At 38.4% G+C, this 72,089-nt stretch overlaps 1 pseudogene; it reads left to right on the forward strand.

Moving 5' to 3' along the window:
• The first annotated feature begins 20,196 nt into the window (after positions 1-20,196).
• LOC129379875 (cytochrome P450 26B1-like) lies at positions 20,197-49,585 on the forward strand (annotated as a pseudogene).
• The last annotated feature ends 22,504 nt before the right edge of the window (positions 49,586-72,089 follow it).

A 72,089-nucleotide genomic window follows, 5' to 3' on the forward strand; every position in this document is an offset into this window, starting at 1 on the left:
CAATACAGATCTCTTAAAACGAGGCGCCAGATTGAAGTTTAATTTTACTGAAGAAACCTACAGAGAAACATGTGGAAGATACCAATATCAGTTTTTAGCTCCTAGATCTGCTTAAAAGCCGTTAAAACAGCTTTTAGCTGATTCACTACCTGAAGGAAATGGCAGTTGCGATGAAACAAAGTGAATTTCTTACAGGAATTTATCTGAATCGAAAATAACGAAATACTCCAAGACATTTCCAATGAATTGGCTTCTTTGCTCTGACCCATTGTTGAACCACTTTTGTTTGCAGTTTTCTTAAAATATTCATGTGCTAAAGATTTCTAGAAAGGATGAGTCGGCCCGTTGTCAGATTATAATCACTCTGAAAACCTGCTGACTTCAGATTTTAGTTCCTCCTTCAAGTTCCTTTTCCAAATGTTTGTTGGGGTAAACAGTCAGTTGTTCAGTTTCGACATTTTAATTTGCATCCATGTACTCTTCTCTACGATGTTCACCCTGCTGTTGTTAACATGTCTGGCATTTCCTGTTTCTACCGGACGATGATGTGCTCTAAAACAACAACAAGAAAATCAGGAGGCACCAAAAGGTCAAACTTTTAGGCGCTCCTGACTTTTCAGGGACTGGAACCTTTGTATTTGCATGTTTCTGGTACACCCATAAATCTGACGCGCAAGTGACATTCGGAAACATTGACAAACAACAAAGCCTCTTGTCTTGGCTCTTGTGTCAATTTATACTTCAAAAAATGACCTGATTGGATGCTGGAGAAGACTTAAGTACTTAAGTTGTGCTAAAAGGAGTTAGCATATTTGCTAAGTTAAACTAGCATTTCGATGCTAAACATGTTGCAGCAGTATAAATGTCCCCAAAGCTACTGTTAGCATCAACAGTTCCCAGTTTTAAACAACTTGTTCTACAGGCAGATTATTTCATTTATGAAAATATGAGTGAAAAAAAATCAATATTCAATAATTCCTGATTGAAAACGGGCTAATATTTGAGAAAATGCTTGTAAGTTAGTTTTGTTTTATTCCAAGTGCACCAAGATATTTACACTAAAAACTAGACCAAAATTAAATTGGTAGAGATTGACAAAAAAAAATAATTATATGTTATGTTCACATTGCAGGTCGGTCACTATGGAAGCATATCGCTGCCAAAATTCAAAATAAATTCAGGAACAGTATCTTGTCAAAGTGAGTAACTTTCATGTTCGAACTAGATCTAAAAATACACTATCTTGACAGATTCCTTCTTCTCACTGCGTTTTTTTCCAAAACCACATTTAAAAATCCTAGTTTTAGCATTATGACATTTATTATTTGAAAGATTTTGATTTTAAGGAAATATAGATTTTATTTAAACAAAGTTTTCTTGTTTTAACATTTTTATGTCATTAAAATAGGACAAATTTCTTGTTTTGCAAGGTTTTTTTAATCTCGATGAAACGAGAGTGTACTTGTTTTTACAAGATTTGGCAGTTAAGTGCTTCCGTAAGTTTCACTTGCTCAGGAAGAACGATGTGTAGAGAAATAACAGCAGGCAAATCCAACGTGTCCCACTCCAATCCTACAGCGTTTTCCTGCTCTCCTCCTCTGATGTGAATCTTCCCTCTGCATATTTTCCAAGGTGTTCAACAGAACGACGGCGCCACAACATGTGTGTGAGTTATCTCGTTATTCATGCGCTGACAACCCGGGGGTCTCAGTAATGTGGTCTGAAGCAGATCCATCAAATCTCAAAGCCATCTTCATGTTTCATCTGCTGCTCAGTTAGAGTCTTCAGAACCGAGACGAGGCTGAGAAGAATCGGTAGCTTTTAAAGGGATAGTTTCACTTCAACTTATATAATGAACCTATATATGTATATAGCTAGATATAATAAATTGTACTGTTTTAAAAATGTTTGAAAACACATTTTAATGAGTCTTACTAAAACAAAAGTTGAAGAAGTCAAGGTTCCGTTGTTAAACACTGCCGTTTAATTGCTGAAATTCACAAATACTTGAGTCTCGCTTTAAAACACTTAATGGATAAAACACCAAATATATCTGACTGAAAATGGTGGGTGACCTGAAACAGGTTATTCTCATCTGGAATTTAACATTTGCAGACGACATTTGCTGAACGTAAAAGAAAACACCAATAAATGTTTGGTGGACGTTCAGTGAACATCTGGATAAAGACAAGCCAACGTTCACAGATTGCTTAATGTTTTGATCAGTGAATCGTTTACAAAATGCCAGCGGACAATATTTGATCAAAACAAAACACCATGATATGTTTGGTGGATGGTCAACAGATGTTGCCATGAACGTTCAGCAAACGTTTCCAGACAACTTTGGCCAAAAATCAAAAATTAAACACCATCTAATGTTCAGCGGACATCGAGGTAAAGTCCAGCCAGCGTTTCTCTCAACGTTTAACGGTGTTTCATCTTGAGGCTTGGCGAACGTTGTCTACAAATGTTCGGTAAATATTTGCAAAGGTCGCTGAACGTCAAAGCAAAACACCATTGAATGTTTGCCGAGCGTTCAGCGAACATGTCAGTAAAGTCCATTGGAATCCTATAAAACAAGTTTATTGGTGCTTCATTTTGATGTTTGGTGAACGTCATCTGCAAACGTTCACTTTGCAGACAATGTTCACCAAACATCAAAACGAAACGCCATTTAATGTTCAGCGAACGACTAGGTAAAGTCCAGCCGATGTTTGCTGAACCACAAAGGTCACGGAATGGTCAAAAACCGTCAGAAGGGTTGGAATTAAGTAATTCTGCAAAGAGAAACAGGCCAAAGTTCAGTCACAGGGGAGGAAAAGACTTCAGTATCTAGTTATTGGAAAAGCTTGACCGCAGTTATTGCTGTCAAACCAATTCTTAGAAATTGGAAGGAACGAGTTTTCCGCAGAGAATCAGGTCAGTTTAGATTATTTTAGCCTGTTTGATGACCAGAAATGAAATTATTTCACCACATTTAGGTGTTCAGTCTTTGAGTCACGACTGATTCACCATAGATTAAGAATAAAGATGAATAAACATTTTTATCTTCTGTCTATTTTTACTTGCTGAGCCGTTTTGTTATCTGTTACCGATGCATGCTGATCTTCCGGGTCAGTCGGTTCAGACCCTTCATGTGTTTCTCTCACTCCTCATATCTGTTCATCTTATGGATTTGTCTAATCGGATCTCTTTGTCCTCATGTGGCGCTCCGATTCGATTGGTCATTCAAACAGGAAGATATGGAAGCTAAAAATAGAAACAGGAAGCGATGTGCGATAAACGACGACGACTTCCTGCACGAACCGGGCAACCTGGAGCCGAGGAAGGAGCCGGTGCGCAAAAAACCCAAAAACAAAAGCAGAAGTATTTACACCCATTGAACTGCTTATCCGGTTTACACATTTAAATCCCAAATTTAACTGGTTTTACTGGGATTTTTTGTGCTAGACCAACATGAAGTGGTCTATAATGGTGAAGTGGAATAAGAAATGTACCATCTGAGTCTACACTGAACATTTTGCACAACTTTTTACCTCAAGCTCAGTCTGTTCTCAAGATTTTCAACCGGATTTGACTAGGCCATTTTAATACACAGTGCTCTGAGTTTATTGTCCCTGGTTCTGTGTTTACCTGTCATCCTGTGGTTGATGCTGCCACCGCCATGTTCCATTTACTAAATTATGTGATTTAGTTGGTTTCCGGTTGGATTCTGGTTGGTTTCTGGTTGGTTTCCAGTTGGATTCTGGTTGGTTTCTGGTTGGTTTCCAGTTGGTTTCCAGTTGGATTCTGGTTGGTTTCTTGTTGGTTTCTGGTTGGTTCTGGTTGGTTTCCAGTTGGATTTTGGTTGGTTTCCAGTTGGATTCTGGTTGGTTTCCAGTTGGATTTTGGTTGGTTTCCAGTTGGTTTCCAGTTGGATTTTGGTTGGTTTCCAGTTGGTTTCCAGTTGGATTCTGGTTGGTTTCCGGGTTTTTCTGGTTGGTTTCCAGTTGGTTTCCAGTTGGATTCTGGTTGGTTTCCGGTTGGATTCTGGTTGGTTTCCGGTTGGTTTCCAGTTGGATTCTGGTTGGTTTCCGGTTGGATTCTGGTTGGTTTCCAGTTGGTTTCCGGTTGGATTCTGGTTGGTTTCCGGTTGGATTCTGGTTGGTTTCCGGTTGGTTTCCAGTTGGTTTCTGGTTGGTTTCCAGTTGGATTTTGGTTGGTTTCCAGTTGGTTTCCAGTTGGATTCTGGTTGGTTTCCAGTTGGATTCTGGTTGGTTTCCAGTTGGATTATGGTTGGTTTCCGGTTGGTTTCCAGTTGGATTCCAGTTGGTTTTTGGTTGGTTTCTGGTTGGTTTCCAGTTGGTTTCCAGTTGGATTCTGGTTGGTTTCCGGTTGGTTTCTGGTTGGTTTCCTGTTGGTTTCTGGTTGGTTTCCAGTTGGATTCTGGTTGGTTTCCAGTTGGATTCTGGTTGGTTTCCAGTTGGATTTTGGTTGGTTTCCAGTTGGATTCTGGTTGGATTCTGGTTGGTTTCCAGTTGGATTCTGGTTGGTTTCCAGTTGGATTCTGGTTGGTTTCCAGTTGGTTTCTGGTTGGTTTCCAGTTGGTTTCCGGTTGGTTTCCAGTTGGATTCCAGTTGGATTTTGGTTGGTTTCCAGTTGGATTCTGGTTGGTTTCCAGTTGGATTCTGGTTGGTTTCCAGTTGGTTTCTGGTTGGTTTCCAGTTGGATTCTGGTTGGTTTCCAGTTGGATTCTGGTTGGTTTCTGAACAGGTGGTTAGTGGAGGTGTTTGGCTCCTATTGTGTTTTGAAAGTTGTTGATAAAGTTTAATCTTGGTCCTGTGACCTGAGTGTTTGTTGCCTCATGTTTGCTGCTGTTTTTCTGCCGCAGGTTTTATTTCAAGTGTTTCACATCAGAGCTTTGCACCTAAACAGAAGAAAAACTTTGGTCTGCATCCAGCTCAACTAAACTCAGAGCATCTCCATCACTTCCTGGTTTGATTCTCCTTTGCATAGCGTCTGGTTGAGAGGCTGAAACGATCAGATATCAGGTTGTTATCTTTGCTTCGTTCACACAGACAGCAGCAGGTGGAAAATGTACAACAAGAAGATCAGGTTGATCTCAGGAGGTTTGAAGCAAAAACTGATGGATGGATGAAAAGTGTCTTGTTTCTAAAGATGTTGCTGATATTTTAGATGAAATCAACAATAAACTGAATATATTTGGATCAGCAGTCAGACTGGTTGGTCTCTTACTGGTTACCAGTGGGTTTCCAGTTGGTCTCCGTTTGGATTCTGGTTGATTTCTCAACATTAAACCGTTTATTAAGTCTGGTAGTTTTGGTTTTGTAAAGGTCATTAATTTGGATCCCAGTGGTCCACTGGGACGGGACTTGAGCCTGACTGGGACCGAAACGAAAGCAGCTGGATTTGAACCGGGCCGGTTTGTTGTAATCCTTTCAGATTATTGTGCCTGAGATGTGGTGCAGATTAATTGATGTAAATAAATGTTTTGTGTTTGTTTCTTTAAGGGCGGCCATGTTCTTTCAGGGCGACCAGCAGCACCTGAGGAGGAGACCCGACTTGGATTTGGTAGAAAGGTGGGTTCACCTCCAGAACAAAGCCCTTAATCACACACACACAGACACACACACACACACACACACACACCACACACACACACACACCACACACACACACACACACACACACACACAGGAGTCTAATGAAGACAGATGAGACAGCACACACACTTTCCCCAGTCTCCTGGTTACTGATGAGCCTCAGGGGGTCAAAGGTTAAATAAACACAAACTCACCTCTTTGCTTGAATTTCCTTCCCTGTAATTTCTGGATTTTTCTGAAGCCTTTTTGTCATAATCCAACACAAAGAACAACTCCACTTAAAACTCAAACAAATTAGCACAACTTTTATAAAGAAAATGTTTCCAAAATTAACAAAACAATCATAAAATTGTGTTTTCAAAATCACCGTTCGGGACATATTGACCTAATGGATCTGGGTCGGCGTTTATTCCAACGGTTTACAGTAAATTAAGATTACATCCTGAGCTACTGACAGACGCTTTTCTCTCTGACTTGGATTGCGGCTAACCAGTAAACAAATCCAGCAGAAAATATTTATTAAGTTGATTAAAGCTGGAAGTGTCTCCTGCGTCTCACTGGGTAATTTATCTGTCTGTTTCCCTCTGGACGCCTCTGGTTCCAGTCATCTGGACTTCTTTCTGTTCATCTCTTTCACTTTTCATCCAAAATGTGTTTTACTAATACTCCCCAAAAAATGTCTGCGGCCCGACCAGAATTGTTTTGCTTTTTTATTCGTAAAGCAAAGACGACTACTGTGCGTTTATTCCCGAGTGAAGCTCTGCCAGCCGTCCGTCCCTTTTTTTATTTGGCCCACATTTGAGTCTGATCGCGCCGCGTTTCAGCGACGTTTTGCTCGTTAGTCTGTCTTTGAGGACATTTTTTGGGACCGTTTTGGCTGGACTGTGTGGTCAGGATTTGGTTTCAGGATTAAGGTCGAGGAATGCGTTATGTCACAGTTCTCCACAGTGAGCAGAGAAAACATTAAAGTGTCGGATGGCGTTATTGTAATTCCCGTTTTCAGATCTGATTCAATGCAGACCTCTGGAATTTTTTTTTTTTGTACGTACGAGAAGTCCAGCAGGGAAACTGACTAACAGATCGCTGCTGTGACTTCTGGGAATGAGTAGTAATGGTGTACGCAATAGTTTTCTTTTTTCTGTGGTTATTTTGCTGGTTGTTTTGGCGGTGAAGTGTTTGGTAGAGCAGCTGTGTTTAGAAACATCTCAGCGGAGCGTTGAATGTAAAACCCATTATGTCTCAGTGGGTGAATTCCTCTGCAGTTATTGTCTTGTAACTATAAACGTTCCCGGCGTTGAGATTTAATGGAACATTTTAAAAGTTCAAAGTTTTTAACTAGTGCAGAATGTAAAGAATAAAACCTGCAGGAGTTTCATTTTCCAGTTGTTTAAAATATTTTTCTTGATTTTTGTTTTTATAAAGTTATGAATTACAACAGAGAACCAGCCATGCTAAGAAAATCTAAATATTTAATTATGAGAATAAATTCATACTAATATGAGGATGAAGTAGAAATAACAGTGGAATAAATATGAAATAATATGAGAATAAAGTCATAAAATAATAAGAAAAAGTCCAAATAATATGAGAATTACATTAAAATACAAGAATAAAATTATAAAAAAATATGAGAAAGTCACAAAATTATGGGAATAAAGTCAAAATAATACTTAAGTTGAATTAATTTGAAAATAAAATCAAAGTATTATGAGAATAAAGTTATAAAATTTAAGAAAACAAGTCATACATTTTGAGAATAAAGTAATAGTTTTAATATATTAGTGTTTTTGTGAAATAAAATAGTCTGAAATACTATGTGCATTTTTACCAGCTAAAAAAATAAATACATCCAACATTTTAGGTAAATAGAATAATTATTCTGTGGCAAAATAATCTATAAATTATTGTAGAACCAAAATATAAAAAGTTATTTACTCTTGTTTTATTAAAAGAAATTCATATAGTTTATGTTTAGATATTTAAATGTGTTAACATTTTTTATGAAAAATGATAGGAACCCGACTTGAATCCTGTTTTTGGGGCCACAAAAAAATCAGTTCAGGTGCCAAAAACGGCCCGTGCGCCGCACTTTGGACAGCATAACAACAGCTTGTTGTCATGGTAGTTTCAGATCTATGCCAGAATAAAAACCCAGACAGATTTATTCCCATTCTCCACCTCAAACGTCTCATCTGGCTGCAAACCAAAACCATTCACATAATTTCTGATCTACGGCTCCATGGAGGTTGGATTTTCACAATAAAACCCATTTGAATTTCTGCTGTAAACATTGTTTGGAAAGAAAAAAGTCAGATTAATCCCATCTTATACTAGAATAGCATCTTGTCTTAGTCAGAACAACAGCTCTAAATCTCTGAACTTGAACTTTTTCCCACCACCGATGACGAGATTCAGAGAATAAATAAAAAGAGAGACGGACGTGGCGATGACTTACAACATGTGGGAAAAAACAAATCTCACACAGATTAGTAATCCGGTTCACTTCTCTACTTACGAAGGTAGAAAAAGGTTGCAGTTAGATACAGATGATTCATTCAGATAAACACAAACACTTTGGCATGCACAGTGTGAACACACACACACACACACACACACACACACCCACACACACACACACACACACACACACACACACACACACACACACCCCTGACCTAATGAACCATGTTTTCAGGCCAGAGGCTGTATGTCATCATGACCAACTGGTGCTACATGTGTTAGCTATAAAGCCCTGATTAACAACAGTGTGTCTGTGCAGAGGAGCGCCGTACATGTGTAACTCATGATGGTTGTGAGAAACGCGTTGTTTGACAAACAGACACACTTCGCGCTGCAGCCGCCCTCCCCTCTCTCTCCTGCAGCGCAGACTAATAGCTTTGTGATGTGCGTTTCGTCTCGACGGCACCGAGCTGTGTGAACGCCAGCGGGAGAGCGGACGCCTCGAAAACAGGGATTTTTTAAACGATATGTCACTGATGAGCAGCAGGTTTGCCAACTGATTGGGACGTAATCAAATCGAGCTCCAGCAGTTACAAAACAAGCCCCCAAAATCCGCAAAGTCCCAAAATAAGACCATAAATAAATAGAGATGAAAAGGAACACGCTGACAAGAACAAAACTAAAAACTGCCTTTTCTACACCTCTTATAAAACAAACGTTTCTTTAAGAATTATAGACACTTTTTAATAATATTACACAAATGCATTGATTTAATTATTTGTTCAGCATATAGATAGAATAAATATGATCACATCTGAACTAGTACAGCATTCTTAGATTCACAAGGTAATTTATTTTTGTGAAGATAAGAAGCTGCTACTGGATGCTAATATTAGCAGTTTTATCGGCTAACTGTTAGCTAATAGCACTACTCGCTCTCTGGCTTGGTTTCTTCAGTCTCTGACAGCCAGGAAGCAAAAAAATGATCCCAAAATATTTATAATATTTAACTAGAGAGGACAGAATGTAGTTCAGAGTTTTAAAAAATTCCAAAAAGTACATTTTCTGTTTTGTTTATAGGAAGATGCGAATGGTCGCTAATGTTAGCGGCTAACTGTTAGCTAATAGCATTAATCTCTCTTTGGCTGTAAATCATTTTTATTGAGTCAATTTCTGTCAGCTTTGAAATTTATAAGGTTTTAAAATATTATCTATGTGTTTATATGTTATGTTTTGCTTTTTACTCTCAAAAATATTGTCTTTCATTCAAAGTCTTAAACTTTGGGTTTTTTTGTTTGGAATGATAGTGACAAATTAGATATGAAATATATAAATATTTAGGTATAACTAATGATTAAAACTAAAGAAGCAGAGTTGGAAAGTAACTACTTACATTTACTCAATTACTTTTACTTGAGTACATTTTTTAGAAAAATGTACTTTTAGGAGTATTTTTACTGGCCTTCACTTTTTACTTTTACTTGAATCGTTTTATTATAAAGTATTTCTACTCTTACTTGAGTAAATTTCTGTATTTTCTGTCCACTGAATGAAAAACAAACATGTTTTAATCAGACACACACCTGCAGATTTTTTATTAAAATAAACTGATTTGGAAAAATTTTCTTTTGCCCTATTTTGTTATTTTTTGTTTCTCATATGAGTTATTATAATTTCAATCTTTAAAATACCCAATTTTCATTTAACTTTAAATTTTAGTTTATCTTATGACGTCATTTTTAAACATTAAGGGATTAATTTGATCAGTTTCTCAGTACCTTATTAGACTTGAGTGCAATTCTTTGGGTTTAAAAAAGTGTGGCACAAAAGTTAAAAAAGATACAGAAATATATTGTTTAAAAATGTATTCTTCTAAAGGAAAACTGATTTTTTATTTATCCTAATTTCAGTCTTGTTTTTCATATAATTAACGTTAAAAGCCCCTGATCTGTTTCTGTCTCATCCATGGCGTCACATTTTCCTCCACATTCGTTTTTGTCGTTCATCATTTATGTTGTCAGTGAAAAATTGATTCGCTCTTTGTCTCCTTTACTTCCCTTCTGCCTCGGCTCCTTTTCCATGTGAGGATCTATTCGTCAGACGCTGCCTTAATCCCTCCGTTTTGTTGCGTCATCAGACGTGTGACAGTTGGGATTAAGTCTGTCTCCCAAAACGATATTCTCCTAATCTGAACCATCCTTCATCCCAGCAGTAGCATGACGCTTCGCTGTGAAGTTTTTAGTGACACTCGCCGTCCAAAACCAGGGGAAAATTGTTAAATGAGTCAGAAATCGGATGGAGCCGGTGGTTGCTCATAAATAACGAGTATTTAAGTTTTTTTGTCCCTATCCTAAATCACAAAAATAAAAGTTTCCCAAAAAACATTTGCTGCACTGATATTAATGGCTCAAAACTCTGCAAAACAAATTAATTTGAAAATAAAGTTTCTTTAATGGTCTCTCAGTTTGATTCAAGTTCTGGTTTCATTGGCTGTGTTGTTGTGTAATGATTAATGTGACAATTATTGAAAATTGAAGTAACAGGTGGTTTTTAGCTGTTATACTAAAACAGCTTATATAAGCTGTTACAGTTTAAGGTTTCACAACCTCCTCAAAAATACACACTTACCTTTATTTTTTCTGATTAGTGAATAAAACACGGCTAATTGAATGCAATTAAATCGCTTTCTTATCCAGATATTTATTTAAAAACCCTTAGGTTACGCAGTGAGAACAATTGTTAATATAATAGTATAGATTTTGCATAAAGTTGTTTGAGATTGAAGTCAAAATATTGCAAGAACAAAGTCAATTTCATAAGAATAAAGATGTAATTTTACCAGATTAGGTCATAATATTATGACATTATTCTCTTAAATACTACAACATTATTCACATATAATTTCCACTTTATTCTTGAAAGTCTTTGTTCTCAAAATTTTATTTTTTTAATAATTTTTTTAGGCTGGCCCTAAAACTCTGTCGTGGCTGAAACTAACAATTATTTCAGTAATCAATTATTCTGACGATTGATCAGATTTGAAAACTTGTTAGATTTTTATTTGACCATTTAAATTGTTAAATTGTAGCCAAATTTTACACAATATTAAAAATGCTGACAAAATGCAACTAATTTTTTTTAAATAAGAAAATTAACATTTTATTGCTTAAAGCTGAACAGAAACATCTTTTTTACTTCCTCCACCTCCTAAAACAGAAGAAAATCGAAGCCATCATTCTTTAGAAATCAAGCTCAATGGGAGAAATCCTCGCCGGAGAAGTGAGGGCGATGAGAATCAAGCAGGATTCTGTACGGAGGCGATGGCGAGGCTAAACATTAGCATGACTCTGTAAATACATTTCGATGTTGTTTAGATAGACTCAGAATCTTTAGACAAAATAGATGATTGTTGATTTTGTTTTGAAATAAAAGCAGTTTGATCAGTTTCTACATTTTCCTGTTGTATTGCCGAATATCCTGTGAAGGTATTATTTTACCTCAAAGTTGTGAGGATTACAGTACAAACCACAAACACTGAGGAAGCAGAGCAGCTGTTGAAGATTATACAGCTCATAGTAAAAATAAAGAGTTACACTAGCAAACTGTTTTAGATGTAAGTAATGCTGACTCTTCCATAAATAAAACCATACAAAGTCTGATGAGGACCAGCTAAATTGTCACACAGTAACCTTGAGGAATTGGATAAAAAACCCACATCCTTGTTTCATTCGGAAGTCTTCCCACAAGTCCCTATCCAGAAAATTTGGCAGAGAGCTGGGCAGCTTTGTTCTTAATTAGTTCAAGGAATCTGCATGAAATCTTGAGCTGTTTAACCACATTTAGTCACTGACCCGTCCCCCTGAGGACACGACACACACCGCACACTGTTTTCCTCTTCGCACCAAATTTAACCCCGAAATGCGTCCCGTGTTCGGCCTCCACCTTCCACAGATGAAAAGGACTTCAGAAATTGCACCAATTTAGAGATAAATGTAATTAATGGTGATAGTAAAAACCAGACTGCTGCTTGACCTCGTGTGAACTTTTTGGTTAGCTGAACCCACCGGCGCTCGATATTCTGCTTTTTCAAGCCATTCTGTTGTTGAGAACGACCCGGGACGCAGATCATAACCAGATGAAATCATAAAAGATCCAAAACAACTTTGAAAATCTCCGTCTAGCAGTTAAAAATGAGCCATCAGCCACATCTGTAACAGCTGATCCTCGTCACGGTGGCTTTCCTGTTGTTTTGTTGCGCCTCTTCTCCATCCTGACAGTTTACCCAGCCGCCCTGCTGGGCCATGCGGCTCCAGTTCTGTCAATAGAGGTTACATTACATTTTTATTGTCTATATTTTACTCAATCAGAACCTGTTTGAATAATTTAGCTATTAAATCTGACTGTTTAAAACACCAACGTTGTGGTTTCTCCTTACCATGTATTTTGGCAGATCAAAACTGTGTTGAAAAGTCTGAATGTGCGGAACGAAAGCACATTTTTTATTTATTTGGGGAAAGTAAATTGTTTTCTATGACATCACAATCTTGTTTTAAGGTTTTGCATAACTGAGGAATGTTTATTTATCTCTGTTTTCATTGAGGTTTTTTTGTTTTTGGACAACCTTTCCTTCTCGTTTTGGATGCTGTAATTTTTTTTGTCAATATTTTTCACACTTTGCTGCTTTGTTGTGGTGCGTAACCATAGCAACAGGGTAGTTTACAACAGGGAACAGCTGATTAATATAATAATACAACAACTGAAGCCAAATCTCTGTTGAGTTGAAAAGGAGTGCTTCATTTTTCCTTTGGGATCAATCAAGTATTTTGGAATTTAAATAAGTACAAGTAATAAGCTCAAAAGTGAGTGAATTTTCGTCAGTGCAAACAGAGTATCTGCATAGCGCAGCAGGAGATTAAATAATGTGGAATCATTGCTGCAACATTTGAGTAAAAGTTTTATGTAAAACTGCATGTGTGTTGTATGTTTTCCACAATCATAAAATATATGAAGAGCCTGGAGATCACACTGAATTTGGTTGTTGTTGTTTGTTTAACACTTTATTTATTTTCAGAACAAAACGAAGCCCAGTCATGGTGGAAACTGAAATGTGAAAAGCTGAAAAAACAAAAACAACCAAAAACTGACTCTCTCGCTCTTTTGTCACCAGGAACAACCTGTTGAGTAACAGGCGCAGCAGCAGTTTCAGGTTTTGGCTCAAAACTGCTAATAAATAAAAATGTGAAGCGCTCATATCATGATCCGTTTTTCAGCCGTATCATCCAGCCCGACCAAAACCTGGACTGCATAAACTTCACGTTTTTTGTTTTTTTACCACAAGCAAAAATCTGAAAAGTATCAAAATAAATTATTTGCCCTCACATATCACTTTATTACTCTTTTAAAACTTTAAATAAATAAGTATTTTTTAATTGAACAAAGGCTTCAACAAAATGAAATGAATTAACCTAAATAAAATGTTAATAAATGTCTATTATGTTAAATAAACAATAAATTAAATGATTAAAGATTGATTCACTGTCCCTTTATGTAAAAATATTCATGCTGAAAATTTAAATGAGTCATTTTGAAGTGTTGAAACAAACCGGGTTGTTCTCCTTCCTGCTTGCTGTCGATGTGCCCCCTGTTCACTTCCTGTGTCCCCTAAGCCCCTAAAGCCCAAACTAAACACCCTGGCTGTGAAAGGTTGCTCCCAGGTCAGAGGAAATTGAAAATGTGTTCAGCAGCAGCAGCAGCAGCAGCAGCAGCAGCAGCAGCAGCAGCAGCAGCAGCAGCAGCAGCGCCACATCATCTTTCACACGCACACCTTCTCCAGTCAGTCCACCAAGTGGAGCGAATGCGCTGCAGGTGTTAAAAGCTTAGATGGACATAGATGTGGAATGTAAAGATAAGCCTTCAGCTTACATGGCGACACAAAGCAGTAATTATCTAAGTTACACACATAACCGCGTTAACAGGCCGCTACAGGTCACGACCTCTGAGCAGGAGCAGGGTTTGTTCAGTCGTGTGATTTTACAGGAACTGTTTAAATCAGATGTTTGGCACCAGCTGCCATTATCTCATCCTCGAACCGGCAGCAGGCCGTGAATCAGCTTTGAATCAGAGCTGCTTCTGACTCGTCATAATTCTGCACTTCAGTTTATTCCCTTAGATTCATTTATCTTTTATTAATGATCTTTCCATTGGTGTATAATTTTATTCTGCGACAAAAGAAGTAGCCCCAAAACATCGCCTTGAGGAATCCCACATTTTGGATAAAAAATAAAATAAAGAGAGATTGCTGAAAAACATATCACAATACAAGCATTTCATATCAATCGATATCAATAATTATTGATTAGTTCTTTTGTTTTAAATATCTGAATATTATCAAACTGGTGGCCTGGCCTTTCCTGTTTTATCCACACTTTTCAATCCACTTTATTGTTTTCAGGCGAAACCTGAAACTGCTGCTGCGCCAGTTACTCAACAGGTTGTTGCTAGGTAACCGCGGCGTGAGTGAGTTGATTCCTAGCTTAGCTAGCTGGGAGAGGTGGAGCGGCTACAGTTATCCCTCTGCCTGCATCTCCCAGAATGCTGTGCGCTTCTGGATCTGGGTTCAGGAAGTATTCTATATCCTGAATATTACATATTCAGGATGATATTGATCACGCATCTATCAGGACATATAATCTTATTGATTTATTGTCCAACATGTGTAAACATTTTCAAAAAACACAAAGTTTGCATGAATCTTTTCCTGGGTTGAATCCCATAAATATATTTATTTTGTAACAATTAAAGCTAAATTATTGAAATCCAATTTATTTCTAATTAGTTTTTTTTTTTTTTGCTAAGATGGATTTTGTTCATTAGTAGAGAGAAAAGAAAAGAGAAAACTGATGATTTTCTAGAGTCAGTAAATGCAGTATTAGCAATAGCAAAGCTCACCAAGTCCAAACAGACATTTGCAAATCAAACCCTGGTCGGTTTAAAACCTCCTAAATATGTCAGGTGTGAATAAATGCTGGAACTTAAACTTGAGCTGAACGTCTGTAGAACGATGACAGATGTTGAGTCAGATGTTAAAACAGAAGAGACTCGGATTTCTAGGCGTGTCGTTGGTCATTGATTCCAGTTGAGATATTATAAGTATTTATAAATCACACAGATTTGTGAAATCTGCGTGAAGCAAACTGGATAAACAACAAGCGGAGCTGTTTGACTCATCAGGTCAAAGCATTTGAAATACTAACTGTCTCACTAAACCTGATTGTTTTGGGATCTTGGTGAAAAGTTATGAAGCTTCTTTCATGGCCGTTTAGTTTTCTTTGGACTTTTCCTGATTTTTCACTTCCTTTCTTCATACATTAAACTGAAACATAAGTAGAGTTGGAATCATATTTCCAGTCCATCCAATGTGTTTCGTATTTTTCTAGACTCAATTAAATAAATGAGGACAAGCTATATTGTTTGTTTTTCTTTAAATAAGGCAACAATTCAAAGCCATTTTTATGTTTTAGATTTTTAATAACAGACGTATTTCATGAAAACGCCCAAGAAAATTACAATAAATTAACTTTTGCATTTTTAATTTAATTAACTTTGTGGCCCATTAGTACTTTAAATTTGCCAGTGGAAACTTGAGAAACTCTGTGAGCAATAGGAGCTTGTTTTAAGTCAATAATTCCTTAATATTGATTAAGAGGTTCTATAATCAATATTAAGGCATTATTTGCTTAAATAAGCTCCAAATCTTGAGGAAAAGTTACTTGTAACTTAGTTTTGCTTTATTTCATCTGAACTAAGATGCAATAGGAACCGGACCAAAAACATTTGGTGAGATTTTGTGTTTTTGCAGCATTTGAGAACAGTTCTAGAGTGGCCTAGTCAAAGCCCAAACCTCAATCTGATAGTGAACTCTTGGCACAACTTGGCTGTTCACATCTAATCCTGACAGAAATTTAACAGCTTTGTCAGAAAAATTTACCATATGCCGATAAAAGGGATAAATATTTATGTCATTATTTTAGGTGACAGAATTTTATATTTCACTTTGACTTTAAAATGTTTTTATTATTATTTTCTTGTCAAAAAAGCCACATTTTGTTGATCATTATGGCTTTTTAAAAACAATAAACATTCAAGGAGGTAAATACTTTTAATAGATGCAGTCATACAAATATATCATTTATATACTTGCATATATCGCGTATCATAACGTGTATTATATGAAATATAACGGAAAACCTGTGGAAGAGAATTAACAACATCGTTAGAACATAATGGCGTCTGGGTGGATATTATAGGTAAATAAAGGAAGACCCTGGACTTTTGCACAATACCAGACATTTCTGTGATCCCTGACAAAAGTTGTACTTCCTCTTTGTTGTGTCTTGTCACAATAAAAGCAGAGTCCATGACCTACTTTCATTCATTTACTTTCAGAAATAAGAGTTTTATCTCATGAAGAAACCAAAGTGCAGAAAAAGCTGTTTGAAGACTGAGAGAGACGAGTGAGAATAAATTATGAAGCTGATGGAGAATTTGAAATCATCCCTCAACAAAATAAGAATGTCTTCAGAGTGACTGCAGTGAGCTTAGTGTCCGCTAGGCGGCAGCGCTGAGCTGCTGACTGAGCGCCGAAATGAAGAAAAGACTTGAAAGGAGGAAAATGAGGAAACCCCGGTGAGATTCTTCCTCTGCTGGGAAGGAAAAAGATGAAGCGGGGAAAAACATTTCTATAAGAAAAGATCTTAAACGGCTGTGACTCAGAGATCACAGAAAGATTCACAGAACAGAAGACCAAACACCCAGTTCACCTTTGTGGTGAAACATTAAGCTTTTTTAAAATAGAAATTAAAAAGAGAGCATAAAAATCGTTTTATTTAGCAGAAATAATGAAGGTATAAATCATTCAGACAGATTTCAGATGTGAAGTCAAGAAGAGAGAGAAAGGAACAACCCGAGAAATGTTTGAAGTGTTTAAAACTCACTACTGTTGGTGTTTAAGTGTTAATTATGACCTTTTATTAATAAAAAGTCAGTTTTACCGAAGTTCAGTGGTGTCTCCAAGTGGGGGGAACCTGGGGCCCATTGCCCACTCCCATAAATCCTATAATTTTTATAATAACCACAAAATATTTTCTGCATAATTTCAGGAAAAGCTAAAATGGTAATTTATCTATTTAGTTATTTATTTACGTTGCTCAAAAGATACGTAGATCAAGTATTTTAGGTCAAAAATTAACAGCAACAGTTTTTATTTCAATACATATCAACTGATCCTTGACACTTCAAAACGTGAATTTATTGTTACAAATGTTTTTTTTATCAAAATTTTATATTTAACTTTTGAAGCATATTTAAAGAAAAGTAGAAGTTGTTTTATTGGTTTTGGTTTTGGTGTGCCATCCCAAGACTACAAGTGGCTCAACTGGGACAGACTTTTATTTATTTATTTATTTTAGCAAAGTCCCAACATATTTCTTTAATAAAGTTATGATCACAGACAGCTTACCAAAACGCTCACCGTAAATTGTAATGTTCTCTAGAAAAATTGAGGTGAAAATGTATCAATTATGATACTTTAGGAGTAGTGGATTAAGATTCAGTTTATTGTTGGTGGATTTTTTTTTCTAAGGCCTATATCCAAATCATTAGGTTGGGGAAATGTAGCAGATAAACACCAAATATATTGATTATGATGCAAAACATTGGAATTAATTGTTTGATTTTTGTACCAGTTTTAGCACCAGTTCTCTGCACTAAGAATGTTTCCTGCATGTTCTCCTGTGCATACAAGTTCTTTTAATAGATGCTTTGAGTTCTCTCTGATTCTCTTTGGGTTCTTAATTGAACAGTTCGATTAATTAGTTTCTCTAATATCAGGCAATTCTTAATATTATGTTCAATATTTTGATACAATAATAATTAACTGTGACCGCATAACTTGCTGTGGTGGGCTGGATTTGGCCCGTGGACCTCGAGTTTGACACTGGAAAGTCGTGTGGGTTGACGTTGGCGGTTCTTGCTAGAGTGGCGCCTTGAGCCCAAGTTATTTAGTCATTTCCTTAAGGAAATAACAAAATGTAATAATTTGGTCTTTTTTAAAACCACTCATGTCAAACTGGAGGCCCGGGGGCCAAATCTGGCCCTCCAAAGGTTTTTATGGGGTCCTCCAGACTCCAGATGCCAAGTTACATCAATCAATCCCTCCGTTTGTCGCAGTTTAAGTAATGCTAACTCTAAACAAAGACAAAAGTTTGTCAATAAATTTATACTTTTGTCTATCTCCTTTTCAAATATAAATATATGCTGTTTGAATAGTGAATATGTTTGAAAAAACTAAATTAAGCCTTTTTGTTATTGTTAATTTTCTTTTTTTTAATATATTATTCTAACACTAATAACTTTTTCATACCTGCTGCTGCTGTTCCACCGGAATAAAAAGGCTGTATCTATTTTAAATTAACAAAATTAAAGTCTAATTTTCATTATCTCTGATTACTGAGTAACAAACGGCTCCACTTTATTCTCTATTGAACTGTTTATTAAACCATGTCCTCTAATACATTCACTGGATGCGCCTTCATGGCAAAAAGGAAAATTAATGGCGTCTAAATACTTTCTGAGGTTTTTACAGTCAGATCATAAACGGGGTTTTCGATGCCCAAACTGCTGTTAAATGCATCGTTTTGGCGCCCCCTGTAGTCTGTCATGATAATGACTTTTGCTGGTTGATAAATTGTCCCAGAAATTATTGAGTTCATTTCAATTTATCATGTGAACTGATTGAGCAAACCAACTTGTGGCGCCCCCTCCAGCACGGCGCCCACTGCGCAAACCCACTTTGTGCTTCAGTCTCCACGGATCGCGCCGCGTGTTTTCGGCCGCAGGTGACCCACTCTGGAGCACAAGAGGGATGAGGAGTGCGCACGTCCCGCACGGAGCCCAGCTTCTCCTCCCGCCTCAGCCGCTGGCGCTGCGCCAGCTGCAGCACGAGCCTCTCCTCCTCTCCTCTTACGCAGCTTGCTGCTCACTTTACAGCGCCCCCCTCCTCCTCCTGTTTCTGAGGGGAGGGGTGGGGGTTCTCCGGGAGCTGAGAGAGGTGGAGCAGAGGTGGAGGAGGGAAGATGGGAGGGGAGTCTGGGGCTGGAGGGGGGCGACGGGAGCCCTTGGCCGCCTATTCGCCTTCCAGTTGCCTCCACACTATATAAACACTCATTGGTGCCTCTGGCTGGACGCACACACACTCTTTGCGCACACACACTCACGCACTGAGGGTGACTTGTGTGTGCAGCCAGCAGAGAGAGAGACGCGCTCGGAGAGACAGAAAGGTGCGCAGAAAGGAGAGAGGACGGCAGACAGAGAGCAGCAGCAGGACGGAGCATCTCCTGCGCATCACTGCAGCGTCAAGGATCTTAAACGTCTCCAACTGCAACGCAGAGGCGCGTAAACTTTTTAAAATAGACAGATTTTTCTTTTTTCAAAAAGAGAGTTTTGGATCTGAATCACGCGGTTCCTGGAAGAGTTTCCCCCCATTTAAAGCAACTTTTTCCATCCCAGTCCAGAAGTTTTAAAAAGAAAAAAGTTTAAACTTTTCTTGGCTCCAGGCTCGGCTTCACTTTTTCCACGTGTTTTTTTTTTTTTTTATATTATTATTATTAACATTTGTCTTAAATTTCCAGACATTTTAAAAAAATTTTAACTTTATACCTCCAATTTTTTAACTCACAAAAATGAACTTTCAAACAGCAGGAGCGTCCCCAGCCAGGTGTGCCTGCAGCCCCAGATGTTTAAATCATTAAAGCAAAACTGACTTTCGGTGATTTCATTTTTGTTTTTTCCTCTGAAGGTTTGAGATTAAAGCGTCACCTGTTGCTGCGTCTCCTCCACTCAGCCAGCCGCGGTTTGCGCTCTGGAGACGCCTAAAAACAAACAGAAAACGAGAACATAATCCATATCACACCTCCGCAGTTCATTCATTCCCAAAGCAAAAAGAAAAAAAAAGAAAACCAAGCCGCGCCAGGAGCGTTTGGAGTGCGTAAATCGGCGCTGCGCTTTTTACGCACAAGAACATAATCAGCAAATCAACAAAAACTTGTGACCCAGATTTTTTTTTTATTTATTTGTATTTTTTAAATATATTTTTTGAGCATCTTCGTCATCCTCCTCATCATGCTGTTCGACAGCTTCGACTTGATCTCGGCTCTGGCCACGCTGGCCGCCTGCCTGGTGTCCATGGCGCTGCTGGTCGCCGTCTCCCAGCAGCTCTGGCAGCTCCGGTGGACGGCCACCCGGGACAAGAACTGCAAGCTGCCGATGCCCAAAGGCTCCATGGGCTTCCCCTTCATCGGAGAGACCTGCCACTGGCTGCTGCAGGTAAGCTGGACCCGCTGGGACCATTTGAGTCACTGTCCGACCCGGTCAGAGGGAACTTCGCGTTTCACACTTTTCCATTTAGTCAGAATTAGTGAAGTTATCACGTTACTAATGAGTTAGTCTGATTTTCCCCCTTAAGCTTTTCACTCTAACCCTAATCAGGAAAGTCCAAAGTACTCTGAAAGTCTGAAATTATCCCGAGTTTCTCTTTAAAGGTTGATATTTGTTGGCGAAGTTTGGAGCGGGACTCATGCTGATAATTACTTCAGTTGCAAAGTTTGACTTAAAAAAATTATGTTTTTTTGTGGGAGATTCCTCCAGTGTGTGAAGTTTGGAGCTGCAGTCATGTTGGAAGATGCATTAGATTCAAAGGAATGAGTTGAAATGCAGATGATGAGTTTCTGCAGCTCCAGCTGGAGCATCCTCTGCCTCCAGCCGCAAAGCCGAGCAGAGCGAACAGAAAGAGACGCACAGCCGCAGCAGGAGGAGGAGATACAATCATATCATAATCATAGCAATCGGAGGTATAATGATGAGCGAAGTTCGCCGGGACGCGCGGAGGCACGTCGGCAGCGTGCGGGGTTTGAACTCGCGGTGCTCCCGTCGGTGCAACATCTGACACGAAAGAGACAGAAGAGAGAGAGAGAGAGAGAAGGAGAGAGAGGGGAGACGCGTTCCCGGAATGCAGCCGAGGACCACGGCCAAGTTTATGGAGCGGCGACGGGAGGGGAGAGGGGGGCTTGATGTCAGTCTGATGGAGGAGGCTGAGAGTGTCTGCGCTTATGAGGTCCAAATGTCTCCGAAACGCGCTGGAAAACTGTGGAAAAGTCCAGATTGTTGGCTGCGGCGCTGCTTCTGCAGGAGACTTTGCTTTTTTCCTTCTTGAGGTGAAATCGGAGTTGCACCGATCAGCCTTGAGTTCCTGCAAAATACCGATTTTTGTTTTCACCTACAGATGGTTGGAAGAGAGGATTCTGCTTCAAAGTGTTTTTTTAGAGCGGTTCAGTGGCGCGTTGTTGTCCTGAAGTGAAGCTTAGAGTTTCCTCTAACACGGGAAGGTCAGATTATTGGCACCTTGTTTAAATCCAGATCAGATGAAGCTGGAGGCTGAAACCAAAGCCTATTAAAACTCTAACATCAAAAGTGGTTTGTGGGAACCTTTCAGTATTATTTACACAGAACCTGATGAGAATTTATTCAGGTCGGAGACATTATGTCCTGACAACAGATCATGTAAAATAAAAGAGCAAAGTTGTGTAAAAAAGCTAAATATCTCTACTTGATTCAACACAAGAGCACAATTGGTGTCGCATCGCCTCCAACCTTCATTCCCTGTGTGAATAATAAACAACTGACAAAAGCTAATTTAACGAAGGCTTAGAGGATCTTGAAATAGTTTTCTGAAATTGCGAGGCTGTTTGTTGAGATTGGAGTTATTAGAGACCTGCTGTAGTCGTTAGCATCTAAAAACAACCAATCTGGATAAAGACTTTTAAGTGTGGATGGACCAGAGTCCAACCGCAGGACATGTGGTTCTGTGAGTCATTTGTTGTTGAAAGTTTAGATTTGGCTTTGGGAAAATACAAAATACATGCATTTTCATCCATCACAGTGTCAAATAAAGCTCCACATACTAAAATTTGGTCCCAAAAGATAGTTTTGCTACATTGGATCCTGGTGGAAATCTAAAATTTAGAGGCAACAGTTGCTGCAGTTTCCTTGTTGGGCAGCAGGTGGTGCTGTAGAAACAACTACCCAAGTCAGAGCAGAAATACAAGCAGAGTAAGAATTACTCAAACGTGAATATAACGCAGAAGCTTTTAATCTAGATATTATGTATAAAATCTGGATTTTTTGTTTGTAAGATTGTAGAACTTGACTGCAGCAGCTTATAAACATTAGTAAGAACAAGATCAGCCAAAAAATCAGAACAAATCTGAAGAATCTTTGGAAATATATCTAAAAGCGGTAATAACTCAGTAGTGACACCTCCTGTTTAAAACAGGAAGTGCAGTGATTCTAGTACATCCCAAGCTTTTATACTTTCCTACGTTAAATAAGTAAAGTTGTTCGGTCTGTTTCTGCCTGCGGGGGGCGCCAGCCTTCCATCAAGTTCACAGTAAGTGCTTCTCCAAAGATTACAACTGTATTTTTGAGAATAAAATGTATAAATGCTTGATTTTAGCAATGATTGAGTTTTTTGTTGCTACTATTAGTTTTGGCCACATGGGGGCAGCAGATACAAGTTTTTAAAGTAGTAATTGCATATTTTTGCGTTAGAGTGATATTCTTTGGTCCGATTGGGTCACTTTGGCCCAGAATTTTCATGTTTTGGTCCAGGTTTTGCTCTTTGCGAACTCTGTGTTGCAGCAGTTATTTTCTATCCGTATTTGTTTGGTTTCTGCTGTAGCCAAAACCAGCTCTGCTAGCGGGTTAACGGAGAACCAAAATAGCTCATTTGTGCAAAACATTGAGCTGAAACTCGCTGTGAAGAATTACAGCGGGGTGTTTGTTTACGTCAATGAACAAGTGGCGGCTCTGTAACAGCGAGGGCTTTAAATTTCTCTCGATACGAATCGACCGGTTCGAGATTATTTTCCTTTCTCCACTCACATCCTCTTTTGTTCTGCCGCGCTCTCGCCCGGCGTCCCCTGGCACCTCATTCAGGACTCCAACATAAACACTTAAGTGTCTAAACGTGTGTGTACAGTGTATATATTTTTACCTCGACACACACACACAGCTACATATTTCTGTGGCTGATCCATTTTAAAGCGATCTGCAGTTAGAAATAGCGGCGCGGCGGCTCTGCCAAGGATCTGTCTGCTCTCATTAGGAGCCGGAGCTTTCTGAATGGACGGTGCCAAGCTAGGAGAGCTACTGAGGGAGGACACACACAGAGTAGAGAATCACTTACCTACACCGGCAGATTTATGCACACAAAACAGCAAGAAGAAATAACAACTGTTTAGACCAGTCCAGATGCGGTTACTTCAAATACAAAGTGCGGTCCGGGGGCCATTTACGGCCCTCGGAGTGATTTTGGGTGGCCAAGACTAGCCTAAGTTTGGCTAGCATTAGATTTACGGACAATGTTAGGGGGAAATTTTTACTTTTATTTTCAACAATAGAAAATGTAAGGTGCAACATTAACTATTCATCTAGATTTTTGCTTTTAATTCAATTTTATTTATTCATAACAGGGAAATAAAGCATCCAGTGACTTTAACTGACAGGCAGTGTTGGCATTTAATAAACCTGGGAAAATAAAGCAAGAGTGAAAAAATAAAACAAATAATGTGTGTTCAGTTTATGTAGCAGATAAAAATACAACAGTTGTTGCAGTTATATATAAAAATACAAATAAGTGCATTAGGGCCAGAGGAGGGATTTTACATTTATTGTCATGAAAACAATTGTGATTTATCGTTACAATAAATTTCAATTAACATTGTTTTAACCCCTAAAATATCCGTATTGCTAGTTTCACTATTTTTTTCTACTGTTTGTTCAATGAAAGTACCAATAAATATTTAACATTCATGTTTTATTGATTGAAAAATGTTTTTGATTTTCAAAATTCCTGATTTTGATCAATAATTGATTTTCTCACCAGTAGGGGGCGCATTTAAGAATCTAAAGGTAATATAAAAACATTTAAAGAGCATAATAATTTCCTGAAACAGTTTCTGATTCATCAGTTCAAATAAACTTTACAGTAAATACTTTCTGCTTCCACAAGGTGTCACTGTTGTGCAAAAATGATCCATATTTTTTTAAAGATATGCATTTTTGCCATTTTTTAAAATAATAACTCCGAATTAAGTTAAAAAAAAAAAACAAAGTTCTTCTCGAATCAGGAACAATTCCTGTTTAGTTTTTTCTTTGTTTTACAAAATCCCGCTTATTGATCTTTTGAAACACGCGATTGACTACATGTTCATGTTTATATTTTTGCATAGCTTATTTTTTATGCAGACACTGTAACAGCGACAGCTTTTAATCTATCATCCCTCTTTCTGCCAGCCTCTAATCCCGTCTGGTTTACGGCGATGAAACGTAAACTATAGTGTGCAGGATAACAAACACGCTCTTCCTGCACCTGATCTATCAGCTCAATATCAGAAAAACAGTCTTAAAAATCAAACATCTTGGATTTTAATTTTTTTATATATCTACTTTCTTGCTGTTTAAATCTTATTAAAGCTAAATTGAGTCCAAGCTACAGTTCAAAGTCGTATCTAAACACTGTGTTTGCACGGTTACTGTTTTAACTAACGGCGGATTTAAAAGTTTCTGAAGAGACAGAAATGGTCAACAAATTAAAATATGGCATAAATTTTAAAAGAAATGACAAACTATTAACAAGTATATGTTAATTCTTCTTCATAGTCGACTTATTAGTAAAAGTTACACCAATAGTTGATGTCAGAAGTTTTATTTGTTTTCTGGTTTACAGCAATAAAGAGGAGAGGATTAAGATTTCTCAGTCCCACAATGACGTTTAATTTCAGTTCTAATTATTAGTGCTGAACCTGCTTTAATTTATTATAGCATTATATTGTCTTACTGGATTAAGAACGTAACATCAGGTTAACATTGAAGCATTTTTATAGGATTTTAAGACATTTGAACCCAAATATTCTCTCATCTGGTGGAAATGAAAATCAGCTTTGTTCAACAGTGAATACATGAAATAACAAACTGTTAAAACATATTTTCTGTTCTTCAGAAAAACCACAAAGTCTCTACTGTACCGACAGTCATGACAAAACCCAGAGCTGACTTCTTCAGAGGTTTTCGGAGGGTTGTGCCTTTAAGCGGCTCAGACAGAGCGAGCATTGTGAGGCCCGGTGGCTTCATAGTATTTTCCATTACTGCGGTGCAGCTCGCTGTGTGCTGTATGACTGCGGTTATACACACAAACCCAAGGCAGGAATCACATAAAGCCATAAAACATCCCCAAAACATAATGCATGATGATGCAGAATCCACATTTACTTCCACAGTCTGCAAAAGTTAGAATTTGTTTCTGTCTTCCAGGTCTGATACGGAGTTTGTGTTGGTATTAAATGTTTAGCAAAACTCCAGTTAAAACAAAACAAAAAAGTAAAAAAATGCACATTATACCCTTAGAATAATTTTAATTAGAGACAAAACTACCTGAAATAAATGTATTCCTTATTTGCAAAAGAGGAGAAATTTGTCTGTTTGGAAATATTTCAAACTACTTATTACAATTTAAAACGTAAAGTTAGTCAGCTACCAGAGCAGACAGCCTGACTAGGTAACCAGACAATATCAGTATTATACTCATATTACTCCATAAAACAAAGAACAAAATGATAAAATATTACGGCTAATAAATATCTGAAGAAACTCACATTAGTGGAAATTTGTTCTATATTTTATGTTTCGTACAAGTCCTGTAAAAACAACTAATAATCAACATTTATTATTTTGTAGCTCTATTTCTGTTTCAAACAAAGATTAATGTATATTTCTGTTAAAGTAGAAACAGTCAAACAGTTTTTTATTCAAGGTTTTTATCATTTTGGCAATAATCTTGTTAGAAAAATGCTGGTCAGAGTTTATTTCTTGTCCTGTTGCTGATATGAGGAACATCTGAATTGACCCCAAAATGTTTATGTTTTATACTGTTTTTATAAAAACGAAGAAGCTTTGGGTTCAGGGTTTATCATCTAAACTTCCCATGTTTTTACAGTAAATTCATCAGCAGATTTGTGAACCACTGACTCATTGAAACAGCATTTTAGACATTTTCCTTTAGTTTTCGGTTCTTTTTGGAACTGAATTATTCAAAGTCTGACATTTCGCAAATCTCTGCTATAAATATGTTACATATTTATTCAAAACTGGACCAAAAATGGTCTAATTGAAAAGCATTTGAAAAGCATTTGGGTGTGGAGCTATATGACAGTTAAATCAGGGGTCAGGGAACTGGTTAGTGTTTTGTAGAGTTACGTAGCTGGTGAAACGGCGGGGCGTCCCTTCGCCTGTTAACATTCAGGGCAGGATCCCCGAACCTCCAAGGACTCTCCGTCTGCGTCACGTAAACTTCAAAGTGTCCAGTCCAACTTTTCCTGTAGTTTTTGTCAAAACACACATCCAGAAAGTAACACTCGCGCGTAAACGTTAAAATTCTGTCGTATTCTCAACGCTTTACTTCCGTCGCTCGATTGGTTTTGCGTTGTTTCGTTCGTTACGAATTTGTCAGTCTCTCCAACATGTGAGCGTTTTTTTTAAAGATTTTCCTGTCGCCTCACAATCCGGTTGTCTAAATTTGACTTTTTGCGCCGGTCGTCTTATGTTTCTGTCCTCATTTTCCCACGTTATCAGTTTCCCTAAAGCCAAACGGGATCGCTGGTTTGTGACAGAAAGTGTTAAATCTATACGTGGAAGCCACTTTCTGCCCGTCTCTCGGTCCATGCGACCTCGCTGTCCTCCTCTAGTAGATTAGCGTGAGGTTCTGGCAGCGGTCTCCGCTGCCCCTTCTTTCACCCCGAGAACACACTGCTCCCTCCTTCAACACTCTTGTCCGGGGCCGACTATAGAGGCCAGTGTTAATCCCCCTCCCCTCATCGAGTGTGTAGGTGTGTGAAAGAGAGGTGGCTGCACTTTTATCGCTTACAAACTTTGTGTGTGAAAAGCTTAAAGGATAAAGCGGGAGTCTTTCGGTGATTCGGTCAACAAAACGACCACAAATACGAGTCATGGTGAAGTTTTCTCATCACTTTGACTTTAGCTGCTTGGGGTTTATGCTGCTCAATTAGATATTTACTTATTCTGAAATGATTGGTCTAAAGCTTTAGTCCAGTGGACTTGGTTCGATCTGGGACTGAAATTGCAACGTTTGCTACATTTTCAGCTGATGTGGTGAACAAAGCAGTTCCCCTCCTCGCCTGTGGTGGCGCTGCGATAAGAATCACTCTAGGAAACGACACATAAACCTCTGAAGAAAACATGAGCAACTTCCTTCCTCACCAATGTGAACAAAAACATCAGATTTTAGCTGGTTTTGTTGTTTCCACACACTATTCATCCTGCTAGATCGAAACTCTCACGTTTGTTTTGGTCGTATTTACCCAGAATGCACTGCACTACAGTCCAATAGCTGGTTTTGGAGCATTCCGCAGTCTGGTTGGTGTTCATATAGTCACCAGAGTTTGCATGTTTGATTCGGATCTCAAACTAGAGGTGGATTAAAGTGGCCCAAACAGGACGGGTCGTATATTTGATGGTGTCTTTATTCTCTTTCATTTTCACAAATGTTGGTGAAAGACGACAATCAAAGTGTCTTCCTGCCGCTTTGCGTCTTTAGCCATTCATTTCTGCTCTCAATATGTTGTTTTTTTTCCAATGTTGGGCCTTTTTTGAGTCTGCAGACCCTAGTTAACGATTAATCGACAACTAAGTTAGTAGAAGAATATTTCAACAATTGATTCAATCTGATTAATTGATACAAATTGGATGAAGAGTTTGGAGTTTCACGTCACGTTATAAATGTACCTGGAGGGTTTTTCCCTTGGTTCTATGTGAAATCTTTTAATCCCCATGGTAACCATGCAGCTGGGCAAAATGCAGGTGGACGTAGCCCCTCCCTCAAGGCACAGCTCCTCCTCAGAGCAGCTCCTTCAGACTAGCCAGCAGCAATTAGCAAACAGCTGGTTGAACTGCGTCTGCTGAGCTCGTTATAGCAGCTCTTCTCAGTGAAACGTTGGTAAAAACGTTGCTTAAGTGTCAACAGATGAGCGATTTTGTGATGACTTCCTGAAGCCAGCACAAGTTTTTACAGAGACAAAGGCCCAATTTCAAGGTATTAAATTATACAGTAACATTTATTTTAAGTCCTATTTGATCTACGTGCCATTTTATAATAACAGAAGTTAACATATTTATTTGATTGTGCTATAAAATGGCACTATATGTCTGGAAAAATATAACATTTTTAATTCCTAAAATGTTTATTTTTCATTGGCCGTTTTTGAGAAAAACATGAATGAAACAAGATTAATAACAGCTGATTTTATTTAGCCGTAAAGCTACTGCACTGTAAAAAAACCAAAATGTTACCAAGTATTCTGGTTTAGCTTCTAGTGCTAATATTTGGGTACAATTGAAAAGGCAAAACTAATTTACAAGTAACTTTCCTCCAATAAATAGGATCTTGTTTTAGATCAATAATAATTCCTTAATGGTGATGAAAAAGTTCCAGTTCCATTATAATGAGACATTTTTCCCATTTATAAGTGAAATAATTTGCCAGCGGAACTAGAACATTTTAATCAATATTAAGGAATTATTGACATCAATGAAGTTCCTATATCCTGATTAAAGGTCATTATTGGTTAATTTTGTCTCATTTCAAACATACTGAGGTATTTGGACCAGGAACCAGATCAGGTACTTGGTGAGTTTTTGCAGTGTGTGCATCAGATCTGCTCTGTTTGTATTGAGGCAGGGATCCGTCTGTGTGTGTGTGTGTGTGTGTGTGTGTGTGTGTGTCGGGTATTAGCTGGGGTCCTGGGGTTAGCGCTTAGAGAGTTTTGAACAACCATAATCTCCCTTTCTATAATGTCCCCGGGTCAGGGGCCAGCCCTGCCTCCCCCTCCGTGTCTCTCCTGCTCCTTCGCCATTCTTCGTGTTTTCTGGCTGAACCATCTGAAACCTCCCGCTCCCCCCCGTTTAATCCGTCCTGTTTAAAAAAAACCCGTCCCATCTCTCTGCCTGCTCCGCCACGCTCTGCGCCTGCTTTCTCTGCCTCCGTTTTTGGCTCTTCGCTCCCCCCCTCCTCTTCGGTTTCCTTCCCTCTTCGCTTTCTCTCATCTGTTCCTCCTCCTCCTCCCTCCGGTCTCCTGATGCGGTGGCGTGACCGCAAAGGGACGGGGTTCATTGTCAAGTCGAGGACCTATCGCACCATTCAAACACACAATCACTCACACATAAAAAGGCCTCACACTGGATCCTCGGTATCTCTGGCACCGGCTGAATGATTGACGGCTGAAAAGAGACCAGGAATTCCCTCGGTGCCTTTGACCTCGTTTCCTCTCTCTTGTTCTCCTCCGCTCTCGCTGCTGTTTCACTTTTTCATTTTTAACCTTTATTCGAGATGTTTCCGTGGAGATCGCCGGCTTTGGATCCACCTGCCAGTCGAGCCTCACGGCTTCGGAAAGCGTTCGGCTCCTGCGATTTCTGGGAAAACGTTTTTCCGGCTCGGTGCGTTTCGCTCACCTGCTCTGGTCGCCGCCGACAAGCATCTCGACCTTAACGGTTCACCGACGGCCAACGCCGAACCTCTGACAGCAATCTGATTTTTATAGCAACAAGATGCATAAATGTGACACATTTATTTAAAAAGATAGTGTTCTTTTGTAACTTCCAGGTGGATTTTCATACCAGAAGAGAAATAAACTGCAAAAACATAAAATCAAATCAGGTCTGGTCCCGTCTTGGTTTCGGAGTTTCACACTCGATCAGTAACAACGTAATGTAAAAACACAACATTTTACCAAGTGTATTTGTTTAGTGTCTAACTTTGTGCACTTGAAATTAGGCAAAAATAACTTAAAATTAAATTATCAGTAAGATATTACAACTTATCTTCAGTAAATTTTTGAATATAGATAAAAAACTACAAGTTATTTTCCCTATTTAGTTGGTTTTGGCTCTTTGTGTTTACAACTATTGCAAAAAGCTTCAAATGCTGTACGGGAAATTCCTAGAAATTAAATTTAATAGTTCTCTCAAACAAAAAGTAAAATAAAGTTGGATCTTATTTTATTTTTTAGACAGATTTCACACCAACACAGTAAAACAGTTTAGAAAACACCAAATTTTATCAAGTATCTTTGTCTAATTTCTCTTAGTTCACTTGAAATTTGATAAAAACTGACAAGAAGCAGCTTTTCATATCAATGCTTGTTTATGAATAAACGTTTTTCCCGTTATCAGTTTGTGTTTGGCGGCGTTTGGGGAAGTCGTGATGTTTGGCGACTCGTCGTTCAGCTGATTTGGAAAATGGCCTTTAATTGTCGTCACTTTTGTTGTAATTCACCAGAATCTGGTTGATGTGAATGTGAAGCAGAGTAAATATTTATAGACAACAGTAAAACAGAAAGTTAACATTGATATTTAATTTGCTGAATTTGACAGAATATGTGCTGAATAGTTTAACATCTTTCAGATGTTTTCTGTTGATATCAAAGTTATTTATTTTGATTTTCCACATGTTCCTGGCAATAAGTCTTGATAAATAAACTTTCTTTGGTTCTTTGAAGGAAACCAAGATGCTCAAAACTTTAAACTTTAAGAACGTCGATATGTTTTGTGGTGAAAATCAAATATTTTCATCAGAAGGTGAGCGGAGCGACGCTGCCTGCGGTTGGATTAGTTTGAGAAGAGACCGAACCTCGTAGGCGTTCGTCCCCTCTGATTGGACGGTTTCAATCCAACGCCAACTGGCCGGCCAATCGGCTAACCGCAGATTTAACAGGCGATGAAGGACGACCAATCAGAAGGACGACAGAGGATGAGGTCACAAAAAAACGTTTGATTCATTTATTTTAAATAATGTCTCCATAAAATCAGAACTTTTTGCCATTAACTGTAATCAAAGCAGAACAAAAGTCCCGGAAAACTTTAATTATTGTATATTTTATGAATCGATCAACTTTTTGTCTGAAACATGATTAATTTTTATTGCTGTGTGTGTTAAATCTGTTGATTTTTGTGGATGATGGATCCCAGGAAGTTCATTAAAAGAACCAATTGATCCTGTGAAATTTTAGGATTCAACATTAGATTGTAATTTTATGATTTCAGTGAATGCAAATGGCATAGGTAATAACAACAGTGGATCAAAAGCTGCATTTTGATGCTAATTTAGTAATTTATCACCTTATTTCAGGTTTTAAAGGACGAGCAGAAGGTTTTTAACTCTGTTATCAGCTTGAGTCTCTACCTCAAATGTGAACTTTTCCTCCATCTCTCCTCGCACACGAGTGTGTGTGAGATCTGAGTAAACATAATTAGCTGTGTTTTTTTGTCTTGCCCTAATAAAAGAGTCATTTGTTGGACATTTCCACTGCGCTACAAAGAGCACATTTATAAGCCCCGGCCCAGGTTCGCCCCCAGGCCAACCCCAACAGTACAGACGGGGGTATTTTTAGCCCGGCCGGCGGGTTAGCGAGCCGGGACAGCGTGAGCCACTCTGTTGCTGTGCAGCAAGGAAAACTCGGATATTTGATGGGAATATCTGGGATGGAGCTGGTCAGGAAGTTTCTGCTGATTTCAGAACCCAAAGGTGGAAGAAAGCGTTTTATTTGTGTAGAGATTCAACAGAGAGACGCTCCTCTGTCTCGGGTTGGTTGAGGTTTTTAAAATACCCAGATAAATCAGATTGAAGAAATAATAATAAAAGGAAGTCAGCGAAGGCATTTAGAGATAAAAAGGCTTTTAGTGGGAGAAGGAAAGCTTGAACCTGGACAAAACCCTGATGTAACCTGGCTTTAACCGCGCCTCGGGGTGCAGTTTCAGTCCACCGGCGCCGGGTTTATTCTCACTTTAAAGTTAGCCGGGAGCTCAGGGGAAACGCAGGGAAAGTGTTTCATTTTACAAAGAAAAACTGGATTTCTTTTTATTGCTGCGTGGAAAATACGTCAAAGGAGGACTTGCTTTTATTTTGCACTCTTTAAAAGCACAATTAGTGGCGACCATTTTGATTTTTTCATGCAGAAGTGCAACACTAAACGCGCTTTCTTTTAATTTATATATCAATTATATTGCAGATTTTCTTCAGGCAACAGACATTTGAATATTCAAAGATCAAAACCTGAGAAAAAGCTTGAAACATTTTCTCCAGAAATGTTACCCAAATATGACAAGTCGTATGGTAAACTTTGGAATATCCATTAAATATTGTATCCATAAAGTTACAATAGTCAATAATTAAATTTTTTATGAAACACATTCAAAATACTTATTTTAACCTGATTTTATTTTAGCAGCGTTTTTCTAAAAGTGAATCTTTACGTTGAAATCCTGAATTCATCAAACTTAATACATTTTCTGTTAATGAAAGTGAAATAAACGTTATTTAATGTTACGTTATTTATTTTAATAGTACCTGGATTCCTGACACAAAACGGCTGCCAGGCCCAATAATATAGTTTTATTTTTTTGAATAATATTTTGGAGATAATAGAAGAAATGATGCAACAATTAAAAATGTTTGACCAAAGAATTTTAAGTGAATTATACAAAGACAATTCATAACTACTTTTTTACCATATGCACATATAAATACAACTAATAATCAGTGTTGTTTTGTTATGTGGATGGGTTTGTTTATTTGTAATATTTTATATTTTTAAAATTGCAATAAATGACAAAATCTCAGTTTTGCTTTTGGCTAAGAAAAGTGAAACCTATTCCTTTAAATTCATGTTTTAAAAAAAGACAAAGATTACGATGTTTACATGAACATAATTGAAATTTAACAATGTGTTTTTATTTGTGTTCGGAGGTTTTGATATTTATTAAAATCGCGGCTTGTTTTCGCTCTCGTAGACGATCGTAACGTTTAAACTACTTTTATTATTTTACATTGTTTGAAAAGGCAGAAGCGCAAAGAAAAGAGAACAAAAAAAGTTGAAGAATTATTTTAAAATCACAGAACAAAAAAAAAAAACAATAAGGTCGAATAAATCCCCTGGACTTCTCTGCGTTGCTAAGCCACATGTCAACAAAGAAAGCCAAAATAAACAAATAAATAAACAAACAAACAAATAAATAAATAAATAAAAAACTTTGACACTTTTTTGCTGCCATCATTAGGAAAAGCCTCTTTATGATTTTCACATCAGTTTCTGCCGGTTCAATCGGCCATAATGTTGCGGTGGCAGTTCTGGTTTATTTCTGAAAACGGGTCGAGTGTTTACAGTGGGAGAGCTTCCCTCGCCTCGCCGACGTTTGGAGGAAAACCGGGTCGCTGCCTTCGCAATCAGCGTCAAGAAAAAATGAAAAGACAGTTTGCGCGTTTTGTGAGTCGTTACGTCATGACTTTCCATGAGTTTTCTCTATTTGTGTGAACATGTAAGAGTTGTGTTTCTTTTTTGCCAAAATTTGGCGAAGTGACACGTCTCACCTTCGACTTAAATGTCATCCAGACCACACCCTGGCACAGATCTTTTCTGTGCAACTTTTTGGTGCTTTTTTTTTTTTCCCCCACTTTCCAGTGCAGAATAAGAGAGATGAAACCTTCGGTTTCAAAAATATGCGGGTCGAGGGCGGTGGAAAGACAAACCGAGCGGAGAAACGCACATAATGCACGCGTACGCACACCCACAATCACTCCAATCTAACGCTGTATCAGAGTGTGAAAGGGAGCCTTGTCTGGCTGCCTGAGGAACTCCCTTTGAATTAAACCGTGTGTGTGCGTGTGTGTGTCGGCCGGTCTGCCAGGCAGACATACTAAACCACTCTACATCCATGTGGCAGCAAAATGTAGCTTGGAAAACAACCCCACTCCAACTCACACACACCCTGAGGGCTCCAGAGGCCAGCCGGCAACCTGGTGTGTGTCTGCTGCTCTAAATGTGTGTGTGTGTGTGTGTGTGTGTGTGTGTGTTTGCCACAGAAGGGAGGAAGTGTACAGGAGCTGGGAAAACAGCTCAGGTCAACAGTTTGTACCCTGAAAGATGGAGGGAAATCAAACTCAGAGCATAAATCTACGACGGATGAAGGACCGTAAAATTTACAAATTTGCCATTTGGCGTGAAAAGACAGAAGAAAAAAAAAACACGTAAACACACAGCGTAAATAACATTTTGTCATCACCTCACAATGAGGTCTTAACATCTGAAGAAGCTTAAGCGCAATTACAACAAACGCACCCGCAGACATTACGCTGGGGTTGGGGGCTAGGCTAATTAGCAGCATTTTTCTTCCATAAAAGCAGGTCTGGTGTTCAGAGTTTTTTTAAAGCAACATGAAACGGAGAGGCATGTGCTCAATTTAGCTTAACGTGGAGAAAGATGTGAGGTGCGTCGAAGGAAGGTGAGAAAGAGCTGGAGGGCAGGAAGGCTGATCGGTGCTTCTGCGTTTTTTCTGACACATAAAGCGCAACTGAGCCACAAAACGCTTTACTGTAAATACGGCAAAAACCCAACAAGATGCATAAAACCACCTTCATAAACTTACATGCTGTCATTTAATAATCTTAATTTTGACCAAAAACCAGGAATTAAAGACATCTTAGAGGAATAATTCGTTTAATATACGTTGTATATTGGGAACAACGTTTCATAAAGTGTTTAGTATTTAATTTACAAAAATGAGGCCAGAAAACTCAAATTTCTAGTCTCTGTTTCCGCTACTTGTTAACCATGGCTGAAAAAATCACAATATAAACGTTTCATATCAGTCCATGTCAATAATATTGATTCGTTTTTTTTTTCTTTTGTTTTAAATATCAGTTATATCGCCAACTTGTTTCATGCACAGTTTTCACTCCACGCCGTTGTTTTTCATTTTGTATCAATTATGAAGCAAAGTGGTGGAACCTGAAACTGCTGATGCGCCAGTACTCAACAGGTTGTTGCTAGGTAACTAAAGACTGAGTGAGTTGCTAGGTAACCAAAGATTGAATGGGTAGATGCCACCGATCTTGCTTAGCGATCGGTTCTGGATCGATTATTATTAATATCGGACTGAAGAAATTATGTCTCATGATATCATGTAGAAATTTAGACAAAAAAAATTTAAATAAGAGATTGGATTTTTTTGTGTTAAAGAAACTACATGTATTTAAAATATGTATATATTTCCAACAAAACATTTAATATTATGATTTCTGAGCTTTTTGTAAACAAACAGGGTTCCTGTAAAGCCACAAACCTTCACTTGTCGTAACACGAACTCTACGCAACAACTGCAAACGTCAAACCATAAATCTGGTGTCGTCTCCAGAAGCAGTTGCTCAGTCGTCCTTGGGTGATAGCCAGTGGTGTCAGTTTTATGTTCGCCAAGCTGTAAAGGCCTAAAGGTGTAAAAGGTGATGTTTATCTGAGTGTAATCAAAGCCCATTCATCGTTATCCCGTCGTTAACCTCGGCTTCACAAAGAACAACAAACAAAAGCCGAAGAGTGTTCGTTTCCCAGTGAGGACAACAGCAACCCTTCGACTTTATTTGTTGATTTTACGACGTGTTGTTGAACTAACTCTCTAAAGCTGTAACTGTAATCCAATGAAAACTCTAATATTTTGCTCGTGAAACATCAACAAAACGTCACAGATATTTATAAATATTTGGATACCGATCTCATTGGCTGTTTCGACAAAATGAAACATTAAAGAACATTAATATTACTAAATTTGCAGTTTCATTCTATCCAAAATATTCAGGTTTGGATCTGTAGTTAATTGTGACAAGATTGGCTAATTATATGTGGTGCACCTCAGGGCTCAGTTCTTAGTCCTTTATTAAGCTTTAAATAACAACACATGTACATTTTCTGATCCTCTTACCTTCACACACAAACTAGCATTTATATCTAATACATCTCTTGAAACGTTAATAATAACAAACTATGTTCCAAAAAAACCTTAAAAGTCTTAATTTGACTCTACAACCAGTTTAAACTGTAGGTACAGTCTGGAATGTTTCTGATTTCTGACATGTTACATTTTTTAAAACAGAAAACCATGATCCACAAAGCTTTTACTGCAAAACTGAGCTACAACTCAGAAAGCTGAGTCATGGCTTCGAGGCGAAGCTGCAGGAGTGCACACATTTAAAAACAAACTGAAAGCGAAGCCGCTGCTGCCAGAGGTTTGTCTCAACCAGCAAATAAACTCAGCTAACGTTAGACAACAATGTCTGCATTCATTTTCAAGTTGCAGAGGCCAAAACTGTAGATTAAACACTGAGCTTCTGCTGGGTTTGAAGATAAATTAATACCTACAGAAAATAACATAAATGTTCAGGTAAACTTGAAGCTTTCTTGTTTGAACATGAATTGTGTGTCTCTTTTTATTCCCTAGAGTCAAGCAGTAGGTCAAACCAGTTAGTTTTGTCACTGCAATCTGCAGCAGAGCTTGTGTACGTTTGTTCGTTTCCTTTTTGTTAATTTATGAATTCAGAGTGTTGGTGGAAACGAACATGCGGCGCTGGAAGTTCGTGCTTCTTGCATGAACGTTAAGCTACTCCGTGAGCGTCCTGCGCCGCGTCGAGCCGCTCTCAGCCTGATGTATGTCCTGCTCGCTCAAACAGCCCGTTTACAGTTCTGGGTTAGGCTCCTAGTCGCTCTGCCGCGACCCCAACCATTTGGAGGTCAATGGGGTCAGCCCCAAAACTGACTGAGCGGGTTAGCCATTAACCAAGACGCTCCGACGAAACAGTGAGGGTAAAAACGAAATAGAAAAGGTATTTTATTTAGATTAACTAACGGCACAGATTTTGCCACGTCACATTTACAAAATTAGCTTTACATACAAAACTCCGCAGTGGAACCTTTGTGTTCACGTGTTTCCAGTACGGCAGTAAATCTGATGCGCAAGCAACATCCTCAAACAACAACAAATTTGCTTTTTTTGGGCCAATCTGGTCTGATTGCTGCTTCAAAATGCGATCTGATTGGATGGTGGAGAAGCCTGCCACTGTGCTAAAAGTAGCTAGCTCCTCAGCGAAGCTAAACTAGCATCTCAATGCTAAACGTGTTGCAGCAGCTCAGACACAAACGCTAATGTCAGCTTCCACATTTCTATAGAACCACTTTTTTAAAATAAATTACATGAAGAACAGAGGCTCTTATTTTGAAGACAATTTTGTTTACAGAGACTAATTCATTTTATTTGCTGTTTCCGTTGTTTTATTTATTGTGGATAATTAAAATGTCCTCCAGTTCCAGTGTTGAATGTTCATCAGATTTAAAGTTTATTGATCTTTGAAAATATGTTATTGCCTTATTATTATCATGCCAGTCAGTGTATATTTCATGAAAATAGTCTCAAATCAACAATATTATTGTTTATCACAATAACTTCTGGGACAATTTATCTTCTGATGTCCAGCTGCTTTCCTGAAGTTTTCTCATCTTTCCTATTTTGAACAGTGGTCCTGAACATTTATGGATTATTATTTAAAAGTTATTTCAGGGGTTTTTAAACTACAAAGTTTTACTATGATATATGACAATGATTTTGTTAAATTTCTTACCTGGGAATAAAAACGTTTTTGGTGTCGTTCTTCTGCTCTCTCAGGGTTCAGGCTTCCACGCATCGCGAAGGCAGAAATACGGCAACGTGTTCAAGACCCACCTGCTCGGCCGACCTCTGATCCGAGTGACGGGGGCTGAAAACGTCCGGAAGGTTCTGATGGGCGAGCACACGCTGGTGACGGTCGACTGGCCGCAGAGCACGTCGACGCTGCTGGGCCCCAACTCTCTGGCCAACAGCATCGGAGACATCCACCGCAAGAGGAGGAAGGTCAGAAACACCTTCAGGGGAATTTAACCCAACTCAGTTGGGTGTAAACGTTGCTCAAAGCTCTTCGTTCACAGATGACAATTCATGTGAATGAGTGAAATATTACAAAGATGTTAGTTGACTTGTGAATTGAAGGAGGTAAAACTTAAAATATAGATGTCTTATAAACAAGGTGGGGAAATGTGTTGCCAGTTACTTTCACAAAGAAAGACACTTTTTCAAATCCAGATCGAATCACATTATCACAAGTTTTCTACTATAACGGGACAATATGGCTGGAAAAGTTTCACAAAACGAGTGTATTATATCAGTAAATATCGATAATCATCCACTCGTTTCTTTTTGTCTTAAATATTTGCAATGCTGCCAAACTGGCAGCGTGAACTTTTCTGTTTTATCCATAGTTTTTACAAAAAGTCATATTTTTATTTAAACCGTCCACTCAACAGGTAGACTGTATTCTCACACTTTCATGACTGTTGGAATATTATGACTTTATTTTCTTATTACTGCAGCTTTCTTGTAAAAATAAAAAAGCCATAACGTGAGAATAGTCGTACGAAAACACAGTCGAAATAACGCGACGTTATTGTGACTGTATTGTTAAAGTATAGTAACTTTATTCTCATATTTTTACGACTTTATTCTTGCATTATTTCTCAATTTATTGTTGAAATATTGATTTTATTTATAGTTTTATGATTTCATTATGGTATTAGACTATTTTCACACGTTTATTCTGATAATATTAATTTGTACTTGACATTTTGACTGTTTGTATTTTTCTACTTTATTCTGGTAATATTGTGAATTTATTCTCACAGTATTATACATTTATTGTCAGAATATTGATGTCATTCCTTTTATTTTGACTGCATTCTCATACAAGTTTATTCTTTCTTTTGCTCTTTATTTTGAAAATGATAGAAGTATAAAATCACGTTATTTTTCAGATTTTTGACTTTATTTTGATATTATTGCATTTTTCAAACTGAGCTGCTCTCCCTTGTGCTCCGTCGTGGATTCAGACTCTGCAGAACGAGTCTCGTTGTAAATCTACCCTCTGTTATCTGAGGCGTTTTGGCCGCTGAAGCGTGAGAACGACGCCTCCATCAGGAGACCGTCTTCGATTATCTGTTTTCCTTCGCTGCCGTCCCTTCCTCTCTGCTGTCTGTACGCGGGTCATTACCGGTAATCGCCTTTCCTCTCCTGCTCACCTGACGCACAAACTCACCAGGAAGAAGCTCGAAGGAGTTCGTTTTCCTGTAAATCAGTCTCTCATTTTCTCTCATTTTGCGGGGGAGGGAGAGGCTTCGGTTTCGGTGCCTGGGGACGGCGAGGGGTCGGCTGGGTCTAATCTGAGCTCTGATCCCTTCTCGTCTCCTCGGGGACCCCGGGACTAACCTCATGTAATGACCCCTGATTAGGAAGGCTGCCTCCGACATGGCACAAAGAGGGGCTTTCTGTGTGGGGGCCCGACACACACAAACACACCGCCGCAGTGTGTGCGCACACACCTGAACATCGCCCGGCTCTTAACACAATGCGACACGCAGAGAAAAAGGATGTGAGGTCAGGAAAGTTGATTTTGGAGATAAGTTCGTGTCTTGTCTTGCTGAGCGAAACGATATGACAGCCAGTTTTCCACACCTGCTTCTTCTGCTATGTCTGTTACACCTGGATAACAAGGCAAACAGATCCACAGATGAAGAGATAAAATCCCTTTCAGGAAATAGCCTTTTGTTTACAACACAGTTGTATTTATCCACAGTGATATAATATGAACACAAACTACATGTTTGTGTTTGTAGGCTGGGATTCATGTTCTGTCTGGATATTTTTAAACTCACTTTCTTACCTGCAGTTGGCAGGAAAGTCTTTATTTTGGGGAATATGAAAGAAAATTTAATGCAGATTGTCCTTAAATAGTCCTTAAAATGTCTTGAACTCATTAAAAAAGAGGAATTTGGCCTTAAATATGTAAATTACGTATTTCATCTCCTGTATTTTATGTAGCTTCTTTTTTTCTCATGAGACTTTACTGTTACACAAAACCTTGGGTCGGTATTTAGCTGCTAATATACTAGCTAGCTTATTTATGTCCATCATGGTGCAAATTTATTGCATTTGAACTTTATTGCACTTTAAACAGCATTCGTCTCATTTGGCCAAGATGGACGATGTTTATCTTAGCCAATAGGCTAACTTCTCTTGCTAACCTATATATGGTTTATTTATTTGGATTTTCTTTTGTATGTTTGTAGTCTTAGTTACTTTTAGTAGTTGTGTTAACTTATATTTCTGGATTTGTTTGTCTTTGAGTGATTTTCAGCTTTAACTTTCAGAAAATCCTCATTTAGCTTTGAGTCTAGTTTGTAGTTTTCAACCAAGTAGCTGCTAGCTGCAGATTTTAGTATTTATTAACTTGAATTTCATAAAGTGAAAGATAAACTGAGTCTAAGTAAATAAAACAAAGTATTAGTAAATATGGGCTTCGATTTGAGTCACTGTTAGCTTGGCTTTTGGTGTCTGTTAGCTGTTTAGCTTGACTTTGAGCAACTGTTAGCTTGTTAGCTTAAATTTTTCTTGTTAGCTGAACTTTTTATCTGTCAGCAGCTTTCGGTTTGCCAACTGAACATGGTATGTAGCAGCAAGTCATAAAACCAGAGGGATTTTCCAATATCGTAATGTTACCTACTGATAGCAACATAAGCTAATAACAAGGCATTTATCTGACTTTAATCGGTTAAACTCTAAAGGAACATGTCTATAATCGTTCATGTTTTTATTTTAACTGAACACAAATAGTGAGAAGTGTTGAAAAACAGTTAATGTGTGTGGCAGCCATATTGGATTGCACTTCTGACCAGAAACTCAGAAAATCAAACTTCTGTGTACAAACAGGACGTCTTATTTGAAAAGCTCTTAGCTCTAGTTTGACGAATTGCTAGCTTGACTTTCAGTAGATTTCAAGATGAAAATTTCTCTCTGATTCTTTCATTACTGTATATTTCAGATAACACACTGACTACTCAGAACTACTCCCCCTATTCTCAGCATTATTTAAAATCATTGACCAAGCAGAAAAATGGTTCTGGGAGTGTGTGAGTGCAGTGTGGTGGTTTCCATGTCTTCTGTGTGTCAATGTGTGTTGGCAGGTTCAGTTTTCTGGACAATAAAACCAAATCAGCAGACTGAAACCGGACAACAGCGACCCAGAGAAAGAGTGAGCAACCGGCTTGGTGCTTGACCTGCTGGCCCAGAGCGTGTTCGTCTGCCCTCCCTGCGGTTTTCACATGGAAAAACAATCTTCACACAGCACATTAGGCTTTAGTGGATCAGCAGAGCCGGCCAGTTTCTATATAACCCAGTATTGAGCTGGGAAACCGAGTCGCCTAGAGAACCACAGATGGTTTCCAGCACTGACCGGCCCGGGCCGAGCATTCAGGAGGAACAAACCCAAGCAAATCTGAAGCATGACTATTTCTGTTGCACTTGGCAATGCAAATTAGCTTGTGAACCAGGTCAGAAAGAATGAGAATCAATCATTTCAAATTTTCCCCTTATTTTCAACCAAGACAGGCAACAAAAACGACAAATATAGCCTTGTTTTTATCAAAAACAACTTCAGCCTGGTGTGTTTAATCTTCATATTGAATCTGTGAAGCAGAAAGATGCAGCAGAGGGGTGCCGCATCTTTTTCAGGTTTTCTTCACCACCAGTAGAGGGCGCTGCCATTTTTAACTGTGCCTAAATATAACACATCAGGGGTATTTGCACAAATCTATGCTTTAAAATGAGAATATCTTTGAAATGTTAGGTGTCATAGCCTCTGAAATAAATTAGAAACAATGCAGCTGAGGAACAAAAGTATTTGCAACACGACCTCAATACAAAATATTTACATACTTTTTGTTTTAAGACATTTATACAGCAATAAATTATGTATATAGAGGACAATTTTAAAGATTAATCAGCATTAGTGCAGTTTGAAATCCTGCAATTGGTGGAAATGTTGTCAGTTTACTGGTAAATAAAGTTAAACCCAACATTTTGAAGCATGTTGTTGCCGTCGGACACTTTAAATGACCTTATTAGTATTTTATGATCAAACACCAGCAGTGGCACAAAACAGTGAAGTGAAGAAGATTATTTTTGTTTTTTTATACTCTGATGTCATTGTGAGTCTTTTGGGATAAATGTTTCAAATATATCAGTTTGCCTACTGTCTGGACTTTGACTGGGCCATTTTAACACATGAACTGATCCGAACCATTTCATAGTAACTTTGGTTGGAGGTTCAGACCCGGGCCGGTCCAAAGTAAAGCAGAACATGACCAGTTCTATGAGCACATCCTCACCAAACGACGACGCTAAAAGATAAAAAAATAAACTTGTGACAATAAACTCCTAATAGTACAAGAATAAAGTTGTATGTGAATAAAGACAGTTTTTATTCTCAAATATTATGACCTTATTCTTGTTATTGAGACTTTATTTTTGCTATATAACAACTTTATTCTCGTAGTTTATAAATTTATTCTCCTAATATTACGACTTTATTTAATTTTTTCCTAATATTTTGTCGTACCAAACCGATTTAGCCGCATTGGGAGCCGGTACCTGAAGTTCTCAGGAACTTGTCCTCCTCTGATCCGGACTGAAGACAGAACGTGGAAAGACATGGAGCAAAAGAGGAAAGAGAGCGAAGGAGTGTTTTCTAAAAAGAGGATGGATGGATAGAGGGGGCAGGCGGTGACGGGAAGAGGAGGGAGCAGCGAGGGCAGAGAAAAGAATAAAGGAGTCTTTACATGTCTGTGGAACCAGCAGCTCGCAGCACTTTCACATAATTTAAGACATATGGACGTTATTAGGACAACTGTGTGTGAGTGTGTGTTTTTGTCTTTGCGCTGCAGGCTACAGAGGACAGTCACGTTTTTGTGGTGCAGGAGAATGACTGTTGTACAGAACAATCCCCCTTCAGCTCACACACACACACGCACACACACACGCACACACACACGCACACACACACGCACACACACAGACAGCCTCGTCCCGACTGGAACCAGAGTGACGCTGCATAAAAACAGAATTTGATTGGCAGCCAGGATCCACAGAGAGATGCTGTGTGTGTTTGGATGACCTGTAGTTACCTTTCAGGGAGCAACACACTGACGTACTAAACTACGGTAGCTCAGCCCTGCTGCTCCGGGCCTATTTATGTCAGAGTGTGTGTGAACAGCCAAAGGGTTCAGTCAGACGGGCAATTGTAAACAATTCAGCGCAGACGGGTTAAATGGGTTAATTCACAGCCTTACATAACCGGGACGTGCGATACGAAAAGGTTCTTCAGGGGTTTTGCTGCTGTTTAGAAGATTTTCTTTGGACGTTGGTTCATTTTTCTGTAACAGTTTAATCCAGTTCGTTTGGGGAGGTGAAAGCTACGGCTTGGTTCGGTTGAAATGAACTCTGCTGCGTTTTGAATGGGTATGTGGGCTGGAGATCGCGCCAAAAGCAGGAAATGAGCAGGGAACTCTGGGTAAATACAGAAAAACAAATGAGTCTCAACGCTGGCGGGAGAAATGGCTTGTGAAGAAGTGTCAAAGAAAATCACAGCAGCTGAAAATGAAACAAATATTTCAGTTTTGGTCCCTGATCGAACCGAGTCTATCAGAGCCAACAGCCGCGATGGACGGCAAAGTTGCTTCTCTTGACTCACTTCGGGTTAATTTTTGCTTAAAAATGATCTGATTAGATGCTGGAAAAGAGTATTATGTTCAAATTGTGCTAAAAGGAGTTAACTTCTGGAGTTAAAAAACTTTTCTGTTTTGACAGATCCTTCGTGATAAAGTGGCTTCTTAGGTTTTCCAATCATGATGTGAATGTTTCATAGCATTTAGATCGATCATTGTTGATTTGTATTTCTTTTTTTGTTTTAATTACATGTTGCTTTATTGCCAAAGTGGTGGCCTGATATTTCCTGTTTTCTCCATAAATTTCTCTCCACACCCTTGTTTTTTTATTTTTTAGCAGTTATGAGGCGAAACCTGAAACTGCTGCTGCGCCAGGTACTCTGCAAGTTGTTGCTAGGCAACCAAAGAGTGAGTGAGTTGCTAGGTAACCAAAGACTGACTGAGTTGCGTGACAATCGTAATATATTTCCCTTGGAAAATAATAAAACTGCTAACCACAGAGGTAAGGAGACGATCAACACTTATCATGTCCAACAAATAAAGAAAATCTTCAATTCACGAGGAAAAGAAACCCGAGTGGCTTTTGAGTGAACCCGATGTCGGGCCACCAGTCGTTACACAGAAGCTCGTTCAGACGCTCCATCGAGCAGAAAATGCAAACCATGTGCGTTTCGCTCGTGGATGTGCCGCGTCGCGATTCCCGATTCACTCCAACCTTGTCTTGGAAAAGGATTTCCCAACAAGCAGCTCCTTTATGTTCTGCTCTCCAACAGCTCTGACTGTCAGATGCATGAAAATATTATTTATTTAGACAAAGATACGTTTTAGAGACGGTTTAAAAATAGTTATAAGGCTTCTTTCTTATTCTTCTACTTCTAAATCACAGCCAGGACAGTTTCAAGGGGCAGTTTTGGAGGTCGGATCTGATGGAATGTTATTTGTTCAAACAGCGCTGACGACCGGTGATTGATTCATCCAGAAAAACGCTCGAAGCAGGCTTTATGTGGGCCCCCCTCCTCGCTTTTTCCTCTTCAGCCTGTCAGTAAACGTTTTGCTGACTGCAGAAGAAAAACCTCTAAAGGAAAAGTCTCTCTCCCTTGATCCACAGCTGAACTTTCTACTAAATTTCACATTAATTGTGCGTGTCATTCTGTGACTGACTGGCGACTTGCGGCAGCTGCTTTGTGTAATTTTAAGTCCAATTTAATTGAAGTGGTCTTTGATTTTGTGTCTGCAGGTGTTCGCCAAAGTGTTCAGCCATGAAGCGTTGGAGTCCTACCTCCCAAAAATCCAGCAGGTCATCCAAGAGAGCCTCCGAGTGTGGAGCTCCAACCCCGAGCCCATCAACGTCTACAGGTACGCCGGTGGTCCAGGAAGGTTGCACCGAGTCCATTCACACCCGGTCTGTCTAGTTCCAGGTCCAACCAGTTTGTCTGGAGAGTTTGTTTAGTTTGGGAAGACATGAACACGCAATCAAACTGATGCGAACCAAAACAGCGAAGTCTGGTCCGCCGACAAACCTCTGTCTCTGTTCGGTTGAAGTGAACTTTGGTGCATATGTGAACGCAAAGCGCTCTAAAAACAGGAAATGGATTATAGAGCAGGGCATTCTGGGTAAATACAAACCAAAACAAATGCTTGAGAAATGGTTTGTTGTGTTTTACCAAAGAGAAAAGAGAAATCCTACAACTGCTAATTTCCGACGCCTCTAGTTTTGTTTACATTCTGTGAAAAAGAAAGTTGCTCTAATGAAGAGATAAAAATATTCTATTTTTCCTCTTGAGCTTTTCTGATTTGTAACTGCAGAGGTCTCAGGCTGTGCTTGACGTGTTTGGACGTAACCGTGTTGTTCCTCAGGGAGAGCCAGAGGCTGTCGTTCACCATGGCGGTCCGGGTGCTGCTGGGATTCAGGGTGTCGGAGGAGGAAATGCGGCACCAGTTCTCCACCTTCCAGGACTTCGTCAACAACCTCTTCAGCCTCCCAATCGACCTGCCGTTCAGCGGCTACAGGAAGGTAAGACGATTCCTATGATTTGTTTCTGTTCAATCCGTCGCTCTTCTGTAAAATCGCCAACAATCTCCCCAACATGCTGCCAGAAGTCTTAGTAACTTATTCTGTGATTTTAATTTCATTTCTTTTCCAATGGAAACACAGCAACTATGTAGTGTAGCTTTCTGACATCAGCAGACATCATAGACAAAGATGTACCTACATTTGAGATGGAATCTGAATGTATTTAACGTGTTTTCGTGCGTTTCTTCTGCAGGGAATCCGAGCGCGAGACACGCTTCAGAAAAGTATAGAGAAAGCCATCAGAGAAAAGCCTCTGTGTTCCCAGGGGAAGGATTACAGCGACGCGCTGGACGTCCTGATGGAGCGCCAAGGAGAACGGCACCGAGCTCAGCATGCAGGAGCTCAAGGTACGAAACGCCCTGGACTCCGGCCTGAACCCGGAAAAACCTTCGTCCTGCTGCCAGAATCTGGCATTTAAATATATTATTTTAACAATATGGGACAATAATAAGGCATTTTTTAAAATTGTGTAATTTCAAAAGAGAAGCATATTTCTCCATTCCTTTATTATTATGACAATTTTTTTGCTACGTTTTTATTTTAGTTACATGAATAAAGTAATGAAAATATAGTCATAAAATTAGCAGAAACAAAGTCAGAATTACGTGAAGAAAAGTTGTTTTATTGAGAGCAAAGGTTGAATAGTTGTAACGCGACCAGCTGAGTCTTGGCTTATTTCCCTTATTGTTTCCTCTATTCTGGTATTTTTACAACTTATCTGTCATGTTACAACTATTCTTGTAATACTAGTTTTATCCAGGTAATATATATTATGTCTGTATTATTATTTTAACTTTATTGCCATGCAACTTTACTCTGGTATTATCACAAAATTTTTCAGATATCACGACTATTTTCTAATATAATGACTTTATTCTTTTATTATTGCGACTTCTCGTAATATTAAAACAACTCTGATAAAATATTTTGTGTTATTATGACTTCTTCCTACTTTATTCTGATATTACAACTGTTTTGGTAATATTAGGACTTTATCCAGGAATTATTGTCACTTTTTTCTCATATTATTACGACTGTTCTCATAATATGGCTCCTACTCCGGTAATAAAATGATTTCTGGTTTTACTTAAGAGTTTTTTCTCCGGTAATATAATAATATTCTCTTTCTTTTAAAAAAATATCTATAAATCTTAGCCTGACCCTAATATTCCTAAAAAACAGCAGCTTGTTATGCCTCAAAATTGCAGCATCATTAACAGATTTTGTCTCTTTGGATATCAGTTTCACTTTCATTCCTGATTTTGAAAATGTAGTTTGGTCAATATCCTGCCAGAAACATCACCTTGTAATTCAAGTCATCACCGACTCAAATGTTCGACTTCACCTCAAATTGCGCTAAATAAAGCCGGACACACAGGAAGTCACTACAAACCATAGAAAGGAATGAATAAAGTTAGGAATTGAAAGAATGAGCTGCATTAACTCTGATGTCAACAGGCGGTAAAGAAACATCGGCACAGCCTCTGTTTACCTATTTGAGGAATTCTGTGGAGGCTTTTTTCTCTCTCTGCTTCACTGTTTGTGGTTTCTGGGTGAAGTCCAGACCCAAAAATAAGTCAACACTGCCCCCGCTAGGGGTCTGAATGAGGCCTCCTGTACGTACACACTCAACGGTGCTCCGAAAGTGAGCTGGGGAGGCCCAGCGCTCCCCTTCGCTGCTGTGACGCATTTAAAACACACGTGCTGCGCGAAGCGCAGTCACAGGTGATGGCAGAGAAGAGAGGTTTACAATCTGAGGCACCCGGCCCAGTCTGTGTTATTTATTCCAGAACCGGCATGGCACATTCTGTTATTGGAAAACATCTTTTACTTTCTTACAAACGTGCCACTTTTCAGGAATCAAAAACATTTCCATTAACTGGTCAGGGGTTTTTTTCTGGAGAGGGAGTCGACTTTGCCAACAATAAGAAACTGAAGGTGTGAAACAGAGGATTTGTCGCCAAAGCAAGTTTCCCTACTTGGTTTGAATTTTTACCAACTGCATTTGCAAAATAAAAATCAAAGCAAAACTAAGAATCCAAGGAGAGACAACTTCTTTTCTTCAATAATAAATTTTCCAGCAAAGCTCAAAGGTTTTGTTGCTAGAGTAAGGTAGCTAGTGTCCAACATGGAGGCTTTTGGAGGCATATGGAGCATTCACACCAGCCATGTTTAGTCCACTTTAATCCAGGTTTTGTCGAGAAAGTTCGGTTTGTTTAAATACCGAATCAAACTTTGGTTCACCTACAAACCAAGATCTGTGTTCGGTTGAAGTGAATTCTGGTGGAGTTCGAATTCATATGTGAACACCAAGTGAACCGGAGCGCGATCCAGAGGTTTTGTGTCATTTCTTCAGTAGTTTTTGGTGCAGAGCCGCCACAGGCGAGGAGGGGAACCTGCTTTTTAAATCTCAAAGGTTTTGTTGCTAGAGTAAAGTAGTTAGTGTCCAACATATGGAGCCTTTTGGAAGTTTAAGAGAGTATTTTCAATTTGGTCCATTTGACTCAGTGCAGTGTGAAAGAAAACCGCAGCAGCTGAAAATGTAACAATTTTGGTCCACAATCAAACTGAGTCTTGAGGACTATCAGGCGTGAAACACCTTAACGGTTCACCAGAACCATTACATTCAATATATACAATCTTTAAAATTTCTGTTTTAAACTATCACAGTTCTCTTATCATTAAGATGACTGCAAGCTAAAATAAAAACTTCATCAATTTTTCTCACGCTTCCATAGGAATCAACCATTGAGCTGATCTTCGCTGCCTTCGCCACCACCGCCAGCGCTAGCACCTCCCTGATCATGGCGCTCCTCCGCCACCCTCAGGTCCTGGAGCGCCTCAGGGAGGAGCTGAGAGGCAGAGGCCTCCTCCACAACGGCTGCCTCTGTCCCGAACAGGAGCTGAGGCTGGACACCATCATCAGCCTCAAGTACCTGGACTGTGTCATCAAGGAGGTGCTGAGGCTGTACACGCCGGTCTCCGGGGCCTACCGAACGGCAATGCAGACCTTCGAACTAGATGTAAGTCTTTATGTGCAATTTTATTACTAGTGGAGTACCTCAAGACACTGCGTTAGGTGTTAGGCCCATAACCCTAACCCTAACCTAACCTAACCCTACATTAACTTTAAATGTTTTGCTGGATACAAGATAACCCAGCTGCAAATCAGTGTCTTACTGTATCAATAACAAGAAGATAATTGTGTTGTGGGTTCATCAGGCTTTGTTACGATAACTTCCAGTCGACCAGAAATTGCTAAACAATTAACAAATAAACGGTGAATATATATGAAAAGTGTGGATCTGACGACACGTTGCAACAAGTCTATAGTCACATGAATACTTTTCATAGTTAGTAATAATTTCTAAAAATTGTAGAAGAGTCTGCTTAAATTTTTAAAACCAATTGTATCATCTTATTCTCCTGTATTTTTCTCCACAGGGAGTCCAGATTCCCAAAGGCTGGAGTGTGATGTACAGCATTCGGGACACTCACGACACAGCTGCCGTCTTCAAAGACGTAGAAGCCTTCGACCCCGACCGCTTCAGTCAGGAGCGGAGCGAAGACAAGGAGGGCCGTTTCCACTACCTGCCGTTTGGCGGCGGCGTCCGCTCCTGTCTGGGAAAGCAACTCGCCACGCTTTTCCTCCGCATTCTCGCCATCGAGCTGGCCACACCAGCCGCTTTGAACTGGCCACTCACCAGTTCCCCCGTGTCGTCACGGTCCCGTGGTTCACCCCGTCGACGGGCTAAAGGTCAAGTTCTACGGCCTGGACTCCAATCAGAACGAGATCTTGGCGAAGTCAGACGAGCTGCTGGGAGCGACGGTTTAGTGAGGGCAGCTGCTCATGAGGGTTGGGTGGAGAAGTTCAGAGAAGATTGATGGAAGGAAACAATAATTTCAGAAAGATTTTTCCTTCTTCACCTTTGTTCTGCCAGATTGGAGCGTTCTTTCAGACTCTTCTAACAAATGGTTATCAGGACTCTTCTTTAAGAAAGGAGGAAACTGCCAAAACTTTTTAAATATGCTCTATTCTGTGTATTTTCTGAAGAAGTATACTTAGAAAATATGTACAAAAAGCTATCTAATATAATTTGAATGGGAGTGGTGCACAACAGACTTTTGGTGAAATGAAGAGTTGAGATGAGAACAGTAAGGGTGTGTTAGAGAGAGGCGAGAGATAAAACAGGGTATAGAGAGAAGGAATATAATTTTCAACCATTTTGCTTGTGCTTAAATTCAATAAATCATTTTCAGTTGACTTGCAGGGTAAAAGAGATGGATTATATGAAAACAGAGTTTTTCTTATTGGCAAATATTTAATCTCGCACCCATGTGCTAAAATAATTAATATCTAATACAGGGATGAACATTTAAAAAAAAAATCAAACAGAAAATTGCTTTTTTTGAATGGATATGTTAGGCATACAATACATTTGAAATAGAAACAACTTAGTTTTTTTTAGAATTACCTAAAAAAATAAGTAAGATGTTCTCTAAAAGCAAACAGGAAGGTGACTAAAGAATAACAAGACATTCTAATAACAGCTTGATTTTAAAAACTGATTTGTTTTATTTATATCCTGTTTGGTTTACCTTTTTTATCATCAAATCTATTGTTAGGTTTATGAAAAGCCTTCTTTATTAACCTTAATAACTAAGTCTTCTTCATTGGAAATACAATTGTTAATCTTTAGGAACCTGGTTAGGGTTAGGTAACCAACCCTACTTAGTTTGGCTCAAGAGCTAATTCTGCTTGGTTAGGAAACCAAGATTTTCTTACTTGATTAGGTTTCGGAACCAGATCTACATAAGATTCGGGAAACAAACCAACTTCTTCATGTTGAAACGGAAACTTGGTTAAGGACAAATCCTACTTGACTGGTTTAGGGACGACACTAACTTGATTAGGTTTAGAAACCATCCCCACTTGGTCGGGTTTAAGAGCCAGCCAGCTATTGAGTTTAAGAACCAATTCTACTTTATCAGATTTTGGAAACAAATTCTTCCTCATTGTCAATCCTACTTGGATGTTTTTTAGAAACCAATACAATGTCATTGGATTTAGGAACCAAACCTTCTGGTCACAATTAGGAAGCAATCCTACTTGGTTGGATTGGTTTATGTACCAGTTCTACTTGGTTTCTTTTTGGTCGTGTTTAGAGAGCAGTCCAACTTCATTGGGTTTAGGAACCAGTCTTTCTTGGCCCGGTTTAGAAACCAACCCTACTTGATTGAGTTTAGGAAGAAATTATACTTGATTGGGCTCAGGAAAAAATTCTACTCAACAGGATTTTTGAAAAGAAATCCTTATTTGGTTGGTGTTGAAGAACCAAGCCTACTTCATTGGGTTTAGGAACCAATCCCACTTGGTCGCATTGACCAAGTTTTAGGGACCAAACTGACTTGGTCATGTTTATCTGAACAAACTAAAATTAGCTTTAGAAGTTAAGCCTAAATGTTGACCAAACTTATTTTACTTATATATCCAATTTACTCAGTTTTGAACCAAATGTACTTGTTTATGCTTAGTAATTATTCCCAAAAAGGTTCTGCTTGCCATCAATGACACAACCAACACTACAAAATCTACGATATTAAAACCAGTCAAAAAAAAAAAAAAACACACAAACAAAACAGCAAAACACAGGTTGAGTATTCCCAACAGTAAGAAACACAAACTTGAACGCTTCCTAAATTTTGCTTAACCTAGTGATGCTGATGTTAAACTCAGGTGCAAAGAAGACAATGTAAAACTTAGATTATCTGCTTGTTGATATTTTTCTGACTGCGAAATAGAATCTCTTACTAATAGCTTTAACTTTTTAGGTGAAACAAATACCTGGCAAATTAAGATTTAATTTTTTAGCTAATGTATTCCTCTATCTTTTACAGTTCAGAAGGCACAATTTTCAGTTTTTCTAGTTACTAAATAAACAAAGCTACCAACTTACATTAAGAGATTAAAATGGATGATGAACGTATTTGATAGTACGCTTGTTCTCATAAAGCAGTGCACCTTCTGAGGCTGGAACCGGGTTAAAAGATCAGGGGATATGGTGAAAGTATATAGGAAGAGACCTACATACATGCTGCTTAAGTGCTGCCTTATCTTTGTCTTTTTTTGTGCACTTCTTTTATTGTTCCACCATCATGGAGGTCAACGGCGTTTATTCTCTCGTTGCTCCTCCGTTCAACAAAAAGACTGCAAAGCAAATTCAGTCCCAGAATGCTTGAGGTGATTGCACAATCAGAACCTTGGGAATTTGCATGTTCGGTTACCCCGTAGAATGTTTGGGGGGCGGAGCTTCTGTAGCGGCGTTCCGGAATTTTCGACATTCTAAGGAGAAATAGACCAATGGGGTATCGGATAGAGGGCGGGGCTTCCTCCATGCAGTTCTGGAACTTGCTAGCAGAACTTTCCGGAGAGTTCTAAAGAGAAGGACCAATGAGACATCAGGCAGGGGGCGGGACTTACGCCTGCAAGGCTTTCACCTGTTGGACGGTCTGGATGAACTCTGTCTGTGCCACGCCCTTTTCATTTCTCCCAACCACACCACTGATTTTTTTCTTTTTTTGTTTTCACAACAGAGAAATATAAAAAACTGAAATGGTTTGTTTTGCTGCTTTTTCTTGTACACGGTTTCAAGTTGAAAGTTAGATTGCAATAGTTTGTTCTGAGTGAGATTTGTGTTATGTCAATTCTTTTTTAAAAAACTTTTTAAGCATAAGGAGCATTAATAGGGTTATTAATAGGTGTGTATTAATTTGTACATTATTCCTTATCAGACTATGGGGAAATAGCTATTTACATCAACTAATAACCTATTATTAATGTTATTGTATGAATAATATTGTTGGTATAAGATATTTGAAATGCTATTTTTTATTCTATTGCAGATTTAGTTTTTTAGCCTACATGAGAATGTCTTTGGTAAATATTGGATGTATTTAGAATGTTATGAATTTCAGTTTATATTGTAAACAGTGTTTAAAATGTTGATATTGTTGATTTGATTACTGTAATAATTATTATTTTTGTTTATCCAGACTTATTATCACTGCATTTTATTTTACATTAATTATGGAAACAGAAAGCACTTGCCAGATATGTTTATTTTTTAAGTGCCATGCGACTACAGTTCAATCTTCCTTTCAACCTGTTGGTTTCTGAGTCTGTTTTATGTCCTTCTGTACATAATTTGCAATTCTTTTTACAGGAAGAAATGTTCATTTAGCTTAATTATGAATGTCTCGTGATAGTTTTTCCATTTTCTTTTTTGTTACCAAGACTGCTATGTGTACTCCTGTAATAAACCACAAAGAAAAAATATCTGTCTGATGAAAAGTTTCTTATTTTGGGTTTTATTTGTGTATTCACCAATTAGTGCAACAAAAGAAAGATCGCAGACGAGCAAGTATTAATCTACAAATTACTCAATTAGTTAAGTAAAGACAACAAACGAAAAGGCAAATTAAAATATCCTTAAGTAGTGTTTTTTCCACCTAATATTCCTTGTTTTAGTAAATCTAAAGACAAATAAAAAAGCAAAACAATCAAAACCAATAAAGTCAGTGATAAAAAGAAATAGTTTTGTCACATAAAAGACTATTAACGTACAAAACAAATATTTCTTCCCACAATAATCACGATTGTCTGGACGCCTTACAAGGCCAGGAACGTTAATGTGTTCATTTTAATTTATTAATTACATTATATTGATGCGTTACTTTAATAGTTAATGTATTTTTTACATACAATCAAAACAAGGTGGATTGTCAGAATAGTCAGCCATAAGTAGCCGTTCACAAAATTACTTTAAAGTAATTTAAAGTTTTTATTCTATAAATCTGCAATATGTAACTTTTAGAAAAGAAATATATTTTTTCATATTTATTAAAATTGTCACTATGTCATGATGGTATGAGACACAATCTGTGAAATCGAAGTAATGCATCACTACCATCTGAAAACAACCAGTCAGAGCGAGGAGAAGGGTTTAGCGTTGTCAGTCAACCTCATGAACGTGCTGCTAAATGTGCTAATGGCACAACTTACTGTTCCAGGAAAACCATTTATCTGCCGTCAACTATTGTTACTAACATTAGCATTCGCAGCATGCTATGTTGTGGTGTAGAGTAGCAATTGGCAAGGAAATAACACAAGAGTGATTGACAGCGCTAAGACCCTCCTCCTTGCTCTGATTGGTTGTTTCTAGTTAGCGATGGGAAAAAGCAGATGAGCTTGATTTATTTTCTGTCTTATACAATTTTAAAAAATATGTAAAACAACTTATTTTTTAATGTAAAATATATAAAAAGATCCTTATCATTAATGAATGTAAAATCAGCCATTTTTACTGGATCTTAAAAGGAAATGTGATGGCAATAAGAATTTAAATTAAATGAATAAAACATAGTTGTGGTTTAATAAACACGTCCCAGGATTTATGAGCTCTCCTGTCATCATGCCGATTTGTTGGCTTAAAAGTTGTTTGTTCAGAGTTATTGGGCATATTAAGCAACCCGAATGATTGATGGGTGTGAAAATGGCAGAGTGCTGCAGGGTCAAAACCTGGTTTTGACCCTGCAGACAGTTAGTAGCTTTAGGTACTTTAGCTTTAAGCTCATTGCCTTGGAAGACGTGGAATTGCTGAAATGCAGTTTCACCAGCGAACAAAAAGCCTCGGGGAAAACCGCCTATAAGGGCTGAAGGAGTGACACCAAAGGAAGGTGAAATCAATAAGTTTCACTTTCTGCGTAGCTTCGACAGGAAGCAGCTGAAAATTGTTGATTTAAAGAAGAGAAAGCCTTTTTTTTTGTCGCCTTAAAGACTGGTTTGACTCACGATTCTGTCGAAGGAAAAGTGTGAACGATTGACATACAATCAGTAGGATAATATCCTGCAGAAATAGATTAAATATTAATTTGTGATCTCCCCCTGTGCTTCTGCCTCTGCATGCTCGAGCTTGTAGAAATATTTCTAGGCTCGGCCGCTGAGGCTGTTAGTATACTGGCAGGTATTGTGGTATGCGCGAGGCGTGGCATTTCCATGGGATTTCCCCTTAAAGACGAGCTGTCAAACGGCGAGCCAGCAGCTCTGACTGGCAGCAAACATCTACAAACCCTGCAGGCGAACAAACGTCCAAAGTAAACATTTACCTGCTGATGCAGTGGCAGAACTGATGAGGAAGTGAAGTGAGATCGCTTGGATCGCTGCCCTCTCAGTCCCGTCAAACTGTTTCCAGTCATCCTGATTTGCAGTTTCAATTTTATTCCTTTTTGCTGAGGAAATTCCCAAGAATGAAAACTGCAACCGGTTGATCGGTCATTTCTCCCACTTCTGAGATTTTCTGTTTCTAGTGAAGATTCTCCTTAACCGTGAACTATTGTACTTCCTTGAACAGGCTGGGATAGGATAGGTCTGTGGTCTACACAAAACATGTTGTCTACTTTTATGCACAAAATAATTCCTATATAATAAGATTTTAGTCTGGTCAGTCTATTTTAGAACTTTGAAAACCCCTAACCCTGCTGCACAACCAAAAAGAGTTCAGCAAGTGATTTCTCGAACGTAAATCAACAACAAAACACTTGTATTTTCCAGCAGCCATTATATAACACATATAGCTGTAAAACCAGCTGACCAAACATGCTGGCACTTTGCTTGGGTTGCTCGGTTACAGGACAGTCACATGTAACTCAAAAACTTTTTTAAAAGTAGTAGTATTATGTATTTTCCAGGCACAGTGTCATTTCATAGAACAATCAGCTACATTACTTTCAGTTGTTACATAAAAGTTATTTCTAAAATATAACTTAAAAGAAATTAGACTTTGTACTTTAGCGCCTTGAAATTGGACCTCTGTCTCTTTAAAACACTCCTGCTCTTTCTGAAGCTCCTCTTTTTACCATCATAACACTGAGACATATCTGATGTAACAAGCTCAGAAAATGTTCCACCAGGTGTTTGCTAATTACTGCTGGCTAGTCTGAAGGAGCTGATTGGAGGGGAGCACATGTGAACACCAAGCGGAACAGAAAATGGTCCGAAAGCAAAAATCTGTGGCATCAAAAAGTGTATATATACACATACATAAAAAAATACAAGATTAACTAATATTTTGTTAAAGATTTTAATATAAAACTATTGTGCAGTAATTGTTCCAAGAGTTGTGCAGATGAGACATAATGTGGATTAATAAAAATTAAAAAACAATTCAGGAAAAAAGTGGAATAAAAGCAGAAATGTTATTCAAAAATCTGGCTGATGGAGGCGGCTGAAGACAAATGCATGCCACACTTTTCAGATATTTTCACCATTTTATTTGTTCCAAGTGACGAAACAATGAATATTTTTCCTTCCAGCTCACAAATAATTCACTCTGAGACGTCAAATTCTAATAAATTGCAATAAAATTTGTGGTAAAAATAGATTTCTGTTTCATACTGGAAACCTTTCAACTGCATAAACAGTTGCATTAAACTCCAAAAAAGCATATTTGAGTGCTGAATGATGAATAGTTTGAGGTGAAAGAGCAGTTTGAGGAGGAAATACCGTCCGTTGGGACAGAAATCACCACATTAATCTGCTACTTTCACTCTGACTCAAGATTCATTTCACAAAAATGACTGTTGTTCACTTGAATTTTATTCAAGAGCGAGAAAAGAAACGCAGCGTGACTCACGGGGAATCGACTGTCAAAAGTAAACAAAAACTAGAGAAGAAGAAGGAAGCAGAGAGGAGGAAGACGAGCAGAGAGGAAACGTACAAGATCGACGCAGCGGCGATAAGAATCAAGAATCAACTGTGGGAATCACCGCAGGTGTGCGTTCGATAGTGCAAGTTTATGAACTTCAGGTGAACTTGGATGATGCGTTTAGGCGCAGCAGGTGCAGGAGTCACGCCGAGTTCAGAGAACAAGCACAGACACAGATTTCAGCTTGGATTTCTACTCTTATGAGGACCTGAACGCCTCAAAACCGAGTCGCCAAACTTCACTGAGTCCAAGTTCCCAAACCCAAACCTGGACTCTGAGTGTCTGACAGCAGAAAACGCTCATTAGAAATCAAACCGGGCCACAGAAACAGCAGAACTCGCTCTGGTGTACAACATGGCAGCTGGGAAACGTATAAATAATATATTTCTACTGGCTCTTTGAAGAAAATCCAGCTTTCATGTGAAGCAGACACGACCCAACATGAAAGCCAACAGGTCGTTATCCAGCAGGTATTTTATCCTCCAAGTGTCCAACAGCGCCATCTAACTCTGAAGATGTGACAACTGCACCAAATTGTTGTTTTTTCATTTTAAAAAAGGGGCAAAATTACAATTATTGGCACTAATCAATGCATATTCTGAAACATACTGACTAAAAATACTTTTCATCAGTGGTTTTCAAAGTATTAGGGCCACATTAAGAAAATATAAACAATACAATTACTAGAAGAAAGTAATAATGTTACATAAAAATAAAGTTATATTACAAGAATAAATTTGTACTTGAATAATGTTGAAATAATACAAAAATAAAGTCATAATATTATTAAAATAAAGTAATAATATTGCCACTTTACCAACTTGCTCAATAATAAACAAATACAGCATTTTATTAGCTAAACAAATATAGTCATTTTTGGGAGAAAATTATCCATAAATTATGAAGAACCAACACCAAAAAAAAGGTTTTTATTGAAAGAAACGTAACGTTTTCGTTAAAGGTTACTATTAACTTTAAACAATAAATAAATAAAAATAAAACCTATTGTAACTAAAGTGTAAACATTTTGTCTCGTTCCTAACATTTTCAGTAAAGAAATAAAAATAAAGAAATAAAAAGGTCTTAAGTTCTTTTATGAGGGCCACAGAAAACGAGTTCAGGGGCCACAAATGGCCCCCGAGCCTCACTTTGGACTCCCTGCTTCATTTGACAGATGCAGCAGATTCATTTCATCCCATTAGAAGAAATTTAATCTTTCTCACAAATACTTTTCAGTGTGTTTTGTGTCTCACTGAGAATCTGATCCACAGGAACTTTGTTAATAATCAATGAGGCTGATCGATTAGTGGAAACTGAAGCCAAGTATTGATCAACAGGGAGCTCAGAGACGCTGATCAATACCAGGAAGTGGATAGTAAATGTCCTAGGAGGTCGTTAGCTTAAAGCTGAAAGAAGATAGAGGCGGTTATAAATTATTATTATGGTATAAAAACAAAATGGTCGCCAGCAGACTGAGCCAATGAATCTTTGTAAGAAAGTACAAACTAGAATTAAACGTTTTATCTGTGTTCAATTTGTATCAACTTTCTAAATTATTTCCAGCAGATTTTGACATATTTTTCCATTTATTCCAGTGTTTGAAAAATAAGGTTCTTTCAGTACCATCCATTTTTTCTAATTGCCTTTTTTCCAGCCGCTACAATTATATCCCAAAGATAACCATCTATTTACTGCACTTTATGGGTTTGAAGCCCCGTTTTGAAATCTAGATGCAAAAGATATGGTTAACCGCGTTGTTTATATCATCCCAGTATTTTTGGAGGACATGATATTCCCAAAAAATATGTTAATAATGTGTTTTCTGACATCCATAATTTCTGCAGCATTGGCTGTTTTCTTCTGAGAAGTGAGGACTTTGTAAACCGTGTGTGAAAAGAAAGAAATGAAATTAATGCCGTTACTTTAGTTAATCAAAATTAACATGTTAAAATTCTGGCCTTAAAATCGCAGTACGCAAAAAATATTTGTGACATATTTGATGAAACTGTCACCATGTTGTGACAGTTTGTTATGAGACAGAAATCTGTGAAAATTTAACTCCTCTGCCGTTTTCTAGTGCGGTTAGAAACAACAAATCAGAGCCAGGAGGCGGGTCTTAGCGCTGCCAATCATCCTTCCATCCATTTGTTCTTTGCTATGCTGTAGCTAGCATAGCCTGTTGCGCTAAGCATGGCCGATAATGCCTGTAGATAAAAGGTTGTTTCTAATTTAGCTAATAATTTTTTAATTCATGAGGATGATTGACAGCCCTAAAACCCGCCTCCTGGCTCTGATTGGTTGTTTTTGGTGCATTTTTTCAGATGGCAATATTAGCTCAGGAAGTAGGTGCAGGATATCAATCTTTTCATTTTAGTTCCTTGATCTGTGAATTAAAATGCATATGTGAACGCAAGAGGACCAGAGACCGTTACAAAAGCAGGAAGTGGACTACAGTGCAGGGTATTCTGGGTAAATACAACCAAAGCAAACATGCTTGTCTAGCACTAGCGGGAGAAATGGTTCAGTTTCTTTTAACAAAGACAAAACAATTTTTTTTACTTCCATTAAAATCTGAGGTTACTCCATTTTCCATGAAGAAGGAAGTTGCGTTCAGTGTCAACTTCAGAGGTTTTTATGGAGCAGCGCCCCCACAGGTGAGGAGGTCAACAAATTTTTCAGATTCTTTTGGTTTATTTGACACAGTGCAGTGTGAAAACAAACCACACCAGATGAAAATATTACAACTTGAATTCCCAGTTGAACCGACTCTACCGGACCAGCAGGCGTGAAAATGTTCGCCCAGGCCTTTCCATCCACCTTCCAGAAGCTTGTTGAGGAAGTTCGTAGCTTTTGGGGTGAATTTCTACATGGATTAGATCAAAAGAATGAAACCCAAATGGGTTAAAACAGTTTGAAAACAACGGTAAATATCTGGGAAGAAAGAACTGGAAGAAAACCAACAGAAATCCAAAGGTTTGAGTCTTGGCTCTGCCATTCAGCCTCCCCTATCAACCCATTAGCATCTAAATTGTTGAGGGAAAACTGTTTCTTTATCGCCGCCATCACGCACTCACAGGGACTATTTTGACTCCACTTGCCCTCCGGTTATTGGGCTCTTATCTGCCTTTACGGAGAAACAATGCCTCTTTCTTTCCCTCTCCACTCGTCTTCCCCGCTGCGGTATGCGCTGCTCAACCGCAGGGTTTGAAGTCGGACTGGAGGGGGCTAATTACGACGGAAAAGAGAGGGAAGAAGTGATAGGGGGAGAGAGAAACGAAGTAAAGAAGCAACAACAAAGAGCGGGGCTGTTGTTTATTACCAGAAGAAAGACGAAAGTCACAATGTGCTCTGAAGAGCCGGGGAGCCGACGGGCCACAACCCAGCACGACGCAGAAACACAGGCAGACTCTGGCTTTGAGGCCATTTGGACTTTTAACATTAAAAGCAGAAAAATATTGATGGTAAAAGATGAGGGGGATTTTTTTAACATGCTCAACTATGAATATATGCAGCATTTTTAGTTAAACAAATAGATATTTTCAGGGAAAATTATATGTAAATCATTGTAAACTCTCATATATATATATATATATATATATATATATATATATATATACACATATATATATATATTAAAGAATAAATTCTGTTTTGCGGGCCATGTCTTTATTTTATTTTATGAAACACGTAACATTTTTGTATTTTTTCTCCCTGCTTTACAATAAACAACATTTTAGTTTAACAATCATTTTTGGGAGATAATCGTCAGCAAATCCTCGTGATACCAAAACACGAAAAGGGGTTTTTAGGTTTTCTTTCATAAACGAAAGTTTAACGTTTACAAGTAAAAGGTCACAGTGAAAGGTCACAGTGAAAGGTCAGAGGCCACAAAATGCATCACTGATTACTCTGAAGCAGTTTTGAGGGACAGCGGTGGAACGTTGAACTGCACCTGTGGCAGTTATTTAGCAGGTCGTTGCTAGGTAACCATAGAAAGAGCGCGTTGCTGGGCAACCAGAGAATGAGCGCGTTGCTGGGCAACCATAGAATGAGTGAGTTGCTAGGTAACCAAAGAATGAGCGCGTTGCTAGGTAACCAAAGAGTGAGTGAGTCAGTCGATTCCACCAACCTGTAGCTTAGCTAGCAGCAAGAGGTTTAGCCTGTCATGAAAACTAATATTGCTGGACAATAAATATTCATATAAATTCTTGGGATAATCAATAATATTGTTTTTTTTTCAGTAATAACTCATTCAGTAAAAATGAACCATGAACCATTTATAAAAAATGATTAATCTCTAATATATTACTTAACAATTAAGTTAAGGAATAATTTTTCATGAATGGTTTGTGGTTCATTTCTATATTTGGTCAATCATTTTTAAACTGGAACTGGAAGACATTTTAAATATCCACAATAAAACACAATCAAAGCCATGAATAAAATGGATTATGATGTTTTTGTGAACAAAATTGTCCTTCAAAAAATATTAAACGATAGAATAGAAACGACTAATCTCATTTTAATTTATGATGCAATTAATTGAGTAATTGCAACAGAGTTAGTTAAGTGGCTAAAATGTTTCTTCTGCCTACATCTCCCAGAATGCTGTGTGGTTCTGAGTTGAGGTTTTGGCTTGCGATTCTTTTTTGGCCCAAACCGTTTGGAAACTCAACATGAACTGGACAGACTGCAGAATTTAAGCTTCCAGATGGTTAATTGATCGGTTTTGTGATTTCAGGTCAGATGTTTAAATCTGAAGGTAAAAACTGAGAAACTTCCAGGCAGTGTGAGCCGCTGTCCAGGGTGCTGAACACCAACTTCACGCCACCGGGCAGAAATCCCTCAGCAGAGGATAACGGGAACATTTATCCTCATCTGCTGCTTCATTATTTCAGTTTTCGTATCCGTTCAGAAACGGAGCCGCTCGCTTTCCTTTGGCATGTCAGCGCTGCAGTTGATGTTGGCTCACGCTGAAACCAAAACCACATCAGCATCACTCGCTCTGAGCCAAATCAACAAATAAATACTCTGAGCTTTGACTTATCACCGCAGATAAACAATAATAACATAAACATATTGGATGCAGGACGGGAGAGTCTGGATCCAGGTTTTAAAACACAAAATGAGCCAAAGAAACCGATCAAACTGCTGCTGCAGCTGTCAGTGAACCGGCGGGGGGGAAACGGCTGCTTCTGACTGAAGCAGAAACAAAAACATCAAAACTTAAAGAGGGAAAATTTTTACCCCGGGGGCCAAAACAGGTCGATCTAAGCTCCTGACAGGCCAGAAGATTCACTAAATTAAAAAAGTAAAAAAAAAATATTTTTTTATTTAACCAAAAATAAACATTTTTATAAAATCTGTTCATCATTAAAGATCCAAAACATAAAAGACTGTTGCCTTACTGAAAGAAAAACAGACGTTTTCCAAAAGTTTTAGGTCAGCAGTTGTTTCTATTTTGTTGGTCACATTTCTAGCAATCTTGGCTTGTGGTCAGCAGCCGAACAACATTATTTATTTTATATTATTGTTTACGTCAATAAGCAATAATCCATTTATTCTGGTCCACAAAATGGCAGCAATTGTTGAGTATATTTTTTTACCACAGTGTGAAAGTTTAATTACTTTAAATTCTGCAAATAAAAAATAATTACAGAAAAAATAAAACTGCTACAATAATTCATAAAAACTGAAATAAAACTAAACAATATTTAACTAGTAAAAACTAGCAAGACTAATTAAAAAAAGACTGGAAGAGATTTTAAAAAGTCACAATGAAATAAAACTAAACTAATAAAAAACTAGGCCCTAATATAATTACACTTCTTTTTGTTATTTTTCCTGCAGAAAAACTAAATATGTTTAGTTTAGAAATTTTTGTTTTTGTTTGGGAGAATTTTGAAAATTTAATAATAATAGTTTATATTAAAAGTTAAAGTTTACTTAACTTAGAAATGATTTGATTTGAAGTCAACTTGATGTATTTAAAAACTACAAAATTCTACAAAATTCTCTACAAAATTACAAAATTCTACAAAATTCTCTTCACTAATCATTTAAGTTTAATGTATTTGGTAAAGACAGTTGAGTCAACTTAACTGAAGTTGAACCAACAAGTTTTAAGTGTTTTGAAGTTGACAGTTAAAGTTGATGCAACTTAACTAAGTTGAAGCAACAAGGAAACTCAAGTTGACTAAGCAATTGTTGTCTTGTTTTTTTTACAGTGAAGATTCCAATCAGCCTTCCCAACGATCCCAGTTTCATGCCATGCCTCTATTTTGATGGGAAACAAGTAAACATCAACAGATCTGAGCGTGCGCGCGCACACACACACACACACACACACACACACACACACACACACACAGCGCGCTCAGAGGGGGCCATGTTTGTGGGAAGCGGCTGGTTTGAAAACAATGTACGTTCCATTTGTTTCTGAGTCCCAGCACAGAGACAGACATGACTGCGGTCCGTTTCAAAGAGTCGCAGCATCTTTGAGCTGCTCAGAGTTTTTCCACAGCAATCAGAGATGAAATTAAAGGCTGAAGGAGGAGAAGATGCATCCGGAGGACGATGGGCTGTTTGTTCAGGCTGCAGCTGAAGTGAAACCTTTTTGAGGTAAACATCCAGCAAACTATGTAAAAGGAACATAATATAAAAACCAAGCAGAGAACGAATCATAGTTTAGCGCAACATCAACACTATTTAGCAAAAGCATGCTAAAGCTTTAACTTAAGTTCAAATTATATCTGACACTTTAATTTTGGTATTATAATTGTTATTTGGTTCCTGGGGTTCGGCTTTTAAATGGACAGTATTGTGTGTTTTCCAGACACTTAGAGTCATTTTATCACAAAACCAAGCAATGATGTCACCTTTAATTGTTATAAAAATATATGTTAGCTAAAGAGCTGATAACGTTTGATTTTAACAATATTAAACATGTGAGGTTGTCAAAATCTATTTATTCTTCTGTCAGTCAAGAAGTTTCCTCTCCAGACATTTATTGCTGTATCAATTATGCTCCACTATTATCGCATTAGAGAAAATGTGCCATCCAGTGTTTTTCAGTTGAGTTGTGCAGGAAATATGCTACATTAAAGATGGAAATAACTTTTCCTGCTCTATTTTCTGCATCAGAAACATCAGGCTTTTTATCAGCAGAAGATACACTTTTAAAGACCGACTGGAGAGATCATTAAAGATGGTTTTCTTGTATGTGTCCTGTTTTAGTCTTGAAACGTCTCAGTGTTTCATCATTGTAGCCCCCAGAGTTCAAACCCAATGTCTCTGTAGCGGCAGCGCTGCAGAGACAAGACGCCAGCATGATTCGTCACTCTTAAGGTGCCTTCAGACGTGCTGCTTTTAACAGGCGCCAACTCGTTGCCGACCAGATCCAGTGGCCCGTTTCCAGTTTCCTTTGAGCCTCCGCGCATCCCTGTGAATGATGTGACATAATGCGGAGAGTTTGGAGACGACCTGAAACAAATCTGATGCGCAGGAAGCGGCTTGCCAAGAGTCCCACCAACAAGAAGCTGAGAAAACAAGAAAACAGACACGGCTGAGCAGGACGAACGGCATCGAGTATCACCGGAGTCTGGGAACCTTTTCTGTTCCATTTTTATTCTCATATTTATGCAATAATTTAAAAAAGTTAAATCATATTTATTTTGAAGAGTTTTGGAAACAGGACAAGATAGAAATTGCTCTTTTACTTTCTGAAACAAAAATGAATCCAAAAGGCCAAAACTTTGTGGGGAGAAACGTTTCTGTTTTTCTAGTTGCAAAATTTTAATTTCCATTTTGGTTGTAAATTGTTTTAATTCTGTCATTAGTCTCAGCTGCTTCTAAAAATACCAAAGGGCTTAATAAAACCTGCAGTGTGTTGTTTGGCTATAATTCAGTACTTTTTGTTATCTGGAAAGTGAGTCGTTTCAAAAACCTCCCAATAGTCGAATTATTCAACGGGCGCTTCGCCGTTACCAAGCAACCCCAGCAGAGTTCCGCTCGTCACCTAGCAACCCCAGCAGAGTTCTGCCCGTCACCTAGCAACCATTCGAAATCTAGCAGTTTTTTTTTTGTTTTATTTTTTAACATTTTTAGATTTAAGTCTCAACTGCTTAAAAAAAAACAACCATCTGTTTGTTGAGTCACACTTGCCAGGCACTGCAGCGTTACCTAGCAACATCAGTGAAGACCAACCCCATTACCCAGCATCCCATGCTGAGCTTCATCACGTTGGATCAGCAACTGTTTTGTTGTTGACTTCTCATCCAGAAACCACTTACTGCTATTTGGTATTTGGATGGATAAAGCAGTTTTATTTAGTTTTGCAGGAGGCTCCACTTCTGCTTTTCAAAGATGTACAGCTATAGAGTTGTGCATCTGTTTTCTTGTTAGAGTGTAAACATTGAGTTGGGGGGCGTGGCCAGCAGCTTGTTCAGATTTAAAGTGACAAGGTGTCTAAAAACAGCTAATATTGAAAAGAGCTCAGAATAGGTAGTTTAATATTTAATCAGCTAAGAATGATTTTGTGCAAACAATGTGAGCATGTTTTGTGTAGCTCATAGAACTCTCTTAAAGCGATTCGCTCCATTAAAGCATAAGTGGCCAAGGCAGAATATAAACTGTTACAGAGGAAGAGTTGATGGTTCCCAAAGTCAGAGCTGAATCAGCCTGTGGTGAAGTTGTTTTGTGTTTGTTTCTTAATTATTTCCAGTTTAAGTTATTCATTATTTCCGCTCATTGTTTCCCAGTTTTGTCATTGTTCTTTTTCTTGAGTTTCTAAAATTATTTCTTGTGTTCTCTTCTCTGTTCATTTCATCCAAAAAAAAAATGTTGGTGCAAGGTCTTTGGGACGCCATCATCTTTGAGTCAAACTTCATTACCGTTGGGTGTTCCAGCAAGACAATGATTCCAAACACATCAAACTGGTTCTGTGATGGATTATAGCAGGGTAATTTACAGCTTTAATGAAAGTTCATGGGCTATCCCCAAAAAAAGTCATACTTGTACCACTGGCCAACTTATTTATAGGAACTTTTCTTGTGAAGAAGAAGCCAAAAATGAGCAAAAACCCCAACATTTTTGGCCTACATCAGCGAAGTTGTATTTCCAGGATTGAGGATCATCCTGAAACACTTGCCTATATTAGAAAGCATGTAGCTCTACTGAAGACAGAAAGACGACGAAAGCTTTGAGTCTGAAATGTTATTTTTATAATAGTCGTCTTTCTGTCAACAGACCAAACTCCAGCAAACCAATCTTCTAATGTCTCAAAATCTCACAAAGAAATGTCAGATTAGAAAAAGTCATTCTTCAAACTGAATTTTTAATTCTCTTCTCTTAATAAGAAGCAAAAAACCCCAAAATAAGTCCTGCTTGCCATCCAGAAACTAACCTCTTGTGGTCAGTGGTTCTAACAGGGATGGACGTTCTTGACATCTTCGTCGATGCTTTCTAAGGAATGGGGAAGAAATTACACCCTTAAAAGAGATGGAAATCCATTTGTGGTTAATCTATGATTGACTCATCAAATGGTCTACTGCGAGACAAATTGTACTAGGATTTGGAAATGTTCAAAAGATCAGTAAAACATGGTTTCAGCTACCTCCCACAAGTGCCAGATCCTCATTTCTTTGCTTTCATGTGTAGATGAAAGCAGGACTTCCAGCCAACATGTATAATCCCACTTTAAAGGTTTCCATTTTAGCTGCAGGAAACTTTTATTTTCTAACAAAGCCTCTTTATTTGCATGACGCGTGTAGCTGAACAGCTAGAAGAGGATGTTGGGAGAAAAACTTCAAACGTCTGGTTGCCCTGGAAATGAAACAGATCGGTGATGGGACACTGGATTGGAGAGAAATAAACAACCGAGATTTGTCATGCTAGCTAACAGCGTTAGAGTAAACAATAGAAACTAATCCAGAAAATATGGATTCCATGTAGGAATAACAGAGTCTGAAACACATGGCGTTGGGAAATCTTGACCGATGATTTAAAGAGTTCATGGCCCAGATTTCAGACCTGATCGCTGGTTTCTAGCTGTATTAACTGAACCTGTGCATTGAGTCTGGATCACTCCTCTGGCTCGATTGGATCCATGCAGCAATCTGATGGGAATGTCATAAGTGAGGCAGGAAATGAGACACGATGGATAAGTAAAACGAATCTGCTATGAGGGAAAATACAAACTAAAATACTTTTTCTTTACATAAAAAAGCTCATACAGGAGCTTAAACAACTATCTTGTTCCAGCAGGTTTGACTTTTTTTTACGACGGACATCATGTTCAGGCACAAGGTGGCTCATTAGTGTACCAGGCCACCTTGGACTAACGCGTCAATGACCTGAATGAAGCCTGCGGCGTTTTGCTGAAGAGACGGCCAGAGCTACCAATGGATCAGCACCTGGTAATGAGTTGGATCTCGTGGTAGGGGAGGCAGCATGTGTTTGTGGTTGACATGTTTCCTTAATGGTGCATGGAGGGTTGGGGCAACACCTGTGGAGTGGCAGACAGATGTGGCTGTTACAAACCTTAAGGCATAAGGATAGACAGCATCCAAGGATTGAAGACGTCTGGATGAAGCATTTATATATAACATCTCCATAGTCCAGCAGCTACCAACGTTCTTCTAGGATCCATTGATAAAACCCAAACTTCATTCTCAGTGTTCATAACAAATTTACTATGTGCTTTTTGAAAGAAAGGTCTTTATCCAAAATAAAATCAAGATATTGAAAATTACTGACAAACTCAATTTGTGCACCAAGAGAAGTGATAAGCAATATCTCTGATAGTCTTCAAGGGTCCAAGAAATCCATTGGTTCTGTTATTCAGAGCCAACTTCAGAGAATGCAAACGAGTTTGACATACATTCAAAGCAAACTGTAAAGAGAAGAAGAAGAAAAGGAGTAAATTACTAAGTATTTGACAAAACATCACACAAGTTATGTAAATAAAAAATAAAAGTGGACAGAGAACTGAGCCCTGTGGTACTCCATTTGTAACTGTCAGAGAAGAGGTGGAGCCAACCAAATGAACTCAGGGTTTTATTTGACAAATAGACTTCAAAGTTTCTCCTGACTGTTGAAGGATCACACTTCAGTTGTTGGAAAGGACGCCCCGACTGCTAAACTTCAAGATGATCAGGTGCAAAAAGGCTTTCATTTCGACTGTGGAACGACACATTTGTGAACTGCTGACAGGGTCACGGGAGTGAGATTGTTTAGTCCACATGTGTTTGTTGGTCTGGAGAAGGCTTACGTTCGTGTCCCGTGTGGCGTTTTGTTGGGGTTGCCAGGAAAGCTTTTAGGGCTATCTGGTCCTTGTGTATCCAAAGCAAGAGCTCCACACATCCTCCACACAAAGTCAAGCTTGTTTCCAATAAGGTGATCTTCTTAGATGGTGTCTAAAAGTGCAGCCAGGAAGAGGAGGATGTCTTGCGTTACTTTAAGACAGATTTTGTGGTTAACCCTAATCTCTAACCCTGCAGGTGGGAGTTGAACTTGGCTTGGTGCATGTAAATAGATGGACACAATCAGACTAACAACTTTAGAAGCATTTTCACTCTGTGGCTCGTCCCTGCTGTAGTCTATATCCTTCTAGACTGTAGGGGGCAGTGTAAGGCAAAAAAAACAACTGTTAGCGGCAACATGCCCCCGCAGGTGAGTCTGTTTTGATATTTTGGTTTTTATGAGCCGAATTATTACGATGTCTGTTTTTTCAAACCGCGGTCGTGAAAAGTTGGTCCCCACAAACACCAATGACGTTATTCAATCAGTCTCTTAAACCCAACGTTTTTCACCATTTTTGCAAAAGAAAATAAAAATAAATAAAAAATTGCATTAAACTCATAATTCCACATTAACTTGAACAAATGCATGAATCTGATCATTTTTCATGAATCCTCACGAGAGCAGATCAATGGAAGAACTAAAAATTGTCAGAAAGAAAAGATCTTGGATTATCAGCTTGTCTATGTTCCAACCTTGACCTTTATGGTCTGGGTCAAAACTGAAAGAGCAAGATTATAGATAAAATCAGCTAAAATAAGCTTCCTTCTCAAGACGGAGAAAAAGTAGGCATTGATTCCAGTCAACACATTTCACAGTGTTGTGACAAAGCAGATTACTAGTCTGGTTAGTAATCTGGTGGCTAAAGATGAATGCTTGGATGAGTTTCACTAGATCTTGTTGGAACATCAGTCCTTTAATCCTGGAAATGTTCTTCAGGTGATAGAAGGCTGACTTGGTAATTGCCTTCATGTGACTCTGAAGGTTCAGGTCAGAGTTCATCCCTGCATTGGGTCCAATGATAACTTCAGTTTTGTTTGACCCAAATTTTCTGGGCTGTAAAAACTGCTTCTTATTTAGGCAGCTGATGACACCCAATCCAAATGAAACCCGGCACTAAATCACTGACGAAAACACTGGACTCATGTCCATATGACAGAGTAAAACTTTCCTGAACGGAATCAATCCTGACGTTGGCTGGAGAACAGTCGCAACATGGTGAAATGAAAGCAGGAACAGTTGGAAACAAAAGGCATCACCAACACACGGGAACGGTCACGACGAGGTCAGAGACATGATCACACCACAGATGTGAATCATTAAGGGATAAGACATCAGTGAGTCATGCTGGGATCATAAATTAGCATGAACTAGATAAGTAGGAAAATTTGTTTTTTTGTTTTTTTCCATTTGAATAAATCCTTCCAACACAGAACTGGAATCTATACAGTAAACAAAACATGAAGCAAGTAGGAAGCCAACTAATTACAAAAACCTGTTTGTATTTGATAAAATTGAGTAACAGATTAGTTTTATTTTGAGCAGTTAGCTTTTCTCAGCTAATTAGCTACTTTTTGTGGTGGTTAGCTTGGCTCTCAGTGACTGTTAGGTTGATGTAGTTAGTGTGACACTGGGTTACAGTTATGCCCCATGGAGCAGCAGCCAATGGGGCATAAATATGTATCTATGTAAACAATAATTGATGGTGTTGAGCATTTGTTTGTTTATGTACGGAGCACAATAACTTCCAGCATATGCAAATGAGCCACAACACCAGCGAATGACAGCAGATTGTTTTCATCCAATCACTGCATTTCCTGGATGAAAACAAACAAATAACAACCAACTGGTCAGAATACTCCAGGAAGCGACATAAATAAAACAAAACTTTCAAATTTAAGAAAAACAAACATAATACAGAACATAATACACTTTTCTATTTGTAGTTTTTTTAAAGGTTTTATTGGCAGTAGTGGCCTTTATTTGATCGTTAAATGACAGTGAGAGAAGATATGCGGCAAAGGTCAGCAGGCCGGGAATCGAACCTGTGACGGCCGCGTCGAGGACTAAGGCCTCCCTATGTGGGAGGTGGTGCGTTTCACCCTGCACCACCACAGCACACAGTTATGTAGTTAAGCATACGAATACACTTACTTTGTACATTTCCAAGTAAGAGCTGATGAAAGGCTAATATAAACCCAGAGTTAAACCTGAAGTTACCTCACTGAGCCCAAAGCCTGCTACACAAAACAGGCCCGAAACCAAGGACAGAACCCAGAATTAAACACTTTTCTCATCATCCTCTCCAAATGAAAAACTGCTGCTGCGCAGAGAGCTGCAGCATTGTTTCAGAGCGTACGGACCTATGCCTTGTTGTGACGACGTGATTTAGGAGACGCAGAGGAGAGAAGAGAAGTCGATTCAGGTGCTTTTAATTACCACTGCTGAGGGAAAAAAGAAACAAAAAGAAAAATGAAACAAAGAGGATTAAAGATGAAAAAAATATCAATCCCTTGCAGAGAAGATTTTTCTGGTTTTGTATTTTTCAAATTATCATTCTGTGGTTTGCTTGTGGGCGCATGTGCACATGTGAATATTAATTTTTGGAAGTGGATTCTGCATAATACAATTTGTGCTTAAGTGACGAAGGGCCAGCTGTGTGTGTGTGCGTCTGACTCTGGCCGTGTGTGTGAATACATTTGTGCCACCGTTTGGGCAAAAGAAATTTGAGAAAGTCAAACCCGGGTCTGTGTGTGTCGATATCTGTGTGTAACAGATGGATTAGGGATGTTGAGTATGTGTTAAAAATCTCATAGCTCTGCTAAGAGATGTTTTATCACACTCACACTCTGCCATGATATTTAGCAAAGACGACCCACATCCCATACAGACACAACACACACGGACACCAGCGCCAGATTTGAAAATCAGGAGTTATGAGGTGATAAAAGCCCTTTAACTTCATTTTTACTTTTTTCTTCCAATCCGTTTTGGACCCTGAACAAAAGACGCGAAAGCTGCTGGGCTTTGTGAAAACAAGGAATTTGAGACTTAAAGATACAGCAAAACCAACAACTACTTCTTAATTTAGTTTGTTCATAAAGCGCAAATTCACATGTCGACTCGAGTCTCTACAAAAAAATCTAATTTCTGTCCAATCGCACATCCATTCCAATTAATCCAATCAGTGCATTAAGTAGTTTCAAAAGTTTTCTATTTAAGGAAGACAATCAGTGACAACGTTTAGCTTTGTTTCCATGCAATTAACAGATGAATTTCAAACTAACTAGAAATGTTGCAAAAATGTTATGAAAAAAAAGAAAACAAAAATAGTGTGAATATTGTTAACACATTTAATTAAAATCAGACTGAAACAATCAAATTTGTATGAGATGCAATTGGCAGAATTATGATGCATGTCTCATGTCATTGACAAAAGTCTGACGTTATCAATCAGAAAATTATCAGATACATATCTGATTTAGCACCATATATGAAGGACAAATGAAAATATTGTAATCGGACCGTTCAGATTGTAATAAACAAGTTGGATATAGGCTGAAAATCTGCTTTGTAATTATAATTTCATTTCAGTAAATCTAAGGTTGTTTTCACACCTGAAGTTCTGGTAGATTTGATTCTATTTGGGGCCAAAATTGCAACATTTGTTACATGTTCTGCTGGTGTGGTTCGCTTTCGCACTGCATTGTGTCAAATGATCCAAACCCTTTGAAAAACCTGTTCCCCTCCTCGCCTGCGGGGGCGCTGCACCAAGGACCACTGAAGGAAATGATACAAAATCCTCTGGAGAAGACACGAACTTCCATCAGGTTTTAGTAGTTGTAAAATCACTGTTTTGTAGTTTGTGAAAAAACAAAAGTAATTTCTCAAGCTAGCACGAGCATACTGCATTTATCTTTGTTGTATTACCCAGAATGCCATGCGCCATAGCCCTCTTCCTGCTTCTGGAACAGTCTCCAGATCACTTGGCATTCACATGTAAATTGAAACCACACCAGATTTCACTTTAAGCGAATCGAAACTGCGATTTGTAGGCGAACCAGACTTCACAATTGTGGTGGGAAGGCGACAAGTGTCTCTTCGGAGGTTTTTATGTTGTTTCCTTCAGTGGTTATTGGTGCAGCGCCCCCAAAGGTGAGGAGGGTTACAGGTTTTTCAAAAGGTTTTGATAATTTCACAGTGCAGCGTGAAAGAAAATTACAGCAGCTGAAAATGTAACAAATATTGTAATTTTGTTCCCAAATCTACCAAATCTACCAGAGCTTCAGGTGTGAAAACAACTTCAGAT

The sequence above is a fragment of the Poeciliopsis prolifica genome, unplaced genomic scaffold (genome assembly GCF_027474105.1).
Source record: "Poeciliopsis prolifica strain line A6 unplaced genomic scaffold, Auburn_PproV2 SCAFFOLD062, whole genome shotgun sequence".
Classification (NCBI taxonomy): Eukaryota; Metazoa; Chordata; class Actinopteri; order Cyprinodontiformes; family Poeciliidae; genus Poeciliopsis; species Poeciliopsis prolifica.